We start from the raw sequence: 54,669 nt of genomic DNA on the forward strand, positions 1-54,669 counted from the left end.
GGTTTGATACTTTTTGGTATTTATGATTTAATTTTGGATGTTGTGCTATAAAAACCATGATATGGATAAAAATATACATCAAAAAAATATGTAAGAAAATTTTCTGTCAAACATTACTTGTCTGTTCCCGACAGTTTGAACATGTCAAAGGCATATAGGCGTAATCATTACCTGGGATATGGTAAAAAAATACAAATTACGTTCCATATTAAATGTTATTAGAAACGTTCAAAGCTATTCCCGGAACACATTAATAGAAATTTCTGGAAAATTCCCGGTGTTTTCTCCGCCCTACTCAACGTAATAAGGTAAGATCGCCAAATGAGAAGCGAAAAACCTTGTACTTTGAGCCTAATGAACACAATCGTCCTGGAGACAAGCCTTTCGAATTCCCTGCAAATGACGAATATAGATTCCACCACCCTACACGACAACCCCAAACGATTTTGCACCATAACCTGACACGGTAGAGTCTCTTTTACTCAAACAATCCTTGAGATTTTAGGACCTTTTTAGAAAGCATGTAAATACTTTATTGTCGCCGTATAAGCGGCCACTTAAGTAGCCAATTGTACGTGATAATAAGCAGTTGTTTTTTTCCTGTATTAAATAATCTAAAAAAGAGCAGTCTTGACTGTCATCAAAGCTGCTCAAATATCTACATAATATCTTAAGTAACTCAACATGTATAACAAATGTTTAACGTGTATTTTCGCGCGCTAAATATACGACCAAGTAGTTATAAATCCAGAAATGGACTGGATTCAGTACATTCGTAAAGCTGAGTCGAAATCACACGATATCTTTTCGTTTGTCCCATTGCCGTACCACGGGTGATAAAATTAAATTAAACAGCCGACGTTTTTAGTCTGTTAATCAAAAATCACCCCTTAGTATGAAGTATTGTTAGACATGTATTAGTTAATGGGGAAATCAAACATATACCATAGATGTCTTGAGTTTACAGGAAGGTTAAATAATTTAATAAATTTATTTTATGTACTTACTCTCAATCTAACTTAGTCAGTTGTTTAAACGTGGCACATGTTTTTTTTTTGTAAATCTCAAATTACCCAATATTTTTTGGAATTTTCACACTCTGAAGGGTAAATAGAATAATCAACACGAAAAAAGTTACAGTTAGCCGGTTTTAATTTTATTACATCTATCATACCTACAATACAAGTATCTTATATTTATAGAGTATCTTATTTCGTCGTACGTCTGCATATTTATCGTGTAGCGTATGTACTAACAACCTTATAACAACAGCAGCTTTCCATTATATATCTTGTATAGAGTCGATCATTTTGCTTCCTTTGTTGTTTTTTTAATGTGGAACAAGAAAGAGCTATTGTCTCTACCCATTCTGCAAACAATAGTCGATGTCCGACCTAACTCGTTGTATGAGGATTTTTCTAGGAATTAACTGAATATGCAACTACTTTTTCTATTTCGAGTTCTTCCCCTTTCAATTGTTCACTACCCCTTGTAATTTTTTTAGACGACTCTCTCATTAAAAATCTTAATTCTTTTGTAGCGGGGGTTTCACGAACATTCAAGTCACATACATGCACAAAGACACCCAGAGTCAAGACAAACGTTAGTGGATCACACAAATGCTTGTCGTACGCGGGGATCGAACCCAAAATTTTATTTAATCAATAACTGTATAAAAAAATACATTTCGTTTCAATCAATCACGTGCCTTGTACCTGTCAGGGCTGTCAGCTTCATACATGAGCCAGGTGACATTAATAAAATCTAGTTTGAGTGTCCTAAGACGCCTCGTATTTATTAGATTCTATGTTATGGTACATTTTATCAATAATCCGATTAGTAGACATACGTGCACGTGACACCAGCGCGGTCCAGTAATGATGCCGCGGCCAAACTTAGTGGCGGCCACCAAAATTAATTACACAGCCGACGTAATTAATCGGTCCATTGTAGAACCGGTCGCGGCCGGTTATAGCGGGTTATGACCGCCTGAAACTGGTTCGTCATTGATTTATAATTGTTCAGTGTTTATTCTATTACTCCATTATTATTTTTATGGGGTGTGACATTTGAATGGTGCGATTATTTTTCTTAAGTTAATAAGCCGGTTTATTTTCAAAAATCATTATACCTACTAGGATTTTCCCAACTATGTTTTGGTCGGCTTCCAGTATAACCGACTTCAGCTAAATACCAGTGTTTTACAAGGAGCGACTGCCTATCTGACCTCCTCAACCCAGTTACTTGGGCAACACAATACCCTTAGACTGGACTTAAATAGACACTTTTTAAATGCTGAAAATTTCTGTTTGTACCTCTGAAACCCAAACTGAGATTAAACCTGTGTTTTGGGAATAAGTTATTATTAAGTAATCTGTTATGTTAAAACAAGTTATTATGACAATAATTGAGCTAGCTGAAATCACATTTTCAATAATGGTACCCAAATTGCACATAGTTTTACAACTATGTTACTCAGTTGCAGAGCAACCAGTAATTAAATGTTGTGGCCGTGTTAATTAATTATGATTAAATTGAATTAATTATACGAGTCTGTTTGCGGTTGGCGGGTATAGCCTATTTAGGTGTTAGTTATAATTTGCTAAACTATTTAGGTAAATGTTATATAATTTGCATGCGTTTCAGTAATGGGTAAAATGGTCAGACATTAGATTAGTAGAAAATTTATGGACATGAAGAAATAGGTTATAAAGTGTAAATTCACTCGAATGATTAAATAATTAAATCTAAAAGCACTTTTTATAGTAATAACAGCACTACATCGACATCGTAAGCTATTTTAAATATGCGTTTCCAAAGGTTAAAAATGGAAATCTATCACTATTTTATCTATCGGTTGATATTAATCGATAGGATGTAAGTGCAAACTAATTGGCAAAGATCTTCTAATTTAGAACAGAATACAAGAAAAATCCTTGGTAAAACGAAAACCAAGTTTAAATCCTAAATCCTTCGTAAAACGCTTGAAAATAGAGTGTAAGTACTATTTTCTTTAGTACAACACATCGTTTTGTCTCCAAATAACACTTGCACTAACAAAAGACTACATCAATTGATGGAACTCTCTCAGCTCTCAAAAAGCGTAAAGTAACACAACGCTTAAACGATCAGCTGTTACTACTTAAACATGCCATTTAAAAGTAAACTGTAACGAAAGGGAATTGGGTTGGTTTTTGCTTGCTTGTCCATTTTAAACTACTCAAACACGGGTATATGGAGCGTGTAAAATCGTTTGATATTTCGGGTGTTGAAGTCTGTAAGTGTTTGGTCTAAATTTTGTTGGTAAGAGGACAATTTAAAAGCGTAAACATATATTATATTGCTTTCTCTAGAACTAGAATACACAATCAGAAGGCATTGTATTATTTTGCGTAATCTTCAAAATCAGGCTACAGAGTAGGCAAATCAATATGAGGTTTCCTTGTTTTTAATTGTCTAAGAAAGACAATAGGAACAAAGTCTCTATTTATTCAAACGAGCAACTTTTTTCTTAGAAAGAAATTTATTTTATCTTAAAGAATTCTTTGAAAAAAAGATATTGTATCCAAGAAAGATTGTCAGTTTTACTTATTTCCTCAATTGCCACCATTCCTTGCAATACTCAAGTTCCGAAATCAATATTTTAGCTAAACGTGCCCAATTTTACCTGGGGTAATTAATTCATTACCTAATGAACCCCTCTGTACGGTGCCCTGATTCCAAATTTTCTGCGTAACGATCCAATTTTAGACTACCTATATCTACCTATACCTATATCGTTTTGGTTAAGATAATTTTGAAGTTTTTGATTGAGGAAATGTGTAGTTAGCGACAGTCTTACAAAATCTATCATGGATGCTATTGTCTATATATTGGGTAAAATAAAAACATTAATCACTTATCATTCGTAGTCTAGTCTGTAGAAAACTTTATTGATGGGTTCAACAGAGAAAAATAACAATACACGAAATTTTAGATAGACAAATAACCTATACATACTTCTCAATAATAGTGAATCATATCAAAAACCTCTAATTTATCTGACGAAAAACTTAACTCTGTAATTCCCCTTAAAATATGAGACCCATATTCGAAACTTTCAAACTTGGGAAGTTTTAACAAAACAGCCGAAACTCCGGAACGTTAAGATCAAGACGTTTCTATTGTAATAGTGGAGAGGACTTGAACTATGAGAAATCACTAACTTTATAATCTGTTCCTTTTTGAGGCTTGTGTAGAGGTCAATGATTGAGTATTTGGTGTAATTTATCAAGTGCTATAGTCCCGTTTTATGTGGATACCTTAGCATGTTATTGTGGATTGGATGCCAAGCTGAAACAATTCTTTTTATACTTTTTCAAGGTTATAGTCAATATGCACTTTCAGAATTGACAAAACGTGAAGAATCTCATTCGTTTTTATAAGTATGCCTAGATACTTAGTTTGATAAGATGCAAAATGTGATTCATTATTAATCGTGAAGTAATTTAAATAATAAATAATACTTGAATCTGTGTTTGCCAACAGGAATTCGAAGAAATTTTCTTCTATGTAATAATTTTGGAAACATATTCTAGTGTTCCCAACAATGTCATTAATTTGTCAAGTTTTACCCTAAAGTAAATTTTCCCATCTCAAATCATTGTTCCCTAAAATTAATATAACCGTTCTAATTACCTTGAAGATTTCAACCTCGTCTTCTTGGCGCACATTTTAATTACGCCAAAGATATTTAATATGTGAAGGACCTTAAATACTTCGTAGAGTTTCCCTTTGCCTTCTAGGCATACTTTCTAAATATTATATTAAGTTCGTCCACTTGACATTTTCCTTTGCCTTATAACGTTTTATTTATGAGCCATTGAGCTCACGCAAAAAATAACTTGAGATATTTTGAGGTAGTCCAGATCAGTTATACAAAATAGGTGAACCTGATACCTAAAGGAAACTTGAAACTACCTTTATAATGACAAAAAGCCGAATGAAGAATACCCACATATATTATTATACAAAGAATAATTTTGTTGAGAGGGATTTTTCTCATACTCAAATCACATGCACAAGGAAACCTAGACTTAAAAGATGCATGCACAGAAACGCCTGTCCTAGGGATCGAATCCAGGAAACGTCGCTCAAATTGGGTTTGACATGGTGACTTCAACCCCTCAGCTATCCGTCCTATGACCTACATCGTACACGTTCTATTACAATCGCTTTTGAATGATATGTATCCTCTTTTCTAATATCCCCATGTGCAAGTCGACCCAAACTGGGAATATTCCCCTGACGTATGCCCAGGGTACACTAATCACAATGTACCCTGCTCACACTTGACCTGATAAACCCCTTTCCTTAATCTCGGACTATTTCAAAAAGACAGTTTGCGGCTGACAGTGGACGTATCTTTTTCACTTTACGACTGTTTGTTTAGGGGAAGTTTGCTTCGGTTTAGCTAGACAGATGGGCTACTTTCCTTGTGTTATATGGAAAGGTTATGGTGGAATAAGGGAATAGTGTTATTCTATGATTTATGGGTAAATTGACAACTTTTTTGCACCTATGACAACAGATATTTTGGTGTGATATCAAGTCTTTGAAAAACCTGACGGAACAAGGAGGATCGATAATTTATTGCCCAACAAGAGCGACATGCAAAACCATGCGAAACCAAAAAACAATATTTGTGTGACACAAGAAAATGCTTAATTTTTTAAACATCGTCGTTATTTTTTATCAAATTAATAAAATGACCTTCAATAGACACGCTTTACATATCACATATACCTTTCTTTTGTCCCAACTAGGAACAAACAAGGCGAACCGAAGTATTTGTGCTGATCTGTTTTGAACTTGATTCAAACAAAACAAACTTGGTTTTTGACGAGAATACGATTTCGTTGTCATGGATTTACATTTTCCATTAGGTAAATGGGGGAAATTGACATTTTCCTCAATACTGTTAGTGGTTGAACTTTATGCAACTACTATTAAATTATTGTTTGTTTGGCATTTAAGTGCCAATATTAATCAAATAGAATACAATTGGAGATGGTTAACATTTTGATATACATTCTGCATTTACTGATTCGTTCGAATAGCGAGCAATAAGAATAAAGTGCTACGCCGTAACTGGCTACGACGTAGCTTTTTGCTACAATATTCGTATCTCAGAATAGGATGTCATATGTTTATATGAATGTTAAATGGTCCATCTTTTGTTTTTTATGCTTTATAAACCATATGCGTTTAAGTGGTAGTATTATGTTGATTTACTTTGTATATTCACCAACAGTTTTAGTGTTTTCGTGGAAATGATTAGTCCAAATTGTGAGCAATAGATTATCGGGACAGAAGTAACCATTCCCCATTTATTTACTCGTGATGCCAAGAATAGTTGCCGTAATATCATATTTTCTTACAAGGAAAATGTCTTATTAATATTAGCCCATTTCCTACTTTATTATTGTTAGGGACAGTTACCAAATAGACAAGTTACGCCGGCTTATAAGTCTCCAGATTACAGAAAGTCAGACGGAGTGAAACGTGCTTATTGGCGGTCCGACGAGCCGTAATGCCATAATTTCGGATAATCATACGTTGGAATAAAGAGTCCCGTAAATATCCTACTTATGGTGTTAGTACTAGATATATGTTATGTCAGAGTAATTCTTGTCTCATATCATGAAAGTAATGAACTATTACGTATTATGTAGTACATAAATTGTTGTTCTTAGTATTCATCTTAAGTTATATATATATTAGACTAGCTGTTTCCGGCGGTTTCACCCGCTTAGTATTTTTTTTTCTTTCCCGCATTTTTCCATATATTCTCACCGTTTAAACCTTCCGTGGACTGATAAGAATATTTAAAGACTAAAATTAGCCAAATCGGTTCAGCCATTCTCGAGTTTTAGTGAGACTAACGAACAGCAATTCATTTTTATATATAAGAAGATATAATCAGATAGCAAATAAGATATGAAGGATAAAAAAAGGGAAATATTTATACCTTTTTTTGGGATAAATTTATTTTGAATCTTAAATAGTAATTTTTCGTAACATTGCTGACATCATTGCACACCAATTTATCTCTATATATGTTTTTTACCATATAAAATCTAAAAATACAAATAAAAACATCTATCACACGTAATTTATACGCAATTATCACTAAAATATACTGCCAATACTTAGTCAGATTTATGACGCGCATAAACGTAAATATAGCCTGAACGACGAATAGCCAAAAAAAAGCATTATGCGATATCAACAAGAAAAAATAATACAAAAAATGGTGGTTCCCTTGGACTTGAACAAATGAACTCAGCCAGATATTAAAGGCACCTTGGTTAACTAGACCATGATGCCGTCAACTAGTGATGTTGCGGATATTTCGGACACGTATTTTATAAATATGTTTCGAATATATTTGTGCTCGATATTTAATTCTAGATCCACATATTTCCAAACATTCGGATATTATCGGTTATATTTTTTTGTTTGGTAAGTAAATACCCTTTTAAAATATTCTGACTTGTCATAGCCGCGTAAAAAATAAAACACAATTGTCAAGTTTCGGATATATCTTATATAATAAGACAATTTCCCAAAAATTGTTGTTTCGGATATTCGCAATTTTGGATTAAGGGTGCGAAGATTTATGGCATCTCTAGTATCATCAGTCATTCCTGACTCCTGCGTTACCATATCAATTCATCACAGTCACAAAATTAAGGAAAACTCAAAGAATATTGTGTATAAAATGAATATCTTAATGTGTTGTTGATGTGACGAACATAATGACACGAGAATATTTTTTATCTCATTCTACGATGATTTACGAAGATTAATGATGGTTGAATATACATAGAACAAAATAACAAGTACGAGTGAATTTAGTTTGGAAACTATCATTAAAAGTTAAGGTAATTTATTCCAGATTAAATTAGTAAGTTCCAGTCAAAATAAAATGGCGCATGACACTTTAACCTATGGAGTTTCTTGCCGGTTCTTTTCGATGGGTATGACCATCATTTTAGACCGTACTGTGATTGCACGTTACATAAAAGCTTGTTTCCAAAACATAAAAAAATATTTGGTACTTAATCAAATCAAAATGAAGTGTTATTTTTTCTTACAGTCTTTAAAAGGCGCTTAATAAGCGTTCGATTACAGTACTAAGTGCGCAGTTCCAAAATGTCGCTTCTCCACGTTCTAAATGTTCACCAAAAAGTTAATATTCTAGGCCTTATAAATTTTATCTACAGTTTATAAATATCAAAATAAAATTATTACTGTCTTCTATCTCTCGTAAAGTCACTCACAACTTGTATTCAAACCGTAATATTAAAACCCGCCTTTTCTCCCACATAAGGAATAACACACATCTCATTATGTGTAAGAGTTTCCTGAATAAACCATTATATTGTCGAGAGCATCCTGTATACAACTCCACTGAAAATAATGGCGGGAACTCGCCCTTAGCAACACGCTCGAAACGAATATTTATTTGTTAATGTGTGGTCGTACGATTTAGTATAAAAATCATATTAAAGTAGAGTTGCTGTAAAGTTTGTGTCGTTTTAATTTTTAAACAGAAAAGTCAAGTTTCTTTGCTTTCATTTTGAGTTATTTTTGAAATAATGTTTCGGAGCCTTATTTCTATGGCTAAGAAAAGTAATATATTTTCTATCTACCTTTGCATACTATATCCAACAGCTAGAAAAAGGTCTCTCCCAAATTAAAATGTTGAAGTAAAATTTTATAAAAATATCGAATTTTTGATCCTGGGAGGTGAACAACGTAACTTAACAAGAGAATCTCGATAATTAAAAAAAATACATTATGTTTTCTTAATGCAAATGAAGAAAAAGAGTGTTCTTCAGAGATAAATACAAGGTCATCTTACAAGGGAGGGAAAGAGGCCTCTTGAAGGCCGTAGGTTTGCCAAAAAAACTTTATTGATAAGAGAGCCCATACTATTTCATTAGCGACGACTAACGTTCGCAACACTGATAAAGTTCCTTGTTTCATAATCAGCAAAACAATCTGAAGTTAGTCATCATTACGTAACGAGGAAATACAGGATCTGAAGAACATAAGCTGGTTAGCTGGGGACAAAACATTATTTATATTTTTTCTACTAAACTATACATTTTATTGGAAAAGGCCATGAAATAATGGTTGGTAACGGATAGGCCAAGAAGCTCGAAGATTAAGTTCGACTTGCGACGCCGCGAGCATAATAATTTATCGAAAAATAAGATAATATACAACAACAACAAAATAATGAAATGACAGGCTGCTATAAATAAAACTCTCCCTCTATTACAAACTCTACATTTAAGAGACAATCTAAAATTATCACCCACTGGACTGGAAGCATCACGAAGGACAAAAGGGCACAAGCTATCAGGCCAACGAAACAATAACTCACCTTAATTACAAACAAACAGTAATTATCACCTCGATGATACACAAACAATTCGACCTGATCGTCACGCGGCAAGCCACTTACCCCGTAACACAAGAGTACCCCTTCCCCTTTCCCCGTCACAAGATACCCCCTTTACCTCTTACCCCGGATGCGAGATGCTTTTGTTAGAGAGCGGATAAAAGGTCGCAATAAGCATATTTATTGTATCGTGAAATGTGAATCCATTTGTTATAAGCCCGCTGGTGACTGGTTCTTCCGTACCGCGCTAAGTGATTAGACCCAGTGTTCAAAATGAATATTAATTTTAAATAACTGTTTCGGTGAAGTCCAGTCATATTACACTAGTTACTGAATGGAAATAAACACCTTTCTCCTAGACAACAAAAGTCTATCCGAAAAAAATATGTGGTACTATGTTTGTTTTAATGCGAATTATTAATGGTATGAATTTTAAGTAAGCCCAATTTTCAATTATGCTGGTTGGGTTTTCTTGTTGTTCAATTCTATACAAAAAAAATATTATAATATGACCAAGACCCCTTTTAAAAGTGTCACATAAAATGACGACCACAAGAGTAAGAGTACCTTTAGGATCGTCCAAACAGCGTAAAACCTCAGAGAGCAGTGAGGAACAAACAGTTGACAGGAGCTTTTAACAAATAGGTTCACATTTCACGACACAACAAATATTTCTGAATTCAATGGATTTTACATGAATGTCATTTTATAATCGTACCTAACATTTATCTAAGTATATTTATCTTCATAAAAGGTAATTATCTTTAACTGTTGTGGAAATTAGCAAAAGTGGCCTTATTAAGCCAGTGTTATAGAAAATTAAGTGCCTGTCAAACTCGCGACACTAAACGATCCATACAAATAAGCTTAAGTAAAATATTCCCTGTAATATATGTAATGCCCTGTAATATGATGATGTTAGAACTAACCGTTGCTTACACGGAACTTTTTTCAGCATACCTAGTCATACCATTAACAAAAAAATAATTTTAACTTCTTATCTATCACAGTTTATTAGATACAGCCAGATACACCCAAAAACTATTAGTCAACCCAAAAAAAAAACGATTAAAAATTAAAGTTCAGCTTAAATCACAAATTTCAGTATAAAACTACAATAAAACAGTATTTATTTACAGCCAACCATACATAACAAGTTAAACACAAACTAAACTGAATAGAAAAGTTTACTCTAACATAAAATAGTGGGGGAAAGTCTTGAGAATTTTTCACTAAACAAAATCGCAGACTCTTTGTTTGTTGACACCTTAATATTTACTCGACTGCGCTGAAGCCAAGAGGGTAATTCATTCTGCGCGTGTGAGTGTAGCACACGTAATAACTGACTTGGAAAATACTGGGGAAATAGAAAAATGTAGAGTTGGACGTAGTGAGGATTTTTCGAAATAATATTAGTTTTGGAAAGGGGTAAATAATAGAAACAATGGTTAGAAAATACTATAAGAAGAAACTAAAGGGGTGGATTATGGAAATAATTTTATGTAAACATATCGATTATCATAGTCAGTTTTGGAGTTTATTTTTTCCTGGTATAAGTTCTAGTTTCTTTTAAATTTATCAGTTATTCTCATTAATGACGCACATACAATTGATCAAATTAAAAGACGAGAAGCTCAGTGTTTTGGAACGCACTTTAAATTTTGACGACCTCCGTGGTCGAGTGGGGTACGCACCGGTTTCAAGGTGTCGCTAGCTCTGAGGTCCCGGGTTCGATCCCCGGTCGGGTCAATGTAAAAATTCACATTTCTACATTGTCTCGGGTCTGGGTGTTTGTGGTACCTTCGTTGTATCTGAATTCCATAACACAAGTGCTTTAGCAACTTACTTTGGGCTCAGAACAATGTATGTGATGTTGTCCGCATTTATTATTATTATTATTTATTTTATTAATTGTGGGTGTCGTTTACACATCTTTGACAACCTTTGCCTCCTCACTAAGGAGTACAGTTAACATGGTTGGTAACACGGTCAGATAGGCACTTGCTCCTTGTAAAACACTGGTACTCTCGTTGGACTAAATCATTTTTATACGGGCGTATTAAAACATGGAGTACAAAACTAATCCATTCAACTTTTATCTTCTTAAAAAAGTAGAAGCATCTAAAAAGTCTATTCAAATCGATTCTAATCTAGTTCAATGACAATACATCACAAGCATTTATTTAAGCAATCGAAACTTCCAGAAGGTTTCTACAAAGGTTCCAATCGTGAACAAAAGTTGTTCAGCTATCGGCAGACATTCAATTCGTACTTTTTCTTACATCTTTATATAGAACGCTCAAGACTTTGAAACACTCAGATGAGAGTGTATTGTAACCATGACTTGGATGATTTCTTGAAATAAATATGGACTCACATGTTTTGAATAGTCCAGAACGTACAAAAAAGTAAAAGTTGATAGTTGGTTATTTTTAAGAAAAAATACTTAAAAGATTGGATATATATAACGTGAGCATTTCGTAAAAGGTTTAACATTCAAATCTCTTCAAAAACACTCGAGTTCCCGAAACTTATCTGCCTCGCTCTATCACCTACTACTTTCAGGATTTAATAAAATAAACATATGAAAAAACTTTTATTTCAAAGCATAAATCAATAAAGTCGACCTGAACTGATCTATTTATAGATTCATAGGTCCATATTTTTAGAACTCCACCCTACGTGTGCTATACTACATTCCTACCAGGAATTCTCAGTAGAAAGTATTTTAGCAAAGACACCTATTAAAATAACTTAACTATTGTGTCACGTTAGTGTCATTATTTATCGAGAACACAAAGAATGTAATTTTAAAAACAAAACGAAATTGTTATTTGAAAAAAATGATACAGCCCTACAAAACAATAAAGTTTGACATTTTGTTGAATATTCCCTTTCAAAAGTATTAAATCTACGTTGATTGGATATATTGAAACGGTTCACGAGAACGCTTTCAATACCAAAACCACAACACTTAATAACCAATTTCAGTTTATTTATGAACCGAATCAGTTCTTAGTAATCCATCATTTTAATAGAACTTCAACCAATGTTTTTGCAACTCTATTTTAATATATTTCTAGAGAATTGTTTAAAGATTAGTGCCTAAATTAATATTTTACGTGAGTTGAGAATAGAGATTAAAAGTATTTAAATTTTAATCACGTGTAAATGTTTACAAAAAATATATTTAATCTTTAGAAACGATATCAAAATCGATTTGAGATTTTAATAAAAATTACAAATTAAAACAGATGACGTTTTTTGTCAACAAACGAAGCTCTATTTCATTTAAAACTGAAGCGAAACGTGCAAACCTACTTGACTACCTATTCAAAAGATCTACACAACCTTTTCCTTGAAATCTTTTTATCTCTGCAAAAATTTGGAGTTTCCAATCCAAGTGTAAAGTGGCGGACCATCGGCGACATCACAGGCACTATAAAAACGTACCCGGGACTGTCCCATTCAATACTGACAAATGGCTACCGCACGGCACTCGCCCGATCTCAATTTACTTTCACACCATTGCTGCACTTTATTTTTCCTGTTTACAACTAAAACTAATCGAGACAGAAGGTCAACTTTGTGATGAGAACGCTGAAAGGGCAAAGAAGAAAAGAATAAAACAACAAATAACTACAGCTAATTTACGACAGCTGAAAAAAGAACATAAAATTAAGACCTCTGTTGACAGACAATGCCACGTCATGCCAGAGATAAATGAGGTAGATAAAGTTAAAGCTATTTCTCCTAATAAAGCTAATGATATAAAGTAAATAAGTTACAAGTATTCCAGAAATTTTATAACACAAAATTCATAATTAAAATTAATATTTTTATCAGAAAAATCCCTTCAGGGAGTGTTAGAAACTGGTTCTTCTGCCTCTATCTCTTCTTAGTGTGCAGTGCAAGCTCTGATTTGTGGCTCATGGGATGTCTGCGGTGGTTTATTGTCCTTACGGTCCACTAGAGCATGCATCTTTATGACCCTACTTCCGAAGCGAGCTGAATTTTAAGTGGTTCAACTAAATTACCAATTACTATAAATTCTGGTCTGTTTAAAAACGAAAACGTAATTAGCTTGAAAGTATTTGAAATATGGAAAAAAGGATTTTGTTAATGCCTTCAGTGAAAGATATGGTTTTTTTTTACAATTTGCCTATCCTATGTCAGTTTTCCATACTTTAAATAAGCAAAATGATGTCATAGGATCCTGAATTATGTGTCTTGCGTTTAATTTATTTTTAAACGTTCCTTTAATGAGCCTGTTACGTTGCCTCTATGTGATATATTTCTCACTTTTATCTGATGTTCATAAAGACCACAATTGCTTGGATTATTGCTAGCTGATATAACTTTCAAGTCTCACCACAGGTGTTCAAAACTTGAGAGACCTCGGTTATGAAAGGTGTTCATCCGAGACTAACAAAAGTTTCCCGCGATAAAATAAGATATTAGTTGGCGGTCAGCCAGTAACGCTTAACTACACCAATACTTCAATCTTTAAACCCAAAGAGTTATTGCCGTACGTGTCTCTAGGCGATAAGAAAGCAAGCGATGATATTTCTCCAGAAAATTCTGCCTTAGGAAAATCGTTCAAGCAATTAGGAGAAAACTAGCACTTTAGAAAGATTTGGGGCGTGTTGGACAATGGAAAAATTGCTTCTTTCTCACCCTTTTGAACTCGTAATGCAGTGTTACATTGCAAGATCCTGAAAACCTGGGAGTGGAAAATTTAAAACCATTCGTGGTTTTAAAGAGCTTTCAAGCACGTGACATTGCAATCTCTTTTTAAAATATATTGTGCAGTTCAACGAATCCTCGCAAAGAAATTAGGTAAGAAACCGCTTTAGTTGAGTATAAGAGACAATTTTGAAAAAAATCGTCTCTACGTGTAGTTTTCCTTTGTACTTTTCACTTCGAAAATTCTACCTTAAACTGCTTCCATGTAAGGTACTCGTACGCCTTGAAGACTTTATTTTGATAAGTGTCAGATCCCGAAACGCGCTAATTACCTCGTCCACTACAGACATTAGTAAGCATCATTGACAAAATGACGGTACTTGTTTTCTTACCGTAATGATCACATCAACTCACTTCTAAGCTAGACTTTTTGCCCTTGTGACAAATTATCCTACACTGTCTACCTGAAGATTTGAGGTTTTTTTGCCGTATATACCAGATATTTGTAGCTAAAACGCAAATTGGACGTAGACCAGGTTTTATTTCGTTAACAACGTTCCTCATCAGATTACATAGTTTATTGTCATAGGAACAATGATTAGAAAATGAAAAACAGTTTTAAAAAGCAACTAAAACCTCCCAGAACGACAAATCTGCAAAACTGTTACTAAAATCCTTTAAAAATCCCCAAGCCAAAATTACACATCCAGCCCTTTAAGAACAAGCCATGCCATCCCAAAATATTTACCAACTTTAATACTATAACTAATACAAACGACATTTAAATCTAACCAGCAAACATATGAGATAGGGGTACGTGACAAAGCAGACAAACTGCAGGAAAATTGCCCCAGGTGGCCAGCTAGTTGTACGTCGACGGAAACCGGGGTAATTGATGTGTGGAACGAGTTCAAACCATACAGAAACTATTTTCAAACAACGAAATTATATTTGAAGTTGCTGGTTAGTGGGAGATAAGAGAAAGGTTGTAATGTTAAGTCATAAAGGTCCTTTTATAGTTAGAGTTTCTCGAAAGTGAAATTTCTTGCGTTTCGGTATCAAAGTGACTATTTCTATAATACTGCATCTATCATTTTTGTCTTCGTATCGTCTTACTTAAGAAATGCTTCACAGCATAAAATCCTCCTCAGGCATATATATTGAAAGGTTTATTTTCTAAACCAAAAGGATTCCTGCGCTTAGGCATTTAATCCTTATGTTTCGGGGTGTTTCACAGACATTCATATCACATGCACAGAGCCACTCCTCAATCACCCCGCTATATGTGCAGTAAATTGACTAACGATTTTTTTTTCTATAAGGTACCTACAAATTAATGAAGATCAGCTGTTGGAATCTTTCTCAAACAATGCGTAATCTAAAAGGTAACAAACTATTGCTGAACAAGAATGCAGTATCCGTTACAAAAGCAAACTAAAACTTGCACCAAAGCAGACAATTTAATCATCCCCTTTTACTCAACTCTTCAAGTATTTTATATTTTCAACAAGAACGTTGGAAATTTTTCGTGCAGACAAAAGTAAAATTAACGAAATGCTCCGGTTTTTTTTTTATAAAGCTGAGGAGGTAGTGAAGATGAAAGCGTTAAGAATATTATGATAATTGATGAAAGGCTGGAAAATGGTTTTGGGGTATCTTTGCAAAAGTACAAAACCCTCGATTTTTTTGGTTAAAACTTAGTTTTTGTAACGATATAGGCATAGACGCCGATTCCGGGTCTTGAATGTTCAGCATTTATAATAATAAAAAAAAATACTTTTGAATGTTCCATATTGTTATTTTCCCATTGGTATTTGGGGATAAGTAATCTTCACAGAAGCAAAAAGTTCGCGAGAAAACGTAACGGAAATGTGTATTCAATCAATTTATCCTCTTAACACAATTTCTTAAATCTTCTAAAGCCATAGAACCAATGACACAGAACGATTCTCACTCAAACGAAGCCTAAATAAAAAGTTCTTACTCAAAATATAACAATGAATTCGGGCGATGACTTAAAATATACAATTATTAAGCGAACAATTAGGATTCACTCTGCCAGAAATACTTCTTAAATAAATGTTATAAAATCTTGAATAATTTATGGGCTTAAACTGAGCAATGTTTAATTTAAAATTGTTAAGAATTTCAAGCCTTTGATAATGTTGAAAAGGATTTACTTCAAAAACCACAGAGTTATTGAAACTAAGACGCTTTTATAGATATCTTGACTAACTTTCTTTAATTTTATTTACATATTTCTATAGAAAGAAGAAAATGTAAGTTTCTAGTATTATTTTACAATTTACATTTAACTGTGGTTAAGAATTAACTTTCTGTATAAATAAATCTGACTTTTTTAAGAACTGATAGCTCGTACCAAATATTTCATCAGAGTAGCTATTACCACACGATGTAATGATATCTATGCCGAGTGTGTGTCAACCCCGCTAATCCCCGCCGAGGAACGCATCCTTAACGCGAAACATGTAACAACGGAATCCGTTTGTAACAATCCGCGAAGAGAATTTCATAACTGAATCCGTTTTTAAAGCCGCCCCGGTCCGGTCCGGTTTAAACGGATTCGTCGAAAAAGCATTTGACATTTTATTGTGGAATCGTGTTAGTAAAAAATGTAGTTTTATCTTTTTCGACTGTAGATGCATGCAAATTGTATTGTGATGTTGGGCTTTGTTTGGGTAGTGAGCTCGGCAAAATAATTGGAAAGAAATAGGTGTTTTAGGATGCAGTTACGGCAAATATAATATCAACTGGTAAAAAAACAAAACTACTCAGCCAAGCTTGATGAATTTTTTAAGGAATCCAAGGACAGCTATTTTTCACTAAATTAAAAAGAATCCAATAAATCTGTACCTACATTCAGTCCGAAGTTTTCTGGTACCTCAATTTATCTGTACTTTTTTTATATTTGTCTTTCTTTTTTAAAAGTAGAGCCGTTTAGTTCAACTGAAAATCCGACCCGAAATCCCTTAAATCAAGATTCTGTTGGTATTAATGGTGCAATAGCCAGAAAATAGAAAGTTGTATTACCAATTCTGATTGTGAGAGTAAAACATGGAAGTCAAACAGCGTACACTATAAATCAGGTTTATTGCTGGAACTTAGTGAGGCATTACTCCAAGTTTGCGACCTTTGTGTAAAAAATGTTATGTTCCCCGTAACGTTGTGAAATAAAACCTGCGATGTTGTTTAAAAAATTTCTTACTTCGTAGTGCCTAAGCGTACTTGAATGTTAAAAACTAACATTTAAATTAAGTTAATTACGTCATTTTTTACTTTTTGCCCCTTGACTTTCTTAGAGGTTTTTTGGTTTTCAACGAACTATTATTCACATTATAATTCACACAACTCATCAAGATTTTACTTCAAGGATAACTTGACCAATAAAATAATTACAATGCATGAGACATTTTCAAAAAAAGCGACAAGGTTATTGAACATTCTTTCAAAATAATGTTGCAATTAATATTTAAAGAATGACGAAAGAAAAAAATGAGAAGTTTCTGTTTCCTTGACTGTGAACGTTAATGACACGAAAGGAAGCTTAAAGATCCTTACGTATACGAAAAGCTCTTCTGAACAATTAAAGTTTTACAAGAAGCTGAACCTGTTCAGCGTTTCTATAAACAGCACTAAACTTGATCTGGAAGAGTGTCTCTGCTTTAAAGGTCATGTGTATTCGATTTGGACCATAAGCATTGTGATGAGCACGAGCCACTGGCAGCAGGAAATGCAATGAAATGTAGATCACCTGCAATCAACGGAGATTGGACTCCAAGCAATCTCTTTCAGATCCTTATACTAGATACACTCTTAATTAATTGAAAAAAACTTGGAAAGAGTCGACAAGTTTTTGTGTCACAAAGTTCTTTAAACTGAAAAAATTTTGCCTTTGCAACTCTATTCATTTGCCTTTTCCTTTCATGACCCTCGTTTACTTTTGATAATTTTTATTATGGGAAAATTAAGGAGACCATAATAAATATGTCTCTATTTTCCTTTAGACAATTCTGCCCAAAACAATGAACCGTTCCTTAAATCGTTTCACTATGAAAAGTTTTAGACTTCAAATACGGAAAACGACCAATACTATAATTAAATATTCTAAACAGCTATAGTCACTACTTGCGGTACAATATTGATTAGAGCGTCGCTTTGAGTATCTCCTAGGCATGCAGGACGGACCGCTGCAACTGTGTCATTAACATCGCTCGCTCTTACTCTATTGTCTGCGTATTGACTTAGTTAAGTGTCCGTGACGTCTATCCCGGGATTAATTGTTGGTTATGGTGAGTAGACAAAGGCAGTAGTAGATGAAGTAGAATAAGAGGATGACATTAAAAAGTTTTCAGGTCTACTATGGATTTGGGTAGCAAGACACAGGGTGTGATGTAAATCTTTGGAGGAAGCCTTTGTCGCCACAACCTGTGGTTAAGTATAAGTAACCGTTTGCCTTGAGTTTTGAAATGTGGATAAAGATTTTTAGTTTTGTTCAGTTGAGTTGAGAAACAGCAATAAAGGCAATTTATTGGGCAGGTAATTTCATTTATCGTAATCAAATTTTGAATGATTATAAGAAGAATTATATTAATTTCTCGCAAAACAACTAAACGGATTTTGATAATTGTTTAAATTGTATAGCACTACCAAAAACTATATGCGATAAAAAAGGCGGGTGTGGCAACAAAACAATCTAGTTAATTTCTTTTTTTCTCATAGAAGTCAAACAATACACCTATTGTTGTCTCGCGTCTATACTCCCATCAGAATATTCCTCGCGGGACTCAAAGTGATCGGAATCGTGACGACAGAAAACATTTAAAATTGTGTTTCGAAAAAAACAGACAAACGCTTTGAATAGCGTCATTGCTTTCAATGAACGGTGACTGCCGATAGCATCTCCACCGGATTTGCGAAATGTTTTTTTTATCTTAATCTGATCTCGTGTAAGTATTACCTTTTATTGTGAATTTTTAATGAAAAATCAGTGTGTTATCTTCTTCTTTGGCTCCTCTACCTAGAAAAGGTAAGCGAGCAGTAGCTCGGCGAAACAGTCCATTTACGGTAGCTGACTAGATAGCGTAAATGAAGTTTTAGTACAAACTCTGATCAAACATAAAAAAATAAAGTAACGTAACGAAAAATAATAGATGCAGTATTATCCGTAATTAGTCTTAAAAAAGACAAGAAGTACTAGTTGTAGAAAAATACAATACAATACAAAAAGTAACTTCACCAAACTTGATTTTATTCGAACGCAAGAACTTCATTTAAATTACTACAAAGAAACTCTTCAAATAATTGTTTTAAGTACTGTACCTGTTTGGTCTTATTTTGATCATTTTTCGTAAAGCATAATAGAATATATGGTTCCATAAATAACGTAGGCCAAAAACGTTGGGCTAATCTCTCCCTTGAGAGCCGTTGAAGACGGGCTAACCATACCCCTATAAATTAATAACCGTCAGGTAAACGGAAATACATTATTTGTAAAACCATGCGTTCTGTATTGCGTAAAGGGAATTTTGTTCCTACAGATACTGACTTTAGAATACAGTATACAGATTAGGACAGACCTAATAATTGTGAGTTAATTGCTCTTAAAGCTGATGACCGAAGATCTTAATTTAAAATATCTAGCTGTTTTTTATTTGGATCAGAACACCAGGGCCCTGAACGTAGGCTGCCCTTCGAGGGATGGTGTTGATTCAATTATAATTAAGCAATACTTAGTGTGTAATTTCTGCTTTTTTTATTTTTAAGGTTCCTCATCCAATGGGCAAATCACGGTTCATTTTCAGTTGAAATCTTCATATTTTACACTTTTAGATGATGTGTTCCTGTTGCCGCTGTAATACCAAATACTAAATCACCCAAATTATTTGTTTTTCTTTATATTATTTTTACTGAATCCTTTAGTTTAGCGATTTCGATACGATTTCACCGATCAGAAGACAGAAAAAGGTTGGAAATGAAAGAGAATAAATCACTCCACATGTGAATATTTAACTTAGATCCATCACTGCTTTTGGTTTCACCCGATACTTGCGTAATTAAACTTACAGTATCATCAGAAAACATTATCTAGGCTACAAGTAACTGAACTAAGTTTGAACTTAAAACCTGGATAACGTAAACCTGAATTAAGTTTGTCTGAATACATTTAAGGTGAGTTCAAGTTAAGTTACAAACTTAGTCACGGCTCCTGCAGGTTTCTGTTAATTAGTTAATTTCTATAAGTTAAAGCTACGGTGAAGTTGCGTTTCAAGTATAGGGGCTAAGTGAAATGTGATATTATCTGCCGTCAAGTTTGCTTTATCTTACCGTTTGTTTGAATATCTATTATACGGTTAATAACTTTAGATATTGTAATTTTTTTGTCTGCTAAGGATGATCGGAAATATGAGTATAGTTTTCGTTGGTTAGGACTATTTAAATACTCAACTAAGTATTGAAGTTTAAACACGTCAAAAATAAAGTAGTATCCGTAAAGTATAGTATGCGTAAATTTTTATCACGCATACTTACGCTATGGTACTGGGTACTTGGTTGTAGGCTGCCTTTTCCGCACTTACGATCAAAATTGGCCCATTGTGAGTAGGGTGGCCTTGGGAGGCGGACAGTACAGTCTGTAACAACACCCTCCAGTAATTCAGAAGTCTTCTATCTTCACTGTTCTTAGGTCGGGTTTTAGCTCAATGAAGGACGATACCGTCTCTCGTCCAACTTTTTAAACTTTTATTAATATGACATTCTAGTACTACATACAAATATAACATTCTAAAGTACAAAGCACCAAAAATGACATCTTCCCTGTCAATAACGAAATCGTGCCTCCTAATATGGCTGATAAAATGCAATAAAAGTAATATTTGTAAAGTTTACATTTTGGTTTTTAGTACCATCTATCCGAAATTTGAAGAACTAGAACAAATCATGAGAACATGATAACCTACCCGTGTAAACGTTTTAGAAAAGTTTCCATAGATGGCGTTGATAATGAAGTAAAACTAGCAAGAAGTCTCTGCTATGTACATCTCACAAAGTAACTTGCATAACTACTAAATCATTAACATGTTTACTTAGGAATTAATTGGTTATCAACATGAAACGATAAGACGACGTTTTAATGTGAACTGCGAGTGCCTATCCGCAGTTTGGAAATTCCGTTAATGTTATTCGTGGAAATTGATGCTGATAGTAATTTTTTCGCTTCTTTTAACTGAATGATACTCTCATATCGAAATGTAAACACATTAGCCATCGTGGATGCGTCAAAAGAAACACAGGAGAAAAGCTCAGAATTTGGGACAGCATAAATCATGACAGATGACTGACAATTTCAAATTAAGCTATTTTCACTTTCTTTGGGCTACTAAATTAATTTTGTGTTATTTAATATATACCTTCCACAGCTTTTATTTCTTCTTTAATTTATATACTCACACAAAAGATTCTAAAAAACTTCACATAATACAAATATAAACAAGGGCGCTACCTACTTACTGTACAATCTTTAATTCCAGAAGAATTGTTCTGAAAGTTATTTAAAAATAAAATACCAAGTATTTTTCCATTCAACGAGTGGTCTTCAGATTAAAAGAGGAGTGAAAAACTCATCTGAGAAGCTGGCTGACCAGGTATCTAAGTAATCACGTATTCAATAATTTGAATATATATATTCAATTTCAGTTCAATTTCTTGACAAATAATCAATTTTTTAGATAGCTAATCGTTCCTCATAAGTTAGAGAGAAAATTAAACGGCGGTAAGGATTTCCAAGATTTATTTACAAAACAGTGTCGCAGTGACAGAAAATATTTGTGAAAAATGCTTCATTGAGCCCGTCGAGAAACAACAGCCATGGATGGACCAAGGGTGAGTGTGGAAAAATCTAATTAATTTCGGATCCTATTCATAGTCGTTACAAGTAGTCAGAAGCTTGAGGGTCTAACAATCAGTCTAACCAAGTGGTATCGTGTTGCCCAGGTAACTGGGTTGAGGTGGTCAGATAGGCAGTCGCTCCTTGTAAAACACTGGTACTCAGCTGAAACCGGTTAGACTAGAAGCCGACCCCAACATAGTTGGGAAAAGGCTAAGCCAATGATGATGATTTACAGTCGTAAACGGAGGCTTTTATATCAGTTCATTATTGGCCTATACTAAAATATTTTTTATTACATTTAGAGCAGTCCTCTTTATTTATTCTAACATAAGAAAATCGTACTCATATTATTTAAACGTGAAAGTTTGTTCGGATGGATGGACCTCTGTTAGTGATGTGTGTCTAGCATGAAATAAAATGTCGGAGCAAGACCAATGCTGTTCATAAAATTCTTTGCATGCACATCAATCTTTATTAATGGTATTTAATTATTAAGTTTCCAATCGCAATTATTCTTTTAACAAATAAGTTCATGTATTAGAAGCCGGGAGGATTTTTGAAGCCACGATCCGGATTCGCGACTACAGCCATTCACGCCGGCCAAGAAGCAGAAAAATGGAAGTCAGCAGCGGTAGTACCACCCATTGTAACATCCACCACGTTCAAACAAGTTGCGCCTGCTGAGCACTCTGTGAGACTTGTTTATTTGACTCCATACAACTTGGTGACGAGGCTTGATAATACACTTTACTGGCTCGAAAATAGTGTATGGCTGCAAATGTATATTTTTTTACTTATAATAAGCAAAATACTCCCGTACTTAGAAATAATCCTAGTGTCGCGGGAAGTTTTACAAACAGTCAAGTCACAAGCACAAGACACCCAGGTTTAGAAGAAACATTGGTGGATTACGCCAATGTCTGTCTCAAAAAGGGATCTTAATCAAACTCGCGACACGTTGCGCACTGTAGGTTTGGCGTTAGCGATAGCCAAGTAGTATACCACTCAGCTATACACGCAGTTAAGCTCTAAACAAAGCAAGAGATACTATATTTGTCCTTCAAAGTAAAACTTCAACCGATGATGTCATGTTAAGCAAATATTACTTTCGCGGTAATTAATCAAAAATATATCTGTCCTGTTGCAGTGCCCTTTTTACGTGCTTAAAATGGTCAAATCAATTTTTAAACGGAGAAGATAGAACATTTACTGCTACGCTTGCTCACTACGAGTTGGCGGTGCTAAATGGCTAAGTCCAGGTTTTCTAATTACGTTTAATTCACCTTACTGAATAATATCTTCTTCTCAGGGCTTCGAATATGGAAGATCTGGGAATCCGATGAGGAATACTTTGGAAGAATGTCTCGCGGCGCTTGACGGGGGAAATCATGGTTTTGCTTTTGCGTCTGGCCTTGGAGCGATCACATCTATTGTGGCGATGCTTAGCAAAGGGGATCACATCGTAGCGATGGATGAACTTTACGGTGGAACAAGTCTTCTGTTTAGGTTAACAAATACATTTATCTCGAGAATTTTAATCATAAAACTAAAATTAAAACATCTAATTTACTGGAATTACAGAAACGTCATATCAAGGTTGGGAATTGACGTAACGTTTGCAGATATAACTGATCTGGGAGTTTTATGTAATGCGCTTCAAGATAATACCAAGGTAATGTTGACAACTCGAAGAGTAAGATAGCATTGACCCAAGTTGAAAGCCCGACAAAGGTATATAGATCCAAAAATAACCAAATAAAAACAACATCAGATACAATTTTTGATTTTACGTTTACGGGCTAAATGAAAATTTCTCTTTGAAAAAAATATTAGTGGCCAATTTTCAAATACTGGCACGAACTGTAATCTCTCCCGACTTCACACAAATTTTCTTTAACGATTTTTATTCTAGATGCTCTGGATTGAGACACCTACAAATCCTCTAATGAAAGTGGTAGATATTGGGAACACAGTAAGAATAGTCAAACGCCGGGGTCCTATCCTTGTGGTGGTGGACAACACTTTCCTGACGCCTTACTTGCAAAGGCCATTGGAGTTTGGAGCTGATATCGTGGTGTACTCGCTAACAAAATATATGAATGGTCACTCTGACGTTGTCATGGGAGCGGCTGTCGTTGATGAACAAGCTGTTGCTGAAAAGCTTAGGTTTTTACAAAATGGTAAGATCATTATTATACTACTACTATTTATAGTAGCCTAAAATGCCAGCGGCTCTGTCTACGATCGAATGCGATCCAACGGGAACATTGACATAAGATTGGGATAAAATCTAGGTAATACGCTATTTGTACACTAAATTTCGACGTTTTTGCCTGAAAGAGTAGCAAACATCCTTCCATACTTACAAACGTCTAGCGTTTATAATATTAGTAGGATGCAGTAAGGAGTTTCTCATAGCTTGAAGCCTACTAACTAACTTATACACTTGTATCACATTTTGCAGCAATGGGAATTGTACCGTCACCATTCGACTGTTACCTCGTAAACAGAAGTTTGAAGACATTAGCGTTACGAATGGAGAAACACAGGGAGACTTCAATGATAGTAGCGCGGTATTTAGAGAGGCACCCATTGATTGAAGAGGTTATGCATCCAGGTACTTCAACAAACTATTGAAGTTCGAGGATCACACAACTGCTTCTACGTACTGCATTTGTGTGATCCACGAACTCTTGTTTTGAGTTTATGTGGACTCTGCATGTTATTTTAATATTTGTGGAAGCCCCGTGACTTCGGATTCGATTTTTTAAGAAAACTTTTTATTCTTTGTTAGTTTTGCAAAGCAGCAGCAGTCCTCTTTCTTCATTTTATTCGAACATTTCGTGTTTATACAACCTTCTTAATTTCGGTTTATTTGGTACTCCTAGGTCTCAAATCTCATAAATGTCATGATATAGCCAAGAAACAAACGGCTGGCCATTCCGGTGTGTTCAGTTTTAGACACGCCGGTGAATTAGAGCACTCGAAGAAGCTGTTGAGCGGCTTGAAAATATTTACTCTAGCTGAAAGTTTGGGAGGATACGAGAGCTTAGCTGAATTACCGTAAGTATTCTAGCTAGTATTATAAATATGAATAGTTTCTTTGTTTGAAGGCGCTAATCTACTGTTTTGAGTTGTAAGAATATTTTTGTGTTGTATAGTCTAGTGCTATTTGTCGAGGAAGGATACGTTACATTTCACTGTAATTGATAGCAGAGCAGCATTTTTATATGCTACGAAAAGAGGGACAAAATTAGGGCCGGATTAACCATCTCAGGGCCCCTAGGCACAGTTCGTTTCGGGCCCCCCTTTTTCATACAACAGCAACGCAATTTTGGATTTTTTACAATCCCCGTTTATTAGTTTCATTTCTTAATCGGGACTTCTGGGCCCCTGGTCGTCGTGGGCCCCTAGGCACTGGCCTAAAGTGCCTTATGGAGAATTCGAAACTAAATTTTATCTTACAAAAGCATTTTTTGTCACAAAAAATGCTTTTGTAAGATAAAATTTCCTGTCCTCCGTTAACGGTTAAAACTACGTTAAAATCATGTCTAGAGCAATTCCATTTTACGATTGCTTTAAAACTATTAACGTAACTGATTAAAAAAATTGTACCTTATATCTTTAAAACCACATGGACTAAGTCGCGAGCAACAGCTAGTTATATAAAATGTTTACAAAAATAAAAAACTCTCACACCTTACAAGAAGAGTCGTCAAAATATTTCCTATTGTTTTATCCCCTGGGTTCATACTATGTATTGGTCCCATGCTATTTAAATAGCCAGTCATTTTATTTCCAGATCCTTAATGACCCACGCGTCTGTTCCTGAACAACTGCGAACGGAACTTGGTATAACACACACCCTTATAAGACTATCCATTGGACTAGAGGACGCTCAAGATCTTGTGAGAGACTTGGATCAAGCCTTACATTATGCTTTTAATGACACTGACATTTATGTTGATCATCTTCGACCTTCGCAAATCAGACCCTCCGTGGATCATATACGATTTCCTGGCCCTGCCAGTGATGAGAATGTATCACCCGAGCGACCTCCAGATAATTGAAGCAAGGAATCATGATCAAAATGAAATTGTAGAAGTATTTTTATTATTTGTTATTGTTTTGAACTATTTTTTAGTTCAGTAATAAAGGGATTTGTTATTTTTTTCTCAACTTCTGCTTTTAATATAACTTTGAATTTAACAACTTCATGATTTATCTATCTACTGTATAAATGACATACCATACAAATCTAGTATATTCACGCAACAGTTAAGACTTACAAAGCGAATGAGAAGTTATGATGACATGTTATGAAGATTGCCTGCGAGTGAAAGGTACAGATAACCACTGTCTTATGAGACATTTATGGAAAAATTTAAAGGCTTTGCTTATCGTGTACATGTACGCACTGTACATTCCACAATCATTAACAGTCAAATTTCAAATCAGATTTCAGTTTGGCCTAAAGCGGTCTACTATGGACGTATGTACTTACTACTGAACTACTTCATAACACATCAAAGCAAACATAATAGGGACGTAAATTAGTCTATCAAGGGTCAATGATTGTTCAGCACTAATGTGCCATATGATTTACCATTATAACTTGTTAATATTGCATGTAGCACATACATTTATGTTATATTCGTAAGAAAGCGTTTTTAAGATCATAAAATACTATGTATAGAAATATTTTGGTCAATGAGAGAGTTCCTTTTTTATCGTATTCAAAATAAAACCCAAAATATAAAACATGTGTAGATTCCTAAATAATCGTAGAATGGTATTGCTCCTCTTCCTTGCAATCAGCTACTCGAAATTTTGCAAAAAATAATAATATGAATTTGTACATCGTATCGTGATTGAAGCATTATTTTCTAACAGCCGACGCAAAAAAAAAAGATTTTATAACTTTAACGTGTTGTCTATCTGTGGCATCGTAGCTCCCATACTTGTACTTAAGGTAAATAATATGCGAGTGTTTTTAGACATGCTTTACAAAAATCGGTTGAGCCGTTTAAGAGTTGTGTGTGATTAAAGTAGTCTAAAATAACCGAGTCTGGAAATAATTATATACTTGAGTGGGGACTCTAAAGAAAACGAACTGGAAGGGAATATTAACGAGTAATCTAGAGAATTCTTAACTTCGATTGATTAGAAAACTTGTGGTGGGTTATTGCCGGGGAATTTGTTCAAAATCCAAAATTATTAACAAATAATAGAAGTTGTTTTAGGACTATGTAAAATAACAAGTTTTTAGGTCGATATGAGAGCTACGATTCCGTAGGTATGTGTTTATCAAATATGAATAAATAAAGTTAAGATATGTGACCACGACCTCTCATTTCAACCTATTTAACGTGGTACTTCCCCGTCTACTAATCAAAACAACAACATAATTAAATGCCCTATTAATACTTATCCTTTCATTTCGAAGTATATGAACGTGAATAGAAGATTTATACACTTCCCTGGATTTATTTCGGATGTGTTTTTTCATTAGCACGCCATAACATTATTTTTCACACCTTTCGAAAACTGCGATTGCACCTCCAAATTTTTGCACTAGCTGAAATTCACTCTTTACTCAAGATAGAGTAAATAACACATTTGATTGTCAAGAAGTTTTTTTTTACCTACATAATAATATCATCATTTCTTGGTATTTAGAAAAAAAAATTATCGTCAACCAAGTGACGTTTTTCGTTAAACAAAAGATTATTTATATTTTAAGGTCAAAACTCAAAAGATTATTTGAGTTTGATCCGCAACAATTTTAGCAAAACAATAGAAAGAAAAAGACAAACACTTCATGCTTTCTTTGTCTGCATTGGCCACGGAATAAACTTTCTAGATAATTCGGAGCGCTGATAAAACAATGTTTGTTATTGTATCTCAACAAATACGCGCTAATTACAGCATATAGATCAGTAAGTAGTCCATAATGACCGTCTTTAATTAGTCCACGATAGCTAATCGTGACGTCACGTATCTCTGTTTATGAGCAAAAATGTGAAGACATCTTAGGTAAACACCGTATATGTAATTACTTTCTATACCAACGTTATTATTAATACTCCTAATGCTCATGCTGCGTTATCTTACTTCACCAACACAAAGGAAACTCACAAAGAATTTCTTAAATCTTTATTTACAAAATCACTATCTATATCTCACCGGTACAAATTCAACTTCGTCTTTCAAGTCCACGGCATACGTAGTGGCCTCTACTTTGTTCGCGTCTGGGATCTCGTTAGTCTTCAGCTCGTTTTCTTTATCGTTGTCACCTCTGCCTAGACCGACATCAGCGTCTTGATCGGTCTCCTTAATGTTCGTCTCAATTTCCTCCCGGCTGCCCTCGAATATTGGTTGCTGGGTGGTTGCTACCTGCTCCGTGGATGTCTGAGCAGTCTCAGGAGTTACAGCTCCCTCCTTCAACGGGAATGTGATCCTCAAGATTCCGTTCTCGAAAATCCAGTTACCGGCGACGTTCACGCTCGTGGGAAGAGTCCTTACGTCCAAATAGTTTCGCTCGCTGCCTGCCTCGTACTTGTGGCTGGCTTGTATCGCCAAGAGTCCTTCACGGGCTTTCACAACGATGTCCTTTTCTTCAAAGTCTGGCAGCGAGATGATGATCTTGTATTCGTTACCTTCGATTCCTTCTTGAGCCACGGGGTTGGGGAAGCGACGTGAGAGGGCAGCCAGCATGTCATCCAACTCCTTCAATTCATTTGATAGGTCCGACCAAAATCTCTGTGTGTTGAAGATGCTGTCATCTGTGTACGGACGTAGGTGAAAGTGTAAGCCTTGTGAGAAGGAGGAACGGTCGCCGAAGTCAAACTGCGGGGCGGCGCATGCGCCCGCAATCAGCCCGAACAGCAGTAATGCGATCATTTTGTTACAAAAACTCGTGAATCACTGGAGCGCGGGAGTGACCACTGCGTTTTATATGTCCGGACGACGGGTCATAGGTTATCGACGCTATCATATTCTGGACTGAGCAAACAGTTTCGTCTGCTCTGAACATGAGGTCGTGGATTTTCTGAGAATCTTTAGTCGATTAAGTTCTGTTAAATTTGTACTTTATATCCAACGATATAAGGAATATTTTCTTTTAGTTAAACAATATAGATAAATAATTATTGCGATGCAGTAATTGTTTTGTAGTTAGAGTTCTGCAATATAATGTCACTAAAATGTGGAGTTTGAAGTGTATGTAAACATAAACATTTCTAGCAACTTGTATAATTTACAATGTGCTAGAAATGTTTAGGTATTTATTGCTCAAAAACCTATTTACCTGGGATGAGTCAGCCAACGAAAAAAAACAAAATCATCTTAGACAAAGTCGCGTTGAAAATAAATGCGATAGTATGAGTAAGAGACATAGCATAACACTTGTATGTTCAGCTTAAAATTGGTTACAAAAAATCTTGGAATGACATCTGTTTCCGTCAATGAATCATTATTGTAACAAAGAAACTGCGACATGTTATTATTGAGATACCTATATTATTTAACACCCTATAGATTACACAGACCTAAATTTAACATAAAGTTTCCTACATATAAAGTACTAGGTGAAACAGTAGCAGGTCAGAAAGTCTTGTTGAGATGTTAACGCTCTTAATGAAATATTATTGCAATTGTGGTGGAAACGGGATAGTGTTTTGTTTCTCTCGTTAGCAAGGAGCGATGTATTTCTTGTACAATAATATTTCTTTTGTTTTATTATTATTATTTTTGGTTTAGTTTAAAGTTAGTTTCACCATAGTATTTGGGGAGACCTGCAAGATACCTGCAAGACCTGCAAGATAAAAATAAAGTATTTACTAGTAGTTATTAAGTTCGACTTAGGGCGAAGATGAACATCTTTTAAGTCAAGCAGTAACAGAGACCTGGATAAAAAAACATATTACAGAAGGGGTATTAGCCCAGTATGCTACTGTGGTATTAGTATAGTCATTCGCCTGTACGGACCAGCTTGATCTAGGGATAAAAAGGTAAAAATTTGCTGTGCTACTACTATTTATAGAAAAAGACCCACAATGACACTGATGACACATACTCAGAGCTCATACTACTGCAACTATTTTGATGGTATAATTAATAGGACAAATTTGATGCTTTTGCCTAGGTCTGCCAAAGATACCTCATATTCGCTGTTAAGCATAAAAGAAGTACTAAATGAACTAGAGAAATTGGTGAGAAAAACATATTTTTAGGGAATAACCGTAATCGCCGTCACAAAATATAGAATAGTATCGCCGTGTTTATTTCGGGGTTTTTTTTTATGGACACAGGTTCTTGAGTTCACACGTCAATAGTGACTTTGATCTTTTTAACTTTTAATGTATAATTTTGCTAAGTATAAAACTGGATCTACTCTGGATGGATATGAATCTATGTCAACCAGCTTATTTTTATATTTTGACCCAGATAGAAAGCTGTGCTATATTTCTTACACTGCATTCGCAAGTGAAGTTAACTACTTGAAGAAATTCTATCAAAAGACGCGAATACATGTAAAAAATTCTCGCTCTTTCCCCAAGCCTACCCATTTTATAGGAAAATCCGCCCTTGATCAGAATCAATGACAATTATTTGTTTCGCGTAATTTTAATTAGAAAAACGTTGAAAAACGGTTTTGACGACTTCCAATAATTGAGTAATTAACAAATAAGTCTGTTACATTAAGTGTTGCTCGTTTCGTTAAAATAATGATTCATCACCGCAGAGATAAAAATTGGTGAAGACCGAGTCGGGCTCGCGACACTGAGGGTCCCGTATAAATAGACCGCAGAAGTATGAATCAACAACAAGTAACAAAAAGTAAAAATGAAACAAATAAACCTCAATCACAAAAAAATATAGTATTTGTCTATGTGTGTGTCAGTATGTTTAGTACCTCGTCACGCCCAAACGGCTGGACTAATTTCAATCATTTTTATTATGGAGGTACACTACACATTGGATTAAAAGTCAATTTAACACATGAGTGTTAGGTACCCATGTTTAATGAGAGTACCTAATATTTATGCAGGTGCAAGCGAAATCCCGGCGAGCGAAGACGTGGCAACAGCGAGTAAATTATGCATATAGGTATCAAAACAAAATATTTTCCATAACATTTTTTTTAACATATCATTAACGGTTCGCCGACTGATTATATAGTTTAATAAACATACCGGTACCTAATACAGTTGCGTTTTCCTTATTGTAGCAGATTAACCATGTTGAAATTCGGTAAAAATTACTATTACAGTCTAGTAATTTCAGACATGTTAAGCCCCAATCTGCGGAGTAATTTTCCGATCGATGGCGTGATTTTAAAGAAGTAGAGCCGATTCTACCTCTCTCACGTCAAGACGCCATAATAATGTAATTTGCTCGGTGTTCTTATCCTCTTATCCAATATAACATTCTATAAAATATTTGATTTCATTATAATAAGTCAAGATGTAAAATAAAAAATATCGGTCATACAAGGTTAGTGGAAAGCCCACCCTATTCTAGTAACATTACTTAAATTTATTACAACGCCATCTGTAGTCAAAGCGTAATACTAGCAGGTGTGTGCCATAGTTGGATAGTTAACGAGTGACTAAGTAGTTTAATATGTTTATGCTAGATGGCGCTGTTAGCAAAAAACAGTTATGTTAACTTGCAATGGAATATTGTTGTTTATACCGGCTCGTTAATAATTAAATTATAGAGCTAATAATATATCGTAGTAAGGAAGCCACATTAGTGAGTTTTTATACTTTTTATCATATTTTTTGACACCTAATTGTGTACCAGGTAGATAGAACATAAATTTAGTGAGTAGTAGTCGAAGGATTTAATAAAATATACCTTCGTATTTTTTAGTAAATGAAAAGACAGGTATTTATGTTCATGAAGATTTAATACAAAATTAATAAAAGCTTTTAGCAAGTAGGTCGCAGACCTAATCGAGATCAACATTGCATTCTAAATATGGTATGTGACAACTGACAAGGTACCTTATTACATTTTCAATAAGTTCAAATTAAACTACGTTAGAAGTTATTACAAAATAATTAAAACAAGAAATTACACTTAATGACTAAAACGTCATTTATTTCAGACTTCAAACAAAATCACAACACATCACAACAGCGAAATTAAACCAATAAATAAATGCTATCTGGAATGTTCAGCCTTGCTGCTCTTGTGTGTTCTGCTTCCTGACTGGGCCACTTTGAATAATGGGGACAACTCGCTCGTTTGATTCCTTAGGAGGAGGTTTTAGCGGCGCCACGATTGACAGCACTCCATCAGTCGACAGCTTTGAAGTCACCTGATCGGCATCCACGCCCTCAGGTAGAGCATACCGCCTTGAAAAACTTCTAGAAATGTAGCCGTGTTCATCTTGCTTCTCCTCGTGTTTCGCCTCAACAACTAAGTAGCCGTCAACAGCTTTGACTGATATCTCTTCTGGCGCGAAGTGTTGGACGTCCAAATTCACCTGGAACTTGTCCTTCTCTGCTTTGATTGAGGAGCCGACGTCCTGTGCCGCTGCTTGCATGTTTCTCCATGGCCTGTAGTACTGCAGGTTCGCTTGAGGACTGGCAATGATGGTGAGGTAGTCTTGCGGCGTCAATCCCAGGCCGAAATGCTGGTCCATCAGCCGGCGCGGCTGTCTTGGGCGCTCGTACTCAATGTAGAAAGGATATAGCGACATTTTTAAATATTTAGATAATACTTCTTAGTTAATAAACTCTCGAAAATGCGCTTAGCACAAATTGTTGCTCAGGTTAGCACTTATTACTTTAGCTCGCTCTTCAATATTGAACTGAATGCCGGTTCAAAGTTGGCTTCGTATTTATATCGCCGCAGCGCCATCTAGTAACTGGCGGAAACGTCTCGAACGTGACGTCTAGAAAGTACGCGAGCGTTCGTGTATGTTATCGGATGTCAGGAGTTCGCAACATTTTAAAATGTAGCTAATGTTTTCACTTCTTCATGGTAAAAAATAATGTTCTTAACCATAGTTATTTTTTTCTCTAAATACCTTATTAATGCTTTGAAATATATTTTACGAACGTTCACCGTTCGTAAAATATATTTACGTGTATATGTGAAATACACTCAGGTTAGGACATTTTTGTGTTAAAATTTAAATGGATGTGGATGTTAATGGTTTTAAAAATATTATTTCTAACTTTCAAAATACCAAAATAGAAAGTAAACTTAATCTTAATTAAATAATTATATTTACTAGGCAAACCAAACAACAGAAATTTTCACTATAACAAAATTTAATGGTACAAATATTGAATCAAAAATTCAAATTTGTTTAGAATACTATTTCAACTTAATTATAATCTGAATTGAATATATACAACGTTATTGTTCATTTCCTTGCCACAACCGAGTGTTCATAACCTCTGTTTGACTGAAGCGACGTCTGGTGTCGAATAGCGGAACCTTTGTTCTGGAAAGTGCATCGGACACGGGCAATGTTCCAGAAAAGTCCTGTGTACGATCAATGAACTTTACGAGTAAGATAGGTAGATATACAAGTTATCTAGAAAATTCGTGACTGAATGAAGAATTAGTACGGTCGGGCAGCTTTGATAATTTTGGTTTTATGCATTTAAACCTAGTTTGTTGACTGAAATTCGAGTACCTATTTAACTGTAACATAAAATCAAATGAAGCAGCGTGTAGTAATTAAGTACCTAGGTACTTTTAGTTATAGAGAAAAAAAAATATTGCCTAGAAATTATGAAATAACATTAATCAATCAACCAGAATTCGAGTTTTTTATTATCAATATGTACATCAAAACATAGAATATTGTAATGCCCCACCAAATCGTTTAAACGGGTTAACTGTGGGAATTACTGTTTTTATGATTCCCACAAATACGTAAAAAGATTATATTTATACCTAGATATAGAAGCAAGGGCCCAGATGTAAAGTGGTACTGGCAGGGATTATTTTGCACTCCGGTCTCTCTATACCGGTTGCGAGCAATTTTTTTATTCTTGAATTTTAATGTTCAATCTCTTTTGTTATTTTATATCAACCCCAAAAAGGTTTGTTGTCATACTTTACAAGGAGTTATTATTCATTCAACTGAGTTTCTTACGATTATTGCTTGAAGTATTTAGACTGATACTTTAACAATAAATTCAGACTATAATGAACTGTGGCAGAGAGGCACTAAGTAACATTTTCTTTGATCTTTATCGAGATCCCGTTTGTTATAATGTTGGTATTGTTATGTAGGTAAATAATACGGCTACCGGTGACTTATTGAACGTCGGCGTCATATCTGAAGTTCAAGATCAATACGGCTACCAGCTGTGGCGGCCAACGCCTAGCGCGCGACGTGAGCAGATACGTTTGTGTTTCACAATACATCACATGTTGAGGCAGGCTTTATACATTACCGCGGTAGTTTGCACCGCCTGCCCGTATTTTTAGGTGCAATGTACTCGTAGGTTGGTTTAAGCTGGTAAGAGTCTTGATAAGAGATATCTCTTGTCTTTTTTCAGAGTGGAAAAAGTCCAAAGGTAAAAAAATCCCCGGTTTTAGACATTGCCACGCTAGACGGCTGGCAGGAGCTGGATGCGAGAAGATCTCAGTGGCGTGCACTTGGAGAGGCCTATGTCCAGTGCGATAGGCTGATGATGATGATGATGATGACGCTAGATGCTATAAAAAAAGTAAAAACAACCACCAGTAAAACTATCAATAGTAAAGAGTAAAGTAAAGGACTTTGGTAACGGTACGAATGTCGACCTACAGATATTAAGAATTAGCATATTTTGGACAGTCCCGTTCTTGTGGAAATTTAAAATCTTTTTGTAAGTATGCAGTGTAATTTTAATTGAAGCTTTAGGACATGCGCATTGCATTCAACACTCAATACGCACTAATCAATACTTTTATTCGAACTTTTTATGTCAATTTGCATGTAATTGATATCATGTATAATCCAATATGTGCTGTGGTTGGTACGGCAAGTCGGCTACACGTAACACGACTGAATCTTCATATTCAATTCTACATTTAACTTTCCACCTTAAGTGTAGTGAATATTAGGTTGAGTATTGGAAGTAGCTGTCGGTCACTTGCTACCCTTTATCAAAGAGACGCGAGTACACCTCAGCACTACAATATTGATTGAAATAGCTCTTCGCTTAAAACAGAGATCAATATTTCAGAACGTGAACATAGTATTTAGAAAAGTATATTATTAATGATTTCTAACCGGATTGACATTATTCTTGTAAAATTGGAAATATAATATAAGTAGAAGTGAATACATATAGGCGTGTCTAACCCAAAGATCCTATTTATGGCTTACTAATAGAGTAACCAACCTCACAAATACTGAATGCACTGACCACCATACGCTCATTGTAAACATGTTGACAAAACATCCAATGATGTAGCCAATCATGCATGGAATAACAATTGAGGGATAATTTAGTTGAATTAAGAAGGATCGGCGCTTTGCTGTTCATCCGAATACGAAAAGCAGAATGGAAGAGGTCAGTACTTACCAAACCAACTGAGCATGACGTCGCGGGTTCGATTCCCGCGTATGACAAGCATTTTTGTGATCCCTGAACGCTTTTACTGGGTGTTTCTGCATGTATCTTGAATGTTTGTGAAACCCCGTCCGGCATAAGGATTAAAATTATAAATGCGTGTGTCGTTTAATAAAATACAAATACAATAATAAGTATTTGTTTTAAATAATTTAGAAGGTTATATTTAGAACCAAAATGAAGAAAGAGTACTCGATATTTAATAGTTTAAACTAAAATTAACCCCACTGTGAATTTTACAATAAGACTTACAAACTTGATGAAATATAAAATATAGAGGTACTAACGCTTCAAAATATTTTTGCATTTTTAAGCGGGATCAGTGTTCTCACTTGGTTCAATTCAAAATTAAAAAAATATTATTTACTTAAAACGTAAAAACTTTTTGCTAAACATTTATCCATAACTGGCCAAACACACTGTGCGTGTATCTACCTGCGCAAAACGTCATGCGCTGTTCAAACAAGTAATTACTGACGTTCGCCGGCATTTCTTTTTTTCCGTGAAAATAATATCAAGAAAGATGTCTATGTTACCGTATCTTCTCGATATGGAACGCGCCCGGCGTTTACCCGACCAACATTTCGCACTAGCTCTAACGCCCGAAGACATTCTAGCTGTGGTGTCCCCCCAATACAGCACTGACTACTACAGGCCTTGGAAACAAATCTCGTCGATGCTCCGAGACGTCGGCTCGACTATTAAATCTGATAGGGCCAAGTTCCAAATTAATTTGGACGTGCAGCACTTTGCGCCTGAAGACATCTCTGTGAAGACCTCCGACGGTTTCGTGGTGATCGAAGCTCGTCATGACGAGAAGAAAGACGAGCATGGATGGGTGTCGCGCCAGTTTACGAGACGATACCCGCTGCCTGAAGGATGCTGTGTGGAAGCAGTGCAGTCGCGGCTTTCCTCCGATGGCGTTTTAACAGTCACTGCGCCTCTAGAAAGTCCGCAAACGTCCAACGAGAGGGTTGTTCCGATCATCCAAACAGGGCCAGTGAAGAAACAGCCTGATGGGTCAAAAAATGAAGCAGGTGACGGGGAACCACCCGTCAAGGCTGCCGTAGAGAACGGACAGCAGTAAACAAGCGATAACTACTTGATGCAGGGCCAAGGCAAGAATAGCTCTTCGTTCTTTGATGACAAATAAATTACCAGTGATACATAAAACAACTTGACATATAGTTGAATAAACTTATGTTTGTACGATGAGATTTTTAATACCATTTGATATGTATAAAGAACTGATTAATAAATTATCGTCTTTTTTGTGAGATTTGTTTTTACTTTTTTGTGACATGTTAAATTAATTCATTTTTTAAACTACATAGTAAGTGACGTGTCGAGGGTTCGATCCCCACGTAGGACAAACGTTTGTGTGATCCACAAATGCTTGTTTAGTGTCTGTGCTTGTGAGTGGAGTGTTTGTGGAATCCCCCGCGACACAAGGATTTAATTCCTTAGGCGTTTAAAAAAAATATCCTAGATGATAATTAAAAAAAATATTTAAACAAGGCGCTATAATTATCAATATAATGGCAAGAATTGAAGATCGACACAATTTTTTGATCACAATAATTATTATTTCAAAATTATTAGAATCGTGCTAATATCAAACCTAACGTTGATCACGGAAAATAATAAAGCTGAAAAAAATGGTTTGATAAGGTTTTCTGATTTTGAAAGTAAAACCAGTCCATAATAAACAAACCAGTGCATGATAAGAGAGCGTTAGTACCCAATATCGATTCGTGCCCTAAACTCGAACTCCTTGATCTAAATAAGTTGAACAACTGAGTACACGCTAATATTCTATGGCAGGTCGCAGGTGGATCCTTTTATGATAACTTATACGGGCCATAAAATGTAATAACAGCATAAATTTCGCGTGGACCTTATGTAAAAGACTGTTTGTAATTCAGTACCAAGTTCAATCTAAAATTATAATAAGCTGTTTTTTACTACAATACCAAGATATCACGCAAGCTACTGAAGAAAACTAAAGATAGCATTTCTAGAAGTATCGTCAGTACCTTATAATGGACTAGTTCTATGAATAATCTCGTAGATAAATAATATATGTAAAATTACTATAAATACATTGACTTGATGATAGCACATAGTTGTTTTCGGATCAAATTTTGGCAGGGCTTCGGACCTATTTTAGAGTTTGATTTCTAGTTCCTTTAATTTGTGTTAGGATGAAAATTTATTATTTTAAAAGATGTTTATATACATATTATTAATGATATTCCTGCATTTATTTACATGTTTCTTTAATCATACAATTATTTTGCAATCTTTATTAATAAATTCTAACAATAGAGTGGGGCATTACGTAGTAGGTTGACAATATGTATGTAGGTACAAGGTAGGCAATGTTTTCAAAAGAATGCATTTCAAACAGTTTATTTACATAAATCTTTAAAGGCACCCTACCATTTTATGAAATTAAACACATGAATATGATCACAGAAATGTATTTATTTCAAATAAACTTAATAATTATAGCACAGATTCAAATCAGTCTTAAAAAAATCATAAAGATACATATATACAGACTAGGTGCAACGATCGCGATGTACTCATTTCACTTTTCAGACAGCTGTTTTTTGACGGGTCCTGTGTGCGTGATGGGGACTATCTTTTCTCCTGTTGATGGCATGGCGAGGACCTTTGGTGCAGTGATGGTCAGGACTCCGTCTGACGACAGTTTTGACTCCACCGTGTCCGGCAAGCACCCTTGCGGCAAAGCGTATCGTCTAACAAACCGCCTCGACACATATCCATGCTGATCCTCTTTTTCTTCGTGTTTGCCTTCAATAATCACTTGACCATTGATAACTTTGACATCAATTTCTTCGGGAGCGAAATGCTGCACGTCGACATTGACTTGGAATTTCTCGTCGTCAGATGATATTTGCCCGATTTCGTTGACAGCTAGCCGGTTCATTGCAGAAGAGAGCTGTTCGATCGGTTTGAGTAGATTTTCCCATGGTCTGAAGGCGTCCTCCCAGGGCTTGAGGAACGAATTCTCGTAGTCACGTAACATCAGCTGGTTGAGTGGCGAGTAGCCGAAGAAGTTATCAGGTCTGAAGAATTCCCTCTCAATCATACGGAAAGGCCTCTCAAGGTCGTGCATGTATGGAATCACAGACATTTTGGCGTATTTTGTTCGTTTGGTTTACACTTTGCAATGCTCTGAATACTTTCTCAGTAATCAACTGCCGGCTTCGCGGGCTCTCGCCGTATTTATATGCAGTCGACAACAACGCCACCTGTTAACGGCGACGAGAGTACGCTTCGAGAAAGAGCTGGGGCTTGACTACGAACTTTGTAGTTCTGTCTCGTTAATTCCCGAAACGTCCGCAGTGCGATCAATACCTTTTGTATGAGCGCCATCTAGTGGTGAGTAGCGGACTTAAAGGGCTAACGACCTTGTGACAGTTCTTTGAATGTGTGCAGTATGTGTGTGTTTATTATTGTTTACCGGCGCTAAAGGGGAACAAACACGTCAATACAGCTGTGTACAATATTCTCGATCGTACTATTCTAGAAAAGTCAGACGAAATGTATTACCTAATCCAAATAAGTATGAATGTTAATTAAATATATAAATTTGGTTAATAAGAGTCTGATAATAATATCTAATTGTTTAGCATAGAGCGTTATTAAGGCAACCATCATGATAAATCATTTAATGTTTTAATTTATCATTACTATCAAATAATTTGAACATAATAGCTAATGTAAAAGAGAAAACATCTTTTGCATTAGCTTTAAGTGTTATAAATGACATTCGGTGATTTCACTCGTATTACGCTGATGAAGTCAGGTCTACCTAAGCATACGTACTTGAAAAGAGGTCAGTACGAAAGATTTCATTTAATAAAAAATCTAACACCTCCTACAATAAAAAACAAAGAAACATTCATGACATTAGTATAGCTTTATTTGATCCTACATACTATCCTACATATTATTATACTAGCTGTTGCCCGCGACTTCGTCCCCGTGGGTAGAAGATATAAGTTATGATTTATACCTGCCCTGTTTTTTCACATTTTCCATTGTATCTTCGCTCCTATTAGTCGCAGCGTGATGGATTATAGCCTAAAGCCTTCCTCGATGAATGGTCTATTAAACACAAAAATAATTTTTCAATTTGGGCCAGTAGTTCCTGAGATGAGCGCGTTCAAACAAACAAACAAATCTTCAGTTTTATATATTAGTATAGAGTAGGTAAAGATATAGATTTTAAGTAGGTAATCCACTTTTATTGTATAATTTAAAAAATGCTCCCTTGGGAATCATGGGATCTCCAGGTCTGTTTTTTCTGTTTCGACTTGCCCGTTGGTCTAGTGGTTAGTGAGTAGTGACCCAGACCTCTATACCGAAGGACGTGGGTTCGATTCCCATCGAAGAAAAAAAAGTGTGTGATGAGCACGATAATTTCTTCTGTGTCTGGTTGTAACTTATCTTTATTAGTATGCATTCAAAAATTTATAAGTATGTCCAATAGTTATCTATTAGGTACTCACATTACCGACCTATTTAAACTAAGCAAGTTTGAGATAAAACTTGTAGATGGCGTTGTGTGAGAATTGTGGATTATTATACATATTACGTTGTGGAATATTATTTCTTAGAGCAGGGGTGAATAGCTCCTCGTAGATCACATCTTGTGATCCAATCGGTTTTTCGGCTTCTTCCCATGAAAATATTCTGTGGATTGAAAAATAAACGTAAATAAATCAAGCAATGTCTAACACACGTAAAAATAAGACACTGGAACAAATATTTAATAATCAAAAAATCTAATTTTGAGCGATCGCATGATTTTGCGATGTTTTTCATTTGATGGCGTCCTAACAGATCACGCGATGCCCAGCGTTTGCAGCCGTCACTCGAAGACTGGCGTCGCGTTCATGCCGCTTTAACGATGGCTTTTTACAGGGATCCACAATTTTTGCGGTGGAGCCGAGTGCTGTGTCACTGGTGTTAACCCTTGCCCATCTTAACCCGCGCCCCTTTCGCGTCGACGCATCGCCTGTAACCGATTACACTCAAAAGACATCTGTTGCTTTGATTATATGATTCAAATAAGACACTCTGATGAGATTTAAATAAAACTACTTTTACGGATTTTATCGCGGTTTAATTTTAGATTTTAGTTATCGACGTTTCGACGCCTTTGCAGGTATCATGGTCACGGGCAGACTGAGATGGCGTTCGTCTAGACAGAAGATTTTGCTCGTTCTACCTTCATATTTTAATTAATTATTTGTGGTCCGACCTACGCAGTATGAGCTCACTGTGTCTTGATGTCTTGCAGCGCTGCTCTTGGGTTTGGTAAATCCGTAAAAGTAGTTTTATTTCAATGTCTAACATTCGCGTAAACCTAAGAAGCCACTACACTCTGATGAGATCTGGATGTTTGAACTCATCGCACGTCGAGACCATGCGATCTTCTCCAGGCAGGACAATGCCGAACACTTAAAAAAAAACAAATAAAAAATTGGGGCTTGTGAACGTATTAAGTATTCTGTAGTGTCAAAATAGTCAATTAAAGCGTTTATGTTAATTATTAACATTTTAGTTATGTACAACTACTTGTGTATTTTCACTCTATTTCGTCAGACAGGTCAGATAATATTCTGTTCATCAACTATCTATTATCAATTAATCAAATTAAAATAATAATATTATAGACAATATTTCCAGATAAGCACCTGAAAAGATTTATCTTACCCGATGTTTTTAATTCGTTAACTTGCATATTGCTTGGATTATTACTATGAATGTGTTCATAATTTAATTCAAACGCTTCAAACGCCAAATGCTCAGTTCGCGACCTGTCGCAGTTGCGATCCCCGGCATGATAAACATTTAACTATGTGTGATCGACAAATATTTGGAGCAAACAGAAAAATGATGAGAACGAGTTGAATCATATAAAGAACATTATGTGTCACATAAATGACATAATAAATAAGTGTCTTAAGTTTTATCAGCAATGATTATTATATAGCATCTGAGAATGATCTAGTTATGAGTAAGGGAGGTTGTTTTTAAAACTGTTTGATAAAAATGTTTGGTTTATCAGTATATTATATCGCACAAAGCAAACCAAATATATATTGCCATTCGTCATCATTCGTGATTCAAGAAGTCGTTAATCTTTTTTCCCGCCCGTAACCACACCTAGTTTTGTCTTTCAGTACAATATGAATGAGTTCCATAGATATCTATGTAAATATGATATCAGAAGGGAGTTTAGTTTTATTCTAGCCGGTTATTAAAAAAGGATTTATTTTAATTTCCCTTGAATTCCCCAAGCCCTTGAAGTCAGCCAAATCTTGGAAAAATAATCGTAAATGCCACTAAGAATATACATTATAAGCATTCAATTTTCGTGACCAAGGAAAATAAGTATTGAGATGGCTAAGTATAAGAGAGTATTCGCTACTAAGTGTAGGATAAAACCATGAATTTTGAAAATTCAATCATTTTTGTTTCTCATCACTTTACCTGCTTTTTATTTGAAAATTCCAAATTTATCTAGGTTCGCAGTCACAAGCTTACTGGTATTATTGCCATCAGTGACCTCATCTTTGTTTTCGATAAAAAAATATGGATTAATTCGGAAGTATTACGAGGATTTGATTAGGGTACTAAGCATCAGCACTTCATTCATTAAATTCAACGAAATCATTGATAAACAAAAGAAAACGTTACATTTTTCCTGTAACCAACGCGTGACAAGCGTTATGTACTTATCTACATATAATATCAGATAAAGTATATACTTATCTGTACAGCTGAAGCATCTTCATGCAAACAGCAATTAATTGATTTTCCCATTTCCGGTCAGTTTCTGAAGTCTCCAGTTATTATTAAATGATGTAACGGTTTACTCACGCGTATTTATCGGGGTAGCCCGAATAGTTTCGGACCCAACCGGAGACCTTAATCATGAGCAGACGCGGCGGGATTATGTATAACGTACGTAAATACGTAATCTCGTATTTACGTACGTTCTCAATAAAGGCGATTCTGCACAACTGACCGTTCAATAGCTATCAAACAAATATCCAGTTTCTTTTTTTTGTCTCGGACGCCATTTTTTATGGGACTCCATAGAAATCTAAATAACAAGGTAATAGAAGTGCCAACGCCGCGTGACCTTGTCGCCACACTGGTGTCTTGGACGACACCAGCGCGCGAACTTACGCTCAGTCGCTCGCGGAACGTCGTCACAGCAAGAACCACTAAAAATGGTGTTTTGCGGCGTTTCTCAGGCTGGAAATTCATCTGCATCGTGTAATAACATAAATAAATAGATAACATTTTATCGGTAAGTAAATTATTGCAGTAATATTGATGTTATTGCAAAATTAAATTTCAAAACGTAACCTTCATTATAAACCATTTTTATATCGCACCATCCTGCAACAATTGCATTCTTTACTAATCATTGCCTCTGCAGTAAGAGACTTACAGAAATGCACCGTTGTAAAAAGAGAAATGTATAACGAAAAATAATATTTATCAATGCGATCGTATTTGTAGTGGTACGGCCGCACAAAACTGTCGGAAATAGTGATGTGGTTAAGTGCGGACAAATTATCCAAAATGAACATTGTATACGAAAAGTAACAATTTTAATAGTCGTTTGTTTTTGTGAACATATTATTGAATATATTTTTATTTCAGAATCCCGCAGGTTGCAAATAAATACAAAAGACAAGTGGATGACTACCACGGGTAAACGAAATTGGTACCCTACAACTTAGGCCGAATATACACTATGAAATGAGTTGCATGCAATACCCATTTTTTTATTATGAACGTTTACTAGTCATTGGATACATGAACTGGGCTGCTTTTGTAAGACGACAAAAAAATCACCGTATATACCAAATCTACCTACCAAGTATTTCTAATAATATATTTTTTTGGCAACCGATAATGAGCGAATTTTTTTTTGTAAGTACATATTATAATGTAATCCATAGAAGAATACAACAAAAAACATAGTCACTCATAATTTCGTCTTTCATTATATTTCGGATCCGTAGTCAATCCCTAGTGTAGTTTACGTAATCACTACAACTAATGCAAAAAAATGCAATGACTGTGTGAGTTAGTGAATCCATACAACGACAAAGTCAACCTTATTGCATTAGACGTACGGCCTAGTGTTGTTTGCTTGGTCTTCTCGATGTTAATGTTTGCGTGATTGCGTAGTTATTTGCTGTGAATGTGTTGAAGCCCCGCCCACCGGCGACATGCGTTTCGATAGATCGCCGCGGTGTATGCCATTTCTATTACCTTGTTATTTAGATTTCTGTGTGGGACTCTCACCACCTCCTTACCTTAACAAGCTAGGTAGAGGGTGGTCGCTAGAACTAAACGTTCGGAATGGAAGAATCCGCTCCGGTTCTGGGACCTGCTGTGACGTTTAGGCCGTTATTTAAATCTGAAAGATCGGTTATTTTTGTTATTTAAAGTATGTATCAAATTCGAATAAAAATATATCAGTTAGGTTAGACATCATATAGGTAACACCAGTATAATATAAGTATGAGTAAAAAAGAAAAGGGGTTAGAATTGAACCCTGTGGAATCCCCATTCTTACAAAACGACCATGATGGTGACGCCGGCGCCGTCGAAACCTACTTTTTAAGTAGAGCTGATTTTGTTCCAGAAGTAAAATATATTTCACAGTTTATTTTTTAATTTACGAATAAGTGTACTTTTATCTTTACATTCTAAAGCCTAGGAAAGGCGCAAAAATTCCAACAAAGTGTATAAAATGTTTTGGTTAGACCAGTAATAGTTGGGCGGATCATCCCGGCAAACTAAATGTCATACGTTAAAACATTGTGGGAAGCTCTGAAGACTTAATACGTACCTTGCACCGATTTCGATCCTATAAACTTTTGTAGTTTTTCGACCATAGGAGGTAAGCTATTATTACATTCAGAACCCAAAATAATTAATTAATTTATTCATTTGGTGACAAACACTAACAGATCGTACTTAGAGAGTGATAAAATGGTAAATGAACAAAATACCTAATGTGCTACGGATGTCGTAGCTCTCCGTAACCGAAGCCGTCATCACAATTAAAAACTATCACATCCAATTTAAAATTCGAATAATTTCTGCTTTTAAATATACATAAAAGTTACCTGGTGTGGTAAAAGTTAATTTGCAAACGTTTAAGTCAGTGATTTAAATAAAAATGTGCAAATAAAATTAAAAATGTCATATGGAAACAAACGGATATCCCGCAATTAAAAAAGTCGATATTGGTATTATTCGTATTCTGAATCCGTGATTTATACAATTATATAATACGTTACATGTAATATAAGTAACAGAAAGACGTAACTCAGGCGCTGATACAAATTAATTGCTAGCAACAATTTATTCATTGATCGTTATCATACCGATGTCACATTATGGAAATTATCCTTAAAATTATCAGTTAATGAGATCAACCAATGAGATTTTCGCCTCCGTTTGACAAAGTCATCTTCTTCCCCCCCCCCCCACTTCGTCGTTTTTCGTCAAACGTTTTTGGCAGTGCTATTTATATATAGGCTTGTGCCTTGTTTAGATCATTCCGTAGTATTGCGACGCGCCGGTAACTTGCCAGTGAAGTGACGATGTCCATTTTGGAGATTATCGATAGTCCGCTGTTGAGGCAATATGTGGTTGTGACATTAGGTAAGATAATAGCAATGAAGCTAGGCAATATTCAGATAAGGTAGTTAAGATGTTTCTTTTTTTTGTTTCCGTTTCCTGAGGGTAAAAACGGAACTCTTTGTCCGTCTATCCATCAGTCCGTCCGTCTTTCCATCGGTCTGTCAGTCCGTCGCCAGCCTGTATCTCATGAACCCTGATATTTCTCTTGCTTTCATAAAATCAAATATTGAAAACAAACACAGACGACATTTCTTCTCCCGCCGCAAAAGCACTTTGAAGCGGTGATGTGGACGAGTTTGGGTTCTCCTCAATGTTATTTACCACCTTAAAAAAATGCTACTTTAATTACCAAATTTGATAAAAAAAGAGAATAAGCAACAGCTAAGGTCATATTTTTATGGATGACCAATTTACATTCTAAATTAGCTTTTCTTTAGCCTATTTGTACCAAACCCTCAGAGTAGCGAATCCGCTTACTTGATTGGATTTTATTTTACTTTAGATTTTAAAAACAATTGAATCATCGTTGACTTTGCACTGAAAGTAAATTCAGAAAGCTTTTGCCGCCTAAGTATAAGCACCTGTACAAGGGTGGGTCATTTCTGTGAAACAATGAATCTAGGTGTATTGCATAAAAATATATATATATATATACATGAAAAAGGACCGGCAAGATTGTTAAACAATATTTAAATACCTACATTGGAAAATATTTTATAAACAATCAATTATTGAATGGCTATCTCTTATAGATTATTTTTACGCTTTTTAATTAACGGGAAGCGCTGCGAATTGGATGAAACTTTGCGATTAAATGCACATAAGTGATAAGTCCAAATCCAAGACAGGACTCGAACCTGGCGAAATAATGCAAGGGTTCTCTGTAATTTGACCCACCAGCATTTTGAGATTGGCCTGAGTTTTACTTCTATCTATCCAATCTAAATATATACATACATGACATTAGGTTAAAGGGACAATCTGACTGAAATGAAATGTGTAATCTGAGGCATGAATTGGAACACAATATCTTATCAAAAAAAAATCATATCATTTGTAATAAATGACAGTTATTACTCAATCTGAAAGTATTGAAATGATAAGCTAGTTTTTGTTCAATGAAATCTGCTAGCTTACGCCCGAAACTGACTTATTTTGTTTTGATCTGATAAGAAAATTCGTTGTTGTGCAACTTTACCTAAGTGTGAAAAGTGACACATTATTTACACTTAGAGTACAAATAATGATAGAAACAAAACAGCAAATATAAAATTACGTGTCAAGGCACTTCGAACAGCGAACGCACAACTTATTTTTGTCTCGACTTAAGTAAATTCATCAGAGTTTAAATTTTATCAATCCTTTCGACCGTTTCGTTCATAAATTTCACTCTCGTGATTCATAACTAACACCCTGACTACTTTCTCGAGTTCAATTGATAAACGAAATTAGAGTAGATGACTAAAGCAAAAAAGAAAAATAACTAGATAAGCCGATGAATCAAGTGCATGTACTAAAACCTTCTGTCATAGGTACAAATGATGTATGTAGGTACTTTTGATGATACTATCACATTGAGATGTGATGTGCGTGATACAAGCGATGTACGGTCACACCCACTTGAAGAATGGCAAGTCACTCAAGGAAGAATTCGCGTAATAATATAAAATATATAGATAAAGAATTTAGATTACGAAATGTCAACAATCAATACATTTTGTAATCAAAATTATCTTTGAATCAGTATTTTTTTACTTTTGCAAGGCGTGCCCCAATTTTTCTGTATTTCTTTTACAGTAAACCTCAGTGCTGTAGCTACAGGTATGGGTCTTGGGTGGCCATCGCCGGTCATTGTGAAACTGAGCGACACCAATCAGACAGTCCTGCCGGAGCCCATCACACAGAACCAGGGATCATGGATTGTCTCCATCGGATTATTGACTAATATGGCCAGTAAGCACCGAATCCTTCCGCTTGATATAAAATCTTAAAACAATAAGTACGGAACACTATCGACCCCTTGCAACAACTTGCTGACTCAGCGATTTTATATCTATACTAGCTGTTGCCCGCGACTTCGTCTGCGTGGTTAGAAGATATAAGTTATGACTTTTTCTTCGCTCCTATTGGTCGCAGCGTGATGATATACATATAGCCTAAAACCTCCCTCGATTAATGGTATATTCAACACAAAAATATTTTTTTCAATTTGAACCAGTAGTTTCTGAGATTAGCGCGTTCAAACAAACAATCAAACAAACAATTAGTATATACATAGTACATACATAGTATATACATAGTAATTAGTATATATATAGTACAATTAGTATATAGATGCCAACGATATCTTCGCTACGTTTCATCGATTTTTAATTTCTCGCGCGGAGATTTTAATATTACGATAACTCATTACCTATTAACATTTTTGGCGTAGTGTAAAAGGCAATTTTGTTCTATATTACATGCATAATATATCTAACTTATTTATTTGGATAAGGATTAATACTGTATTGTTAAAAAGAGGTTCGTAAGTAACCAATAATTTTACTGTATTAAGAAAACACATAAAAATGGTTATTGTGGGTTATCCTTGGAAGATAGACATATACCACCGCGGACTTTTTTGTAGATCTATTAAAGAGGTACAAACTTGCCATACATTGTTTTGTTGTAACTCGAAAGGTTTTGGCAGCGTTCTCGATGAAAGCTCTCGAATGGCTTAATTTTTTCCGACATGTTTAACTAATATCGCTGTAATATCGTCAGTTTACACAAAACCTAAACTTATTATACACTAAAACCTTCCTCAAGAATTGCTCTATCTATCATTGAAAACCGCATAAAAATCCGTTCAGTACTTTTCTAGTTTATCGCGAACAGACAGACAGACAGACAGACAGACAGACGCGGCGAGGGACTTTGTTTTATAATATGTAAGGATAGCTGTTGCCCGCGACTTCGTCTGCGTGGTTAGAAGATATAAGTTATGACTTTTTCTTCGCTCCTATTGGTCGCAGCGTGATGATATACATAAAGCCTAAAACCTCCCTCGATTAATGGTATATTCAACACAAAAATATTTTTTCAATTTGAACCAGTAGTTTCCGAGATTAGCGCGTTCAAACAAACAATCAAACAAACAATTAGTATATACATAGTACATACATAGTATATACATAGTAATTAGTATATATATAGTACAATTAGTATATAGATGCCAACGATATCTTCGCTACGCTTCATCGATTTTTAATTTCTCGCGCGGAGATTTTAATATTACGATAACTCATTACCTATTAACATTTTTGGCGTAGTGTAAAAGGCAATTTTATATCTAACTTATTTATTTGGATAAGGATTAATACTGTATTGTTAAAAAGAGGTTCGTAAGTAACCAATAATTTTACTGTATTAAGAAAACACATAAAAATGGTTATGGTGGGTTATCCTTGGAAGATAGACATATACCACCGCGGACTTTTTTGTAGATCTATTAAAGAGGTACAAACTCGCCATACATTGTTTTGTTGTAACTCAAAAGGTTTTGGCAGCGTTCTCGATGAAAGCTTTCGAATGGCTTAATTTTTTCCGACATGTTTAACTAATATCGCTGTAATATCGTCAGTTTACACAAAACCTAAACTTATTATACACTAAAACCTTCCTCAAGAATTGCTCTATCTATCGTTGAAAACCGCATAAAAATCCGTTCAGTACTTTTCTAGTTTATCGCGAACAGACAGACAGACAGACAGACAGACAGACGCGGCGGGGGACTTTATTTTATAATATGTAATAAGGATAAGGATAGCTGTTGCCCGCGACTTCGTCTGCGTGGTTAGAAGATATAAGTTATGACTTTTTCTTCGCTCCTATTGGTCGCAGCGTGATGATATACATAAAGCCTAAAACCTCCCTCGATTAATGGTATATTCAACACAAAAATATTTTTTCAATTTGAACCAGTAGTTTCCGAGATTAGCGCGTTCAAACAAACAATCAAACAAACAATTAGTATATACATAGTACATACATAGTATATACATAGTAATTAGTATATATATAGTACAATTAGTATATAGATGCCAACGATATCTTCGCTACGCTTCATCGATTTTTAATTTCTCGCGCGGAGATTTTAATATTACGATAACTCATTACCTATTAACATTTTTGGCGTAGTGTAAAAGGCAATTTTATATCTAACTTATTTATTTGGATAAGGATTAATACTGTATTGTTAAAAAGAGGTTCGTAAGTAACCAATAATTTTACTGTATTAAGAAAACACATAAAAATGGTTATGGTGGGTTATCCTTGGAAGATAGACATATACCACCGCGGACTTTTTTGTAGATCTATTAAAGAGGTACAAACTCGCCATACATTGTTTTGTTGTAACTCAAAAGGTTTTGGCAGCGTTCTCGATGAAAGCTTTCGAATGGCTTAATTTTTTCCGACATGTTTAACTAATATCGCTGTAATATCGTCAGTTTACACAAAACCTAAACTTATTATACACTAAAACCTTCCTCAAGAATTGCTCTATCTATCGTTGAAAACCGCATAAAAATCCGTTCAGTACTTTTCTAGTTTATCGCGAACAGACAGACAGACAGACGCGGCGAGGGACTTTGTTTTATAATATGTAAGGATAAGGATAAGGATAGCTGTTGCCCGCGACTTCGTCTGCGTGGTTAGAAGATATAAGTTATGACTTTTTCTTCGCTCCTATTGGTCGCAGCGTGATGATATACATTTAGCCTAAAACCTCCCTCGATTAATGGTATATTCAACACAAAAATATTTTTTCAATTTGAACCAGTAGTTTCTGAGATTAGCGCGTTCAAACAAACAATCAAACAAACAATTAGTATATACATAGTACATACATAGTATATACATAGTAATTAGTATATATATAGTACAATTAGTATATAGATGCCAACGATATCTTCGCTACGCTTCATCGATTTTTAATTTCTCGCGCGGAGATTTTAATATTACGATAACTCATTACCTATTAACATTTTTGGCGTAGTGTAAAAGGCAATTTTATATCTAACTTATTTATTTGGATAAGGATTAATACTGTATTGTTAAAAAGAGGTTCGTAAGTAACCAATAATTTTACTGTATTAAGAAAACACATAAAAATGGTTATGGTGGGTTATCCTTGGAAGATAGACATATACCACCGCGGACTTTTTTGTAGATCTATTAAAGAGGTACAAACCCGCCATACATTGTTTTGTTGTAACTCAAAAGGTTTTGGCAGCGTTCTCGATGAAAGCTCTCGAATGGCTTAATTTTTTCCGACATGTTTAACTAATATCGCTGTAATATCGTCAGTTTACACAAAACCTAAACTTATTATACACTAAAACCTTCCTCAAGAATTGCTCTATCTATCGTTGAAAACCGCATAAAAATCCGTTCAGTACTTTTCTAGTTTATCGCGAACAGACAGACAGACAGACGCGGCGAGGGACTTTGTTTTATAATATGTATGTATAGAACTATCACTGCAGTCTTGTTTTGTGTATAAATCGGTTTTTCCAACACACAATAAAAATAGGAAGGCTGAAAATTTAGGTTAGCCTTTTGAAAGTTGCAACATACTCCTAATGTAATCAGAAGATGATATTTATATCACTGAATGGCATATTTTCGAAATTATTAATTAGTATAATAAATTTGCTAATCACCCTATTCTCTCTATTTCAGCCAATTTCTTCGTCGTGCAATTGATTGTCGATCGACTGGGGAGACGGAACAGCATGATCCTGGTCACTATACCAAAGATAGTGGCTTGCTTTATGTTTATATTTGTCGGAGACGTATGGGTTTTACTGGTTGGTAGAGCCTTCCTCGGTGTGGGAGAAGTCGGGACCTTCACTATACTGCCGATGTACTCTTCGGAAGTTGCAAGTGTAAGTGGACTTTATGCCTCAAGACTTGTAACACTATTTGCCTTATCTGCCTTTGAATGAGCTGGACTCTAAGAAAAGCACATATAAAATAAATGTGTCAAGATTACCTGCCGTCCACCATTACGTAATTCTGAAGTGAGGGACATGAAAGTTAGACGATACTTTTATCTATTTGAAAGATTAATCAATGAGTTTTAGTTTAGTTAACTGGATTCCAGTGACACAGCAGACCTTATCACGTAATTAAGGACTTGGAAAATTAATATAGCACATAACCCGTATCAACATATAATGATGTTTTGTACTGCCCAATAACCTTTGAGCCTCGTATCCAGATTCAGATATAGATAGACGGATATCGATTTCAAACATTTTATTATTTTCCGTGAATCGAAAGCAGGAAAACGGCGGAAATAATCTGTTGTAACTTGCATTCGTTTGTGATATCTGTTTGATTTTATTTGTCAGCTGTCAAGATAGTCATCAAGTAAACGCTTCTTTGATTACAGAAAGAGATTCGCGGCAGCTTGGGTGTTATGCAACAGATTATGACCTCTGCAGGAGTACTCATCATGCTGTCAATGGGGCCCTTCGTCTCCTACGTGACCCTGAACACCGTGCTGACCATCATCACTGTTCTATCGTACATCCCGCTGTTTATTCTGCCAGAAAGTCCCTACTTTTTGTACTCCAGAGGTAAAGTTAAAAAACTCATCAATAAAAAATGATGTAAATTAAAAAGTATTTCATTGCTAGTCGGACTCGTGACTTCGTAAAATTCGGTTTCGTAAAAATAGGCAGAAGAATATTCAAACTTTTTTTTAAATATGTGTAAAAATAACTCAAACCTGCTATAATAGTACCAAGAAGGCTAAAAACCACTGTTCCAATTTCAGGGAGGAAAGACGAAACACTCAAGGTCCTGATGTTGCTTCGAGGAACAGAGGACATAGCTAACGAAGAAATGAAAGATTACGAAATAGCGGCGCAAAAGCACAAGGGTAGCATCAGCAAAATAGAAATTTTGAAGAACCCATTGTTCAGAAAATCTCTAGCTCTGGTCTGCTTACTGGCTTTTGGAGCCCAATTTTCTGGTCTCAATGCAGTGTCGGCTTATTTGCAAACGATACTGGAGTCTACTCAGACGTCGGTGAGACCTGAGATCGCCTCAGTGATTATTGGTTCCATACAAATGTTCGCTAGTATCTGTACAACGCTGGTGACTGATCGATTTGGCAGGAAGGTTATAATGGTTTCGACTACATTTGGAATGGCATTGGGAATGGTAAGAAGATTGATTAGTTTTTCTTAGAGACTTACATACATACACATAGCGCACTCCACAACACACAACTGAAAATATACGAGACTACTTCAAATCGCGTACAATAGGAATTTGCGTTATGGTCTAAACATGAATAACGCCATGAACAAGTGAGTTGACATGACAGAGAGTGAACATTTCGAGTGACTCACGTGTTGCAGTCACGATTTATTACGATTAAAATCAAATATGCATTAGTAAGTTATTTATTCATTAGTAGTTACAACAAATACAGTTGTTACTTGTTTATTCAGATGTTAAGCGGACTTGGGTTGTTCCTTTGCATGTCCAGTGTTTTGTTCCTTGTAGTCTTTGTTTGTACCTAATTTTTTTACAATCTGTGGAAAAATGTTAGGAGTGCCCTCGTATACATGGTTGCAGTACAAGACTAGTGGAGACGTAGACTTACCTTCTCTATGACTGTGTTTAAATAGCGATTATCTATAGATTAGGAGATTGTTCAGACAAGTTTATTTAGTTGGTCGTCCTTGAAGAATACTTTTCGTATGAGGACAATGCCCATAATAAGCTTATTTACAAGACGAGTTGTAAAAAACCAAGCTAGAGTGCATGGCTTTTTTTCGAGACCGATCCCAGTATGCAGCAAATGATTCTATTGACAGAAAGTGCTTGTTCTAGATCAAGGTTTCAATATTTCTGTGATATACCTAAATGCATTGTAAAAAACTTGAGAATTGCTATTATTAAGTTTTGCTTTACGCATTAGTAGATTCTACACTACTTATAATGTTATTTCTATGTTTCAGCTCGGTTTGGGGACATTTTTCAGACTTCGGGACGTCGGTGTAACGGTCGGTTTCATGAACTACGTGCCTTTAATATCACTCATCTTGTTGGTCTTCTGTAATGGAGCAGGTAATCAATATGTTTTAGTATTATCGGAGACATTGGAAAAATTGTTATCAAAAAAGTTTGGAAAAAGGGGATTAGAACTCTAAATACGTTAATTCAGGAGAAAATTTTAAATTATGAAGGCATGAAAAAAGTAAAGCCTTTCCTAAAAAATCTCGTTGGCAACTGGCTAGTAGGTAGCATACCACTGCTAACTACTTACTGTAGGTGCCATAGATCAAGTTTTTTGACTCGCCAATGTCATTCGGAACTCAAAATTATTTGTAGTGGGTATTTAAACCACAGGTATATCCTCGTCGCACACATACACAATAATTATTAGAGTTCCTAAATGACGATCTACTACACTAAAGTTAGCTGCTTGTGGAAAAAGTCCTTAGATAAAAAAATATCTTTAACAAAACTATGACCTTATTAAAATTTCATCTGTACCACTTCCAGGTGTCGGATCATTACTCTGGATATTGAACGCTGAGCTGTTCGACGACCGCTCTCGAGGCTTCGGAATGCCCATCGGCGTCACTGTGACATCCATCTGCATGTTCCTCACCACCAAGTACTTCGCGAGCGTCATTACAGCCCTCGGACCTGATGTCACATACTGGATCTTCAGCGGGAACTGCCTCCTGTTTGCCCTGTTCATATTCTTCTGCATACCAGAAACGAAGGGCAAGAGCTTCCTTGAGATTCAGGAAAGTTTAGGAAGGAAGAGAAATAAAAAATATAGTAGTGTTAGGGTTTAGGGCTATAAGGTTAGGTTTATTGTTCTTGCCTTGCATTTTCAACAGTAATTTGTTTGATACAAAATGTTCTTGACTCCCTTGAGAATAGTTAATATTAATAATAAAATTATTTTCTGGAATAAAAGCAGTGGGTGCGTTTATCAGGGTATTAGTAGCTTTTATATTAAGTTTAATTAAATATGTTTACAAACATTTATTTTCAGATTATTTTATTTTATTTGTTAGGGGTGATTATGGATATTTTTATTAAATGTAAGGTAAATTATAAGTAACTATTTCAAAACCATCTTAACATGTTTTAGAATAAATACTATTTTTTATAAAGTCAAAGTACCTAATAGAAGATAATATTGATTTTATAATTAAGAAATTATTATGCAAATCCTTGTATACATATAACATAATTATAATATGAACACAAACGCGTCTTTT

General features: G+C 35.2%; 6 protein-coding genes across 7 annotated transcripts; 3 read left to right on the plus strand and 3 right to left on the minus strand.

The window, feature by feature from the left end:
• Positions 1–21,864: 21,864 nt before the first annotated feature.
• LOC113501889 (cystathionine gamma-lyase-like) lies at positions 21,865–26,192 on the plus strand. 2 transcript variants are annotated; one of them, XM_026883188.1, is made up of 8 exons: positions 21,865–22,039; positions 22,588–22,737; positions 23,356–23,552; positions 23,628–23,718; positions 23,959–24,226; positions 24,511–24,663; positions 24,935–25,109; positions 25,849–26,192. In XM_026883188.1, exons 1-8 carry the CDS (start codon positions 22,025–22,027, stop codon positions 26,114–26,116), a joined length of 1,317 nt encoding a protein of 438 aa, XP_026738989.1. In that variant the 5' UTR covers positions 21,865–22,024; the 3' UTR covers positions 26,117–26,192. The 2 variants fall into 2 exon arrangements, with proteins under 2 accessions (XP_026738989.1, XP_026738990.1); XM_026883189.1 differs by having other exon boundaries at positions 22,588–22,677.
• Positions 26,193–28,187: 1,995 nt separating this feature from the next.
• Positions 28,188–28,983, minus strand: LOC113501975. Its single transcript, XM_026883307.1, has one exon. It carries the CDS (start codon positions 28,947–28,949, stop codon positions 28,218–28,220), a length of 732 nt encoding a protein of 243 aa, XP_026739108.1. The 5' UTR covers positions 28,950–28,983; the 3' UTR covers positions 28,188–28,217.
• A 2,960-nt stretch (positions 28,984–31,943) lies between these two features.
• LOC113501995 (protein lethal(2)essential for life-like) lies at positions 31,944–32,896 on the minus strand. Its single transcript, XM_026883344.1, has one exon. It carries the CDS (start codon positions 32,758–32,760, stop codon positions 32,233–32,235), a length of 528 nt encoding a protein of 175 aa, XP_026739145.1. The 5' UTR covers positions 32,761–32,896; the 3' UTR covers positions 31,944–32,232.
• Positions 32,897–36,080: 3,184 nt separating this feature from the next.
• Positions 36,081–36,921, plus strand: LOC113502015 (protein lethal(2)essential for life-like). The gene has a single exon (XM_026883372.1). The coding sequence runs from the start codon at positions 36,168–36,170 to the stop codon at positions 36,729–36,731; it is 564 nt and encodes a 187-aa protein (XP_026739173.1). The 5' UTR covers positions 36,081–36,167; the 3' UTR covers positions 36,732–36,921.
• Positions 36,922–38,125: 1,204 nt separating this feature from the next.
• LOC113502014 (protein lethal(2)essential for life-like) lies at positions 38,126–38,901 on the minus strand. Its single transcript, XM_026883371.1, has one exon. It carries the CDS (start codon positions 38,805–38,807, stop codon positions 38,238–38,240), a length of 570 nt encoding a protein of 189 aa, XP_026739172.1. The 5' UTR covers positions 38,808–38,901; the 3' UTR covers positions 38,126–38,237.
• Positions 38,902–45,272: 6,371 nt separating this feature from the next.
• LOC113501992 (facilitated trehalose transporter Tret1-like) lies at positions 45,273–54,441 on the plus strand. Its single transcript, XM_026883342.1, has 7 exons — positions 45,273–45,385; positions 47,162–47,317; positions 51,092–51,297; positions 51,807–51,993; positions 52,194–52,582; positions 53,389–53,497; positions 53,936–54,441. The coding sequence occupies exons 1-7, from the start codon at positions 45,325–45,327 to the stop codon at positions 54,235–54,237; spliced, it is 1,410 nt and encodes a 469-aa protein (XP_026739143.1). The 5' UTR covers positions 45,273–45,324; the 3' UTR covers positions 54,238–54,441.
• The last annotated feature ends 228 nt before the right edge of the window (positions 54,442–54,669 follow it).

Source organism: Trichoplusia ni, chromosome 16, assembly GCF_003590095.1.
Source record: "Trichoplusia ni isolate ovarian cell line Hi5 chromosome 16, tn1, whole genome shotgun sequence".
NCBI lineage: Eukaryota > Metazoa > Arthropoda > Insecta > Lepidoptera > Noctuidae > Trichoplusia > Trichoplusia ni.

Excerpts from the sequence above, each read along its gene's own strand:
- LOC113501889 (XM_026883188.1), top strand. Across the intron at positions 23,553-23,627 it reads GGAACAAGTCTTCTGTTTAG|AAACGTCATATCAAGGTTGG; the intron begins GTTAACAAATAC and ends CTGGAATTACAG. Across the intron at positions 23,719-23,958 it reads CGCTTCAAGATAATACCAAG|ATGCTCTGGATTGAGACACC; the intron begins GTAATGTTGACA and ends TTTTTATTCTAG.
- LOC113501975 (XM_026883307.1), bottom strand. The coding sequence starts at position 28,949 with ATGATCGCATTACTGCTGTTCGGGCTGATTGCGGGCGCATGCGCCGCC.
- LOC113501995 (XM_026883344.1), bottom strand. The coding sequence starts at position 32,760 with ATGTCGCTATATCCTTTCTACATTGAGTACGAGCGCCCAAGACAGCCG.
- LOC113502015 (XM_026883372.1), top strand. The coding sequence starts at position 36,168 with ATGTCTATGTTACCGTATCTTCTCGATATGGAACGCGCCCGGCGTTTA.
- LOC113502014 (XM_026883371.1), bottom strand. The coding sequence starts at position 38,807 with ATGTCTGTGATTCCATACATGCACGACCTTGAGAGGCCTTTCCGTATG.
- LOC113501992 (XM_026883342.1), top strand. The coding sequence starts at position 45,325 with ATGTCCATTTTGGAGATTATCGATAGTCCGCTGTTGAGGCAATATGTG. Across the intron at positions 52,583-53,388 it reads TTGGAATGGCATTGGGAATG|CTCGGTTTGGGGACATTTTT; the intron begins GTAAGAAGATTG and ends TCTATGTTTCAG. Across the intron at positions 53,498-53,935 it reads GGTCTTCTGTAATGGAGCAG|GTGTCGGATCATTACTCTGG; the intron begins GTAATCAATATG and ends TACCACTTCCAG.